Source organism: Sarcophilus harrisii, chromosome 4 (genome assembly GCF_902635505.1).
Source record: "Sarcophilus harrisii chromosome 4, mSarHar1.11, whole genome shotgun sequence".
In the NCBI taxonomy this organism is placed as follows: domain Eukaryota; kingdom Metazoa; phylum Chordata; class Mammalia; order Dasyuromorphia; family Dasyuridae; genus Sarcophilus; species Sarcophilus harrisii.
In genome coordinates this window covers 298,590,473-298,662,561 of record NC_045429.1, presented here as the reverse complement: position 1 = coordinate 298,662,561, position 72,089 = coordinate 298,590,473, and the positions used below count along the sequence as shown (strand labels likewise).

Sequence of the window (72,089 nt, the reverse complement as noted above, 5' to 3'; positions counted from 1 at the left end):
TTGGAGCAGATTCAGAATGTAATGAGAAACTATAATCTTTCCCACGTCTAATTCAAATCAAATCAACAAAAAGGAGTGGAGTATATAGTACATAGAGCAGACACTGTGGTGTTACTAAGATATGAAACGTAGTTTTGGCCATTGGCGAAATCAACTGAATATTTGTTTCTCAAAGAAACATAAAATTCAGTGGAATTCAGTATACATTAAATGTTTGGAGATATTTGGAAGCCACCAGATAAATCTGGGGAATCACTTTGTAAGAGCTCAGCCAGGTAGGAAGTCAACATGCTTCATAAAATTACAGAGCATGAGTATTCTATGCTCTTTGCCCTATCACTGTAGGGACTCCAAGGTTAATAGTTCTCTAAGCTTCTGGAATGTTGACAAAGCACTCCACCATGTTACCACCCATTAACTGGAAGCTATTGTCCTGCCACTCAGTCATTCTCATTGTTGTAATAATTCCAGAACCATAGCCAACTACTATCTGGCATTTCTCTTGCATTCTTCTGATGAGATATCTATGTAGCACTTCATTCAGAGAATCCACAATGGAGAAGCTGATTTTACTATGCAGAAGATACTAGCTGTGTGCGAATGTATTGCTGAGACATAATTTTTATTGAGTTAAATTACCAAAAAAAAAAAATACTCACTAGACTCTAAGGGCACAGATGATGCCTTTCTAACTTTTGTATATCTACACATAATAGCACTTAATAAATGTCTCATAAATTGGATTTAACAAGTCAAGAATAATAACCCTGAACTATGTGGAACTTCATGATATTCACAAAACTCTTTCCTTGATACCTAACAGTCCTGACCATTTTATAGCCTTTGAGGAGATAACTAAGTTGGGTAAGATCACCCAGTTTTAGAGCTGGGATTTTAACACAACTTAATAATAAAAAGCTGTTACACCTTTCAGAACTGATGCAGCTCCTTCCTTCCTATTATCAAGAGGCTAAAGTTCCTATATCCCCCAAAACCTAAAACTTTTAACTGCTGAAGAGTTTCCCAGGAGGATGCACTTTAATTCAAAATCTCTATATAAGTATATAAAGAATATACAGAATGAATACATGGTAATTTTGGAAGGAAGATGACAATGGCAACTCAGGGAAATCAAAGGTTTAATGAAACAAGTTAAATCATGAAGGCTATCTGGGATTCCAAAAGGTAAAAGTGAGGAAAGAGAGACAGACAGTGACAGAGAGATGATATCAAGAAGGAGAAGGAGGAGGAGAAGAGGGAGAAAAAAGAGGAGAAGGGGGGGCAGAAAGAGGAGGAATAGGAGGAAGAAGAGGAGAGACAAAGACAGAGAGATTCAGTAATAGAAATTTCCAATGGCATCCTAAGAATGCTGGTCTGAATTAGGAGGGTCTAGATTTAAGTACAGCCTCTGATACGCACTAGCTTTAGAGTGGCTAAGCTATTTAAATTCTCCTAGATTCAGACGATTCTTTAAAATTGTTTAAATTATGTCTTCCCCAAAATCCACTCTCCTTCAGAGTTTCTCTATTATTGTGGAAGATACCACCCTCCTTCTAATCTATCCAGATTTCAAATTTGGGGTCATCCTTGACTTCTTAATCTTCCTTGACCTACATATACAATCATTTGGCAAATTGTTGTTTCTATCTCCACAACTTCTCTCAATTTTTTTTTCCTTCTCTATTCACAGAGTAACACATTTTATTCACATTCTTATCATTTCTTGTACCTCAAGCTTTTCCCAATTCCAATATATCTTCCACATAGCCACTATAAAATCATGTCTAATTATGCTACTACAGCTTTCTCTTCCCTTCTCTGCCCCATCCTCTTTTAATAAACTCTAGTGATCTGGTCTCAGACACTTAATACTTCCTAGCTGTGTGACCCTGGGCAAGTCATTTAACTCCAATTGCCTTAGCAAAATAATAATAATAATAATAATAATAATGAACTTTGGTGTTTCTTGGCAATCACTTTGAAAGAGCTCAGCCAGGTAGGAAGTCAACATGCTTCATAAAGTTACAGAACATGAGTACTTATTACTTCTATTATCCAATATAAACTCCTTTGTTTGACTTTTACATCTCTTTAAAACTTTACAATCTTCTTCCCACCTTTCCAATCTTTTTACACATTGCTCACCTACATTCCAATCCAGCCACACTGGTCTACTTGTTCATGTATTCATACACACACAGTGTTCTACTTCCTATATTATTTATTCCTATGCATTGAAATCCATATTATGGGATCTATCTCTCTCAATCTCTGTCTCTCTGTCTCTCTCTCTGTTTCTCTCTGTCTCTCTCTCTCTCTCCTTTTCTTCCTCTTTCTTCTCCTTCTCCTCCTCCTTCTCTCTATATCTGTCTCTGTATGTCTGTCTCTCTCTCCTCACTTTTGCCTTTTGGTATCCCAGATTTCCTTCAGGATTCAACTTGTGTGCATAAAACCTTCTTTGATTTCCCTTACTTGCCATTATCATTTTCTTCCCATAATTACCATGTATTCATTTTGTATATTCTTTAGATACTTATATAGAAATGTTTAAATTAAAGTATAACTCCATGGAGGATTAGTCCCAATCCTGGCTACTTCCTGGGAAACTATTCAGCAGTTAAAAGTTTTAGGTGTCTAGGGATATTTTAGCCTACTGACAACAGAAAGGAAAGACCTGCATCAATTCTGGAAGGAGACAGTTTTTAGTTCTTTCTCTTTTTTTCTGTCATATTTTTAGTAGAATTACTATGAGGAGGTGAGAGAGACTAGTAGTCTTCCCCAAAACCCTGTTGCAAGGCAATTAAAGGAACAGGGCAGCTTAAGCAGCAGTCAGCTAAGTGAGTAGAGCCTAGGCCTTCAATCCTTGCCTGCCTTTGTTTTCTATTTCTGTCCTGACCATTGGACTAAATAGCTACTCAGAGATGGAAAAAAAATCTAATCTTGGGGGCAATCTTCTATGTTTGAAAGACCAAAGATTCTAGGACTTTTGATAAGAATTGCCTGGCAACAGAAGGTGTTTTTGAATTGAAAATGATGTCCATTGACAAGGGAAGAAATTTAAACATTCACCTATCCTACTAGAAGACAAACCTGGAGGGGGTGTTTGTGTAGTGCAGATCCATGGTACCAATTTAGCAATTCTACAAAGTGATTATATTTTAATAATTTTAAATATCAGCCTCCTGAATGAGTAAAACACTATTATACATCCATATTATCTCATCCTTTAAAATGTAAGCTCCTTGAAAGAGGGTTCATTTGACTCTTGGCTTTTTAACCTGAACTTTGTATGATACCTGGCACATAGAAAGTACTTAATAAATGTTAATTGATTAATTCAATGATTGATGTACTAAGTTAAAGTGCTGCCTCAAAGAGAAATCAATAGACAATATTTTTTTTATATTAATTTCTTTTCCCATTCACAAACACCTGCCTTCTCTTCCTTCCATCTCCCTTCAGTCCTAAATTAAAGGAAATAATTGACAAAAGAAAAACAAAACACCTGCATATCTGGTCTATCATCTCTTTTTCAGAAAGTAAGCATCATTATCCTAAAACCTAAAGATGAGAGAATGCCATGACATGATCTTTAAGATCTGCATCTACTTTTTCTTCTGGGAACTGACATTAAGTGATTCTTGGAGTACTTAAAGTGCCCAGTAACTTTCTTCAGGAATTATGGTTAGGGATCTGACTCATTTTTGCCAAATGGCCTGAAAACCAATAGTTACTGAATGTCTTGGAATCAGACTCACAACATTACATCTTAAATAGATCTTCCAATTGTATACATAGTAGAATTTATAACTATCTGGGACTTCTAATCCAGGCTGAGGATGTCTTTGAAGATCCAAAAGCTGGAGACCCAAGGTGAGTTGGAGTGAATACCTTCTGTGGGTCATTCTGATTTGCATCAATCTGGAGATGAAGTTTTCTGAACATAAAATGATATTCTTAAGGAGAAATTTAGATTTGTCAGGCATTACTGAGAGTACTGTAAGGCTGATACATCACTTGATCTTCACAACAATAACATGTGGTAGACATTACAGCTATCTTTATCCTTATTTTAGGTGAGAAAACAGACTCAAAGAATTAAACAATTTAGCCATTGTCACATAACTAGTTGGTAGCTAAAGCAGATTTGAATCTAGATCTCCTTGATTCCAAATCCACCAATATAGCATGTTACTGAAATGTGTGAAATTGGGCATGAGATCTCATATGTAAAATAAGAATTAATTATAGCTGTAGCACATACATTTTAGAGTGACTGCTGGAATCAAATAAGATAATGTGCCTTCCTATGTAAATGTTAATTATGGCAAATAAGTTTTTGTTGCTGCCTCTACTTAATGTCCTCAGATTTTCAGAAGAATGCTCTTGGAAGAAAAGTATCACCCTTGAAAGAAATTTTGCATAAAAAGATGCTCCTTGATAATTCAGAAGCCAAGACTTCAACTTTGGTCCTATAATTAGATTGTGAGTTTCTTGAGGGCAGGAACTATTTTTTTTTTTGCCTCTTTTTGTATCCTCAGTACTTAGGACCATTTTGCAACATCTAGGTGCTGAATAAATGTTCATTGATTGAATTAAACTTCCTGAATCTTACCACAGCCAAGACATAAAGAGTTAATGATATAATTTTCCACTTGGGCCAGTTTTAATTATATGCTATTAAGATATAGTATGAGCAAACATGTATGATAAGCTAAAGAGCTGTATAATGGACAGAGAACCAATATTCATTAATTTTAACTCTGTTATGTTGCTAACACCTTTGTGGTCTGAGTGGATGACTAGTTTCACTTGTTCTAAATAATGAGAGAACATTAATTTTTTGAGTAATACCTTGGAAAGCTAGTAACTTAAAAAAAACTATCTTCAGATCTATGATTTATTTGATAGCTATAGGGCAATCCTGGCAAACTCAAAAAGAAAGGAATCTCTTCCAGCTGCATATTAATTTAGAAAACCATAAATTAAGATCATCTATGCTGTATTACATTTTTATTCATTTTATTAAATGTTCCCCAATTATATTTTAATCTTATTCAGGAGTCTGATTTCAGGAGTTTTGTTGCTACTTGCTGTCAGTAGCTATGAGTTTGATACCCCTGATGTATAGAACTCTTTTACTAAAGCAATCATTTTGACACTTATAATCTTGGAAAATTGTCTATGTGATGATTCAAGATAATTCCAAGAGACCTGGGATGGAAAATGTCATCTGCATCCAGAGAGAGAACTATGGCGACTGAATGTGGATCGAAGCATAGTATTTTCAGTTTCTTTTGGTTGTTTGCGTCCTTTTTTCTTTTTCTCCTTTTTGGTCTGATTTTTTCTTGCACAACATGACAAATATGGAAATATATTTTAAAATATTTATTTAAATATATATAAATATAAAATAATCAATATAAATAAATAAATATTTGAAATAAATAGATAAATAAAGTAAATAAATACATGAAAATAAAAAAATAAATAAATGAATGAATGTTTCCCTGAGGGGGGTAGGGAGAAAATTGTCTGAGGCACTGAGAAGATGAGTAATTGCTCAGGATCATACAATCAGGAGGTGTCCGAAAGAAATCTTGCACTAATTTTCTTTCTTCTAGAAGAAGCCAATTCTTTATTCCCCATGCCACTCATTCTCTCAAAAGTTAATTAGCAAATGCTAAGTTATCCTCCTTGTTAAGAATAATTTCTTCCTGCTAATATCTTTTCTCATATTTAGATGATATTTTATAGATGAAAGATCATTAAATGATTCTGGAAAATTATTGTCTTTTTATTCTGATTATTGATATTTTCTAAGCACTTCCCTCTCCCCTCCAAAAAAAAATAAAAATTAAAGTTGACTGAGCTCCCTTTGAAGTGATCCTACAGTTGGACAAATCCAGGAATGACTGAGTGGCTACAGCAATCATTTTCTAAAAAACAACCCCTGAGGGATTTTCAGCTTGTGCCAGTGGTTCTCAGCCAAGCTTAAGGTGCCAGAAGGACATGCCTAACAGGCTCATAGAGTTCTCAGATCACCATCCAAGAGAGTCATCTACAGCCTTGGATTACATTAACATTTTTGTAGCTATGTTTGTAAAACGATCCTATCATAGTCTTGGCATCAAACAAACAAATGCTTCCCAGTCTAAGGCTCTTTGTACTTATATGAGCATTTAATATAACTTAGAAATTGGACCTTGGAGACCCTTCAATATATTTACTTTTCGGTAGTATTGTACATGTTTAGCTGATGAGTTTAATTTGATCTGATTGAGTTATATCAGGTAAATATAATCCTGGCATCTTAGAGTTAGAGTTGGAAAAGACCTTAAAATGCATCTACTTAGCCTAACTTTCTCATTCTACAAATAAGACAACTAAGGCTTGAGCAGGTGAGCTGACTTCCCAATGTCTCATAACCGGTAAGTGAGAGAAATAGGATTCAAATTCAAGTCTCACTGGTTTCATGTGTTCTAGCCTTTATGTCACAATGCCTGCTTTTTGCATTCTATTTGCTATATTTTAATATTAAGACAACTCCTTTCCCTTTGGGGATCTGTACAAATATTTAGGATCAGAACACTTAGTATTATTTGAATTCAAAACAGTCCCATATGAAGGAAAATCAGTGAAGCCCAGTATTTTATGGGATGTAGAGGGAAAAAAGGTAAAAAAATCAACAAAAAAGTTAATGCAATGTGGGTGTAATTTTTTTTTATCACTCTCATTATAAATATGCTGATGTGTTTGTTGATCTTTACTATTTTACATTTTCCTCAATGAGTGTGCTGCCTACTAATTTGAGATATATTAGAAGACCTCTGAACTTTTCTCCTTTCCTAAATCAATGGAGATCTGGAATAGGCCCCCTGCTCATGATATTATTGCTAATAAAAGAAAAATCATTTTTTGTAATCATAAACAGTAAACAGAGAAGGAAATGATTAGAAAAAGGAATTTCAGGAAAAAAATCAAGGTAAGTTATTTAAATGAAATTTTAGAATGTGAAATTCTTGTAACAAAACTCAGTCTTCTGTCTTTATAGTTACTGCAGCTAAAGAAGTCTGTAAAGTAAATTGCAGCAGAAAGAACTGAGAAAAGCAGAGAGGTGTCCTTGGAATCTCTGAGCCAAACAGCTGAAGGGCTCTAGTTACTAAATAAGTGAGTGACATGGAAAGCTTTCAGAGTTGGAGGAAAGGAATGAGTGGGATGAGAGAGATGATGAAGATAAAGTTAGAGGAAAGAGAAGAATAGTGAGTGAAAAGGAAGGTTAAGGGAGGAGAAGGAATGAAGCAACTGAGACATTATTAGTAACAGCTGGCACATAATCTTAAAGAAGAGAGCAGGACATCCCATCTCTGATTTCTTCCATAATATGCTATCTGTAGAACTCTGGGGGATAAAAATTATCTTCTTCTTTGCATCTCAGTATATAGTTGTTGAATTGGAATTACAACTTTATCTAGTCATTAAACACATTTTACCATAATATTTCCATAAGTTAGATAAAATATCACATATAAGAAGTGCTATATTTGCAAATGGACAAATTCACCTGTGTTTAGGTGAATGAATATCCCATCCCATCCCTACCTCCCACTCTCCATTGTCAAAGCTCAGTTTGGGTTTTAATTTTTTTAACATTAAAAAGTGTTTAAAATAATTAAATCATTTTAATCTGAGAATTAAATAAATAAGAGGAGTGGAAATGTTTTGGATTTCTGGTAGTTTCCAAATAGAAAATAAAAAATTTAAGTGCTCCTCCTTTACATATTCTAATTGAAGAGATATTTCCTTGCTCCTTCTTCCAACATTATCTTCTCACTCTTCAAGTATCAATCAAGTCTGCTAGCCTACAAAATCCTACAAATTCTACTCAATGTAATTGTTTGGTTAATGCACAGTCAACATTTCCTAAATTTGCTTCAACAGGGAAAGTTGAACAATTCAACCTCAGGGAAATGCTCTTTCTTTCCATTCTCCAGGCCAGAAATCTGCATTACATTTGGGAACTGTTAAATGAAATACAAAGCAAAATTAATATATCAAAAGAAAAACATCAGTACTCTTACAAAGAAATACTTAGAGAATGCTGAATTTTAAATTCCATACATATGACATAACATAAACAACTCTAAAACTCTACCTAAGTCTCATCAAGTCAGTATAAATGACAAAAAAAAAATGTTAAAAAGAAAATAAAAATTGTTTCTTGGGCCTTCTAGAAAACAGGCACAATAATATATTGTTGGTGGAAATGTGAATTGTATGATCATTCTCTAAAGCAATTTGGGAATTTTCCTTCTAAAGTCACTATAGTAGGTCTGTACCATAAAAAAAAAAAAAAAAAAAAGACATACAAAATATTAACAGCTCTTTTTGTGGTGACAAAGAAATGAAAATTAAGGGAATGCCCAACTAGTGAGAAATCGATGAACAAATTATGGTATAGGAATATAATAGAGTATTATTATAATATAAAAATAACAAAAAGAATGGTTTCAGAAAATACTGGAAAGACCTGAATGAATTGATGCAAAGTAAAGTCAGTAGAATCAAGACCAATTTGTATAATAATATTTTAATGAAAAAACAACTTAGAGAGTCTGAAGAATTTTAATTAATACAATGATCAATCATAATTCTATAGAAAGGTGATGAACTCAAAGTTCATAAGTAGACATATTTTTGGACATGGACAATAAGGAAATTTGCTTTGATTGTCTTTAAATAACTGATATAGAAGTGGGGAAGGAAATTATAGGAAGAAGGGAGCTGGAAATGGAACAACCAAAATGAAAAAGATAAAAAAGAGTAATAAAGAAAGTTTATTGAAGCATTTGTTTTCATGCAAAGAAGGTCAATAGGAAACAAACAGGATAGCTTTGAAAAATATTGAATTTATTAATATTTATAAACAAAAACAAATTGTCATGAAACAGATTCATAACTTCATGTACAATCTTGTTTTCAGGTTTACTTTGTATATGGAATTGCTTGTTTTATTTGTTGTTAATTAAATTCAGAATTTTATATTTAATAAAAACAAAATTCCCAGAGGTTAGATAATAACATCTATTCTAAAATTTTTCCTATATTTGTTTTTAACTCTTCTAAGAGAATAGTTTGTGTTTTTCCTCCCTTAAGAGCAATTTTAATGTTTGCAACATAACAAAGCTATTCCTTGAAATGACTTGTTGAATGATAAATATGTAAATATATTTAAAAGGTTGCAAATATTTAATCTATATCAGATTGCTTGCTGTCTTAAGGAGCGGGGAGTTAGGGAAAAGAGGGAGAAAAATTTAGAACACAAAGTCATACAAAAATATATGGTGAAAACTATCTCTACATCTATTTGGAAAAATAAAACATTATTAATAAAAATAAGAAAGATTTAAAAAATAAATAACATTGATAACAAGAGTCATTTTCATTCTATATGATCTTAGTGGTGAATAAAGAAATAATGATAGTCTCATTCCTGGAAACTAATTGTAATCATCTGTAGCAATCATAAGAGTTTGATCAAATTCATTTTATGGTTTTCATAAATCACAATATAACAGAAACAATACTAGATGTTAAAAAAAACTGGATTCAAATCCTGTTTCTGTGTATGATAAGTTCTCAAGCTGGTGATATATTAGTGGATATTAGAGTTTAGTCTACTATTGAACAAGGATTTTTTTAAGCACTTAATATGTACCAGGTACTTTTTAGGCTCAAGATAACAAAAACAGCCTGTGCTGTCAAAGGGCACAGGTGAGACAATATGATTCACTAAACAATAACAGACATAAGTAAGTGATTCCACCTCTTTAGTACTGGTATTCTTCATCTATAAAATGAGTGGGTTATATTCAATGCAAATCTGTAAGTAGGAAATTTTGTATATGGAACAAGAAGCTGGAAACTATCTCAACTCTATCAAAGGAGGGTGAATTCTTCAAGGTGTGGGAAGGATCCAGCTCTATGGATCAATTAGTACCTTCTAATTTAATCCATTCTAGCAAATATTTATTAAATGCCCATTACATTCAAGGTTCCATGCAAAGCCTTGGAAATAAAAAAAAGAATCCTTGTTCTTAAGCAACTTACAATCCACTGGAGGAACAAAACATATAAACACAAAAGTTTAGTGATAGGTATACTTTGAATATATTGCAGGTTTGGTTTCAGTCCACTGCAATAAAGCAAATATCTCAATAAAGTGAGTCACAAATTTTTTGGCTTCCCAATTTATATAAAAGTTAGGTTTATGCTGTAACTGTAGTGTACAATAGTATTATGCCAAAAATATACATACCTTAATTTAAAATGCCTTATTACAAGAAAGAAAGAAAGAAAAAATGCATAGCCATATGAGCTTTCAGCAAATAGTAATCTTTTTTTTTTCTGGTTGATTGTCTTGCCTCAAGACAAGCTGGTGATTGCTGAAGATTGAGGTAGCCATGGTAATTTCTTAAAATAAGAAAACAATAAAGTTTGCTGCATCTATTGACTCTTCATGGAAAATGTCTCTGTACCAAGCAATGGTGTTTGCTAGTATTTATCTACAGTAGAAACTGTATCAAAATTGCCAATTCAAAATTGGCATCAAACTTCTCACACCCTGACACTGTTTATGTAATATTCTTCAATATTGTGCTTCATAAAATAGAGAGGTCTGAGGAGAGGGGAAAAGATAAGGAATAATTGACAGGTGAATCAGTCAGAACATACACAGCATTTATTGATGTTTCCATCTTATATGAGTGTGGTTCATAGTGCTCCAAAATATTAACAATAATAACATCAAAGATCACGGATCACAAATCACAATTACAGATAAAATAATAACAAAAAAGTTTGAAATGTTTTGAGAATTATCAAAATGTGACTAAGAAAGGTGACATATTAGAAAAATGATGCTGATAGATGTGTTCAACACAAGATTGCCACAAAACTTCAATTTGAAAAAAAGTGGGGGAAGGAAAGAAGGAAGGAAGGAAGAAAGAAAAAAAGAACTGATAATTGAATCCATGAAAATTAATGAGAATGAGAACAAACAGTTGAGAAGATGAGATAAGAAAAACCAAGTGAGTGCACCCTCTCTTATAGTTTAACAATAAATTAGAGGCACAGGTAGGATCTTAATAAATTTGTAAAGGAAGATAATACAAAACGATAAATAATAAATGCTCAAGAGAGGTGTTTGCCAAGTTCCATTTGAAACTCAGCAGTGGGAAAATCAGTCAACTTGAGAAATCAGGAGGCTTATTCAGGGAGGATGAATCTGAGTTTAGACCTTTATAGAATGGGTAGACATTCAACTGCTGAAGGGCGTTGGTTTGGGTTTGTTTGTTTTTTTTTTTTTTAACTGTTGTTTTAGATACAGCATGAGCAAAAACATGGATATAAGAATATATTGTTAGAGGGAGGAGTATATAGAGAATTTTTCCTGAGTACACACAATGGTATGACAAAGGCATTTAAGTGGTGGGATGGCTAGAGTGTCAGATCAGGAATCAGAAAGGCTCATCTTCCTGAGTTCAAATCTGGTCTCAGACATGAGACACAGCTAATAGAGTTTTGTGACCTTAGGCAAATCATATAATCCTGTTTGCTTATAGTTTCCTCATTTGTAAAATGAGTGAAGGAAATGGAAAATCACTCCAGTATCTTTGCCAAGAAAACTCCAGATAGGGTCATGAAGAGTCAGACATGATTGAAATGACAAATAGTATGAGTTTATGAAAAGGTAATAGGGATAAGCAACTTAACACCTAAAACAATACAAATCGATAACTAGAATTAAGGAGGCATTATGAAAAGATAGAGATTAAAGTGTTACATAGATGATAAGAACTTGGAGAATTTACTGGTTTCCAAATTTCAAAAGGAATATGAAGTGCTGGTGTTTCAGAGTATATCTGATACATGGGATCTCATGATTAAGTGTTTTTTAAGCCTATATTGATAAAAGCTGTGCCAGGGGAGCAGTTGAAGTAAGATATAAAAGGTTTATGTTGGTCATTTGGGGTAATATTACAATCCCAAATAGATGGCACATTTTTTATTGGTAAATAGAAGGGGCCAAGTCTTCTATTTCCTACAACACTTAGCAGAGGGCTACCTGATATTACCCATTTTTCTTCATCAAACTTTTTAACTTTTTACTTTTAAGAGTTTTATTGCTGAGAGTTTTGCATCCCTCCTAAAATGACTTAATCTGTAAATTTCTAATCCATGATATCCTACCTATTCTTCCTCTGAACCTTTTAAATTGTATTCTCCAAAAACCTGTAGGGCAAAGACAAATTATACTCAGATCTCCTCTTCTTTGTCAAAACTTGAGAAAGAAGTGATGACTTGTATCCAAGGTTTTTATTATTTCATCTCAGCAACTAATTTATGACTATAAATAAGAATAAGATCCAGAATAAAATTTCCCTCTGCGATGTCTTTCCCTTTTAAAATAAAATTATAATTAAGTATAAACTGAATAAGTACCCTCTATATGTATCACAAAGCCCATTGACATAGTACTCTTTTCTCATTGATGTATGTCAATGCCCTGCACATACATGAAGGATGAGGTATTCAGAGAGGCAGCCAGAGTTCTTCTGGCTTCCAACTTCAAGAGATAAGATGACTATTCCCACCTCCCTTTAGGTCATGGAAAAGAAAGAGAGAGAGAGAGAGAGACAGACAGAGAGAGAGAGAGAGAGAGAGAGAGAGAGAGAGAGAGAGAGAGAGAGAGAATTTAATGGAAGAATCCATAGAATCACTAGCGTAGCAAACTAAAGATAGGGACATGATGGGGACTGCCAGCTCCTCTTAATAGCTTCTTTTGGTGCCCTTTGATAAATATCTTGCTCCCAGTGGGAGAAGTCCTTCAATTTGTATTATCTGATATATATACTTACATGAATACTTTCTCTGATTTTTGTTTAGCTATTGACTTGAATAAATAAGTTTTCTTACCCTTTGCTAGATGAATTTACTATAGAACCAGCATATGACAGGAAGAGAGTCAAGCCTTAAATATAAATTATATCCTCCCTCTTTTCCAATCAATGAATGGCAATCATTGAATAGCAATAGCTTGAACCTAAAAACTACATCCTTTGACAAATTAGGAACAGATAGATATAATTCTAGCCAACCTCCTGCTTCTCCTTTCCTGACAGGAACCAAAGTCTCCTTTGAAGATTGATGGGGGAGAAGATGCTGAAAAAATCTATTCTTACCTTCTTGTGAGTCACATCAGGACAGGCTTATAAATCAAGAAGTTATCAGTTGCCCTACTTTTGACAGAGAATTCAAGTGGATAGCTATATAATTGACTTCCAAAACTACTGTATCATACCTATTTCCCAGACTCCTTATCTTTTTTACTTTTCCTTTTTCTTGGAACAATTATATACCTATCATATCACTTCCTACTGAGTCTCTTAGTCTGTTTCATCTCCACACCAGCTGTCTTACTCCCACTTCCTTTCTTTACTGCTTACCCACTTTTCTTTATATTTTGTCTTTCCCTATTTGAATGTAAGCTCTTTGAGAGTAAGGATGAGATAAGGATGGTATTGTTTTCTTATTTCTGTGTTCCCAGCATATAGCACAGTGCTTGAATATAATATATACTTAATACTCTGCTTCTATCTTGGTCAAAATTTCATAATCTTCAGAAATGTTTTCTTGATTCCCTTTGAAATAATCATCTGTGGCCACATGAATCACCATAAGAGGTTAGTAAATATCAGATTTGATATCTCTTAGGAAGAGAGCCATCATAATTTCATTACACAGATTATGGACTACACAACCCTTCTGTTGTGGTCAGGTCAACAAATAGTTACCTCAGTACCCCTAAGCAGGGCATTCCTACTGCTTTCATTTCTTGAAGTAGATTGTACTGTGCTCCTAGGAAACCTCATCCTGGGAGATTGCATCAATTTTGGCACTCATACTACATCAGTTTTCTCAATACTCTTTGATATTCTTATTAGAAGGCTGGAAGGCAGAATAAAGAACTCTTCTCAGCACCTCCATCTAAAGAGTCCAGTCATCTTTTCTTTTTTCCACTAGCTTGTATTGTTTAAACTGGACTCCACAATGACACGTTTTCTTCCCCAGCCCCATACTACCCTTCTTAGATCCCTCTATATATTGTCTTCCTCCTGAAATTATAAATTTTTTACCTTTCAAGTTTGTTTTGAAGATAAAATGAGGTACTTGTAAAATGCTTTGCAAATCTTAAATATTTCTATAAATGTTAATTAGTATCAGTTAGTACCAAATATCCTGTTGGCTTTCCCTGTATTTGAGAATCATATTTTTCTATAGTACAAATTCCCGATATTTTATAGATAAGGAAAATGAAGCTTAGGAAGATTAAATACCAAGGTTACAGAGCTTCTAAGCCCCAACCCAGCATTTTTTCTTTTGCTTTACATGGCTTAAGACCATCATCAAGGCAAAATTCTGAGGATTAAGACAACCAGTTAACCATGAAACATTCATTCAGCTGTTAGCCCTCATATAATGTTCTCCTCTTTCCCCTACATGGTTGCCCTTGAAGTCCAGTTGAATTAGATTTCATTTGATAGAATGTTGTTGGGGGTGTGAAAAAGGAAAGTCTATATAGCATGGCATTATGAAAAGAGTGCTCCATATGGAATATGAAGACTTTGCTTGGAGACCTGCCTTTCTAGGTATTTACTAGCTATGTGACAAACTACAAGTCTTTTCTAAGCTGAAGTGCTTAGGCTCCCTTATCTTGTAAAATGAGTATAAATACTTATAGAGCTGTTCCCTCATAGCTGTTATGAAGAAAGCTTGGAAAGTCTTGAAGTTTTTAGAAGTGTGGGTTAATATGACCATCAGAATCACAAAGAATAATTTGCTCCAAAACCTTGCCAAGGATGATTTTACTAGGTGAGTGTCCCTTTTCTAGTTAACATAAATCAAAGATTTCCAAATACAAATGTTTTACATTTGTACTTTACAGCACTGATTATAAAAAAACAAAAACAAAAACAACATTGTAGCTAATTGAGCTACAAAATTGAGACAGCCAATCTCTAGACAAAGCCAGTTTGGTTTTCGTGGACTTGTAGCACAGCACTGCCTCCCAGTGGAAAGTCATGTTAAATACGCCTTGGTTTAGGAGAACGCTCTCTAAAGGACTAGTTCATCTTTGGGAGTTGGTTTAATGTACAATTTCTAAAGAAGCCGCTGGCTTTTGGTGAGGGTTATTTTTGCTAATGTGAGTAGTCCTATTATGGATCTCAGAGTATTTGGGGGAATAGAGAGCTGATGGAAATAGTACTCTATCTCCTGGACTTTCTTGTCTCTGATATTCCAAATTGGCTGGCCCTGAAGCACTATTGATCAAATAGATCTCTCTTCCCAGACTTCCTCAGTACCCAACATGGCTGGCACTGGGAAATCAAAAAGAATCAGAAAACAATTGATTATTACTGCTGGAAAGAAAGTTAGAAATTGTCCAATCCAAACCCCTCACCTTACGACGAAAGAAATAATTTTGTATTTATAATGAGAACTCTGCCACTTAATAATAATTAGCAATGAGGCTTGCTAAGCACTTTACAAATATTATCTCATTTGATCTTCACACAACCTTAGGAGTGCTATTATTTTCTCCATTTTACAGATGAGGAAATTGAAGCTGAGAGAAATTAAGTGATTTTCTCAGTCACATAGTTATTAAATGTCTAAATCAGGATTTCCACTCAAGCCTTCATGACACCAAACCTGGGGTTTGCTGCTTTGCTTACTTGCCTGACCTTAGCTCTAGTCCTCTGTTTTCTTACCTATTTCTAAGGTGTTTACCATTTCTGAAATTTAAGAATTTCTCTGCATTCATTTGTTAAATACAAAAGGGAAATAAGTCAAGACCATAAGCTGCTGAGATCATAGGACCTAGTCCAAACCCTGCTACTTATGGATGAAGAAACTGAGCCCCCAGAAGATTATAGAATTGGTAGACAGATGGCACAGTGGATAGGAGAATGAGTATAGAGGCAAAATAACCTTGTGAATTTAAAAGATTGGAACAACTACCAGAGGACCTTGAACAGGATCCTATGGCAGAGTCTGTTATAGCTGCAGCAGCTGAGCCAAGTAAATCAGCACAGCCCTAAGGATCCACCTGCCTGAGTTTGCCCAGAGGTCTTGCATCTAGTTAATAGTAGAGGCAAAAGTAGAACGCAAAATGCCCAGTTCTATTCCTAATATTAAACTACCTCTTTCTGCTGTCAAAGTAAGCTAGTGTGTGACCTCAGACTTTCGTAGATCAGAACAGACTAAAAGGCTATAAGGAACTAGCTTGGGGCTAGTGGGGAGGAGAAGGGAAAAGGATGTAGATCCAGAGAACGCCAGCAGCCTTAAGTAGAAGTCATGGACCAAGAGAACACAACATATTTCCTTCTTCTACTCTACTTACAAAAAGTACCAGCTATCCTTGTCTCTTTTCGTGGGTCTATTGCCCACCTACTCCATCCATTCTGGCACTTCATTCATTTTCTCTTCTTCAGTTCTGCTAAGGGGAAGGTACTCCAGATAAAATTATTGAGATCTCCACTATTCTATCCTTGTTAATAATGTCACTAAGGAGTCCTAAATGCATTTTGGTATCACTAAGGGAGAAAAGCTGTTCAACTAAATCTAAGAAAGGAAAGCACACAAATCAGACAAGACAGGGAAAGCAATGACAGAGTATCAACATTCATTCATTCATTTAATTCATGTCACGAGTATTTATTAAATACCTGCTGTGTGCTAACTTTGAAAAAGGTACTGAAAATACAGAAAGGAAAAAAAATAGCCTCTTAATTAATCTCCCTGCCTCAATTCTCTCTTATGATTCATCTTCCACCAGCAGTCAGAGTGATTTAGCCTGACGCTGAGCAATGCAAATGTTACCACATCACTCCTCTAATCAATAAGCTCCAAGTCCTCCAGTAAGCTTTCAAAGACTTTCACAATATGACTCCAACCTACCTTTCTAGGAATATTACACATAACTCTCCTTCACATGTACCTTCTATACTTTCCTTTCCCACATTTATTACAGGCTAATTGACTTGATTGCTATATTGTACACAGCAACAAGATTATATGATAGACTTGGCTCTTCTCAACAATGAGATGATTCAGGCCAATTCTAGTAGACATGATGGAGAGAGCCATCTATATTCAGAAAGAGGACTGTGGGGACTGAATGTGGATTAGAACATAGTATTTTCACTTTTTTGTTGTTTTTGCTTGCTTTTTTCCCCTTTCTCATTTTTTCCCTTTTTGATCTGATTTTTTTCTTGTACAGCATGATAAATGTGGAAATATGTTTAGGAGAATTGCATATTTTTAATCTGTATTGGATTACTTGTTGCCTGGGGAAGGTAGATGGGGGGAAAGGAAGAGAGAAAAATTTGGAACACAAGGTTTTGCAAGGGTGAATATTGAAAACTATCTTTGCATGTATTTTGAAAATAAAAAATCTTTTCAAATTAGAAAAACAAAGAATAGTCTACTTCTCAGATCTGTGGAAAAGGAAAGAATTTGTGGCCAAAAAGGAACTACATTATAAAATGCAAAATGGATAATTTTTATTATATTAAATTAAAAAGGGTTTGTACAAACAAAAGCATTGTAGACAAAGTTAAAAAGGAAGCAGAAAACTGGGTGAAATTTTTATATCCAAGGGTTCTGATAAAGGACTCATTTCTAAAAATAGAGAGAATTGACTCAAGAAGAAATTAAAACCATTTTAGTTGTATGAAAAAATATTCAAAATCACAGAGAAATGCAAATTAAGACTATTTTAAGTTACCATTACACAACTTTCAGATTGGTTAAGATGAGAGGAAAAGATAATGATAAATGTTGGAGAGGATGTACAAAAACTGGGATAGCAATACATTATTGGTGGAATTGTGAACTGATCCAACCATTCTGGAGAGCAATTTGGAACTATGTCCAAAGGGCCTGTATCCCAAAGAAATCATAAAAAAGGGGAAAAGGATTCACATGTCAAAAATATTTGTAGCAGCCCTTTTTGTAATGGTAAGGAACTGGAAAGGGAGTGGATGCTCATCACTTGTGGAATGCCTAAATAAGTCATGTGTGATGACCACATATTTTAAAATCAGCCAGAGTCAGGAATTCAGGTTAAGGGAAAATCTTCAATCTTTATTCTCAGTAGAGGTGAAGAAGAATTGGAGGTGAAGGGGTATTGGAGGTGAAGGAGGGAATCACGATTGATCGCGATGTGTGCAGCTGCAACAGGAAGCCAGCCAGACCAGAAGTCAGCCAGCTGTTCCTTTCCCCACCTCCATTCCTGCCCCTCTGCCTCCATTCACCAAAATAACCATTTCCTATACAACACATCAGGACTTGCACAAAGAGTGGGCTGAGGCCATTCTTTCTTTCTCCAAGCATATATATTAATAGAGTATGGTTCAATTACTATTTAGCCTCATGTGCTTGATACCTCAGTGCATCAACTCAAGCTTCCGCCCATTACAGTCATGCTATATGAATATTATGGAATATTATTGTTCTGTAAGAAACAACCAACAGGATAAATTCAGAAAGGCCTGGAGAGATTTACATGAACTGATGCTAAGTGAAATGAGCAGAACCAAGAGATCATTGTACATAGCAACAACAAGATTATGAGATTATAAATTCTGATAGATGTGGCTCTTGTCAACAATGTGGTGATTCAGGATAATTCTATCTTGTGATGGAGAAACCCTTCTGCATTCAGAAAGAGGACTATGGAGATTGAATGTGGATCACAACATAGTATTTTCGCCTTTTTGTTGTTGTTGTTTGCTTTCTTTTGTTTTCTCTCTCTTTTTTTTTCTTTTTTGATCTGATTTTGTGTGTGTGTGTGTGTGCAGCATGATAATTGTGGAAATATGAATAGAAGAATTGACATGTTTAACATGGATTACTTGCTGTCTAGGGGAGTTAGAAGAAGGAAGGGAGAGAGCAAGGGAGAAAAAATTGGGGACACAAGGTTTTGCAAGAATGAATGTTGAAAATCATCTTTACCTATATTTTAAAAATGAAAAGCTATTATTAAAAAAAAAGAAAAAAGAAATGCTTTTATTACTTATTTTAGTGCTGAGGCGATTGGGCTTAAGTGACTTGCCCAGGGTCACTTGCTAGGAAGTATTAAGTATCTGAGGCCCAATTTGAATTCAGGTCCTCCTGACTTCAGGGCTGGTGCTCTATCCACTGCACCACCTTGCTGCCCCTATTAAATTCTTTTAAAAATAAAAATTTGGGGAAAAAATCATTCAATATCTTATCTCCAAGCTCTTGCACAAACTCTTATGGATGTCTAGAACAAATTCTTTCCCAACTCTCTCTCATATAATCCTTAGCTTGCTTCAGAGCTCAGATTTAAAAAAAAAAAATGAGAAGCCTAGCCTGATTCCCAATCAGCTCCCCCTCACTGGAAATTATTGCCTATGTTTTGTATTTATTTTTCTATGTACTTCTCAAATCCTTGTCCCCCAACCCACACCCCCACCCACCCTTGCCACAAACACCACTCCTCTCACCATAGAACTCTAGCTCTTCAAAAGCAGGAACAGATTCATTTTTGTTGGTACAATTACATCACTACAGCACACTGAGCATGTGCCAACTATACAACTGTAGAACATTGAGAGTGGCAGAACTCTGAAGAGGTCTACTTGAATGTAGGATAGTATGGTACTTATGATGATGTAATGGTTGCACGTGCTCAGTGTGTTGTAGTGATGTAATCATACAGAGATGTTTAAGGGAGTCTCAGGCACAGAAGACTTTCTCAGCCACAGACACAGAGAAGACTTCAGGCTCCAGACTTCAGACGCCAGACCCCATTTTTGACCAGCCACGTGGTAGCTCTCCTGCCTCCTTCACTAAAGACCAAGGACTCGGGCTGATCCCAAGGCCCTCCAGAGAGCTATCCCAGATATTACATTTTGGCATCCAAATGGGCACTAAAAATGCAGGGCCTAGCAAAGCAGGGTACAAAGCAGTTCAACTAGCGCAATTGTAAGCTCAGTGGAGAAGTCCCTGTGACCCAGAAATAGAGTGAGTATAAAAATAGACAAGCAGGAAACTTTGATAAGGGCTAAATTAGTCAGTTTCATTTTTTAGCTGAAATGGGGCAAATACTGAGAAAAGAGCCTCCTCCACCCCAGGGGAAGTATGCAGAATGCATAGTTAGGTTAATAAAGAAGCAAGGTTTGTTGGTAACTTGGAAGCAGATCTCTGGACTCTTAAATATATTAGAGTGCACATCTCCTTGGCTGTCTAAGGAAGAAAAATCAGAGCCAGATATATGGGAATTAGTGGGAGAGCAACTAATTGAATATTATGAAGCTATGGGTCCTGATTCAATTCCTGAAGAAACATTCCTTACGCACAATGTAATACAATTAGATTTAAAGAATCCCACAAGCTCCAAAAAAAGGAAAAGTTCTAAGGAGGACAGCCAGACAAGGAAATGTGAGGAGAAAGGAAAAGGGGGGTGATACTGATAAAGCAGCTGAAAGGCATGGAGAGTTAGATCTTAAGTACCATGCTGATTAGCTTAAAGAGATTGGTGCTTTTTACTTTCACATTTCAGTTATACCCTAGCAGGCACTCTTAGGGCATTCCCCATCTCTTGACCCTCCCCGAATTTTGCCTTCGTGGGTGGGAAACTCTTTGGGTATAACATTGGCTGCCATCATGCTCCAAGTGTTTTTTGCCTGAGGCCCTGAAGCTGAGCTCTGCTTCTCATTTCCCTGAGTCAATCTACATTCTGATGCCCAAAGGAAGCCTTTGTTGCATTTTGAAAATGGGGTTTGGGGTCTTGTTCTCCCACCCTGATTTTATGCCAACATTGAGCTTTCAGATGCCCTTATTTTACCTTCAATTTTATTAATCTTTCCTTTTATTTTTAGAATTTCAAATTTAGTGTTTGACTGGGGGGGGTTTAATTTGCTCCTTTTCTAGCTTTTTTAGTTGTAAGCCCAATTCATTGATCTTCTCTTTCTCTATTTTATGCAAGTGGGCCTCTAGAGATATAAAATTTCCCTTTATTATCATTTTGGCTGCATCCTAGACATTTTGTTATGATGTCTTATTATTGTCATTTCTTGGATGAAATTATTAATTATGTCTATGATTTGCTGTTTCACCCAATCATTCTTTAGGATAAGATTATTTAATTTCCAATTATTTTTGGTCTATTTTCCCCTGTTTTTTTATTGAATGTAATTTTCATTTCATCATGATCTGAAAAGGATTCATTTACTATTTCTGCCTCTCTGCATTTGAATTTGATGTTTTTATATCCTAATATATAGCCAGTTCTTGTACAGGTTCAATGAACTACTGAGAAGAAAATGTACTCCTTTCTGTCTCCATTTAGTTTTCTCCAAAGATCTATCACACCTAACTTTTCTAGTATTCTATTTACCTCTTTGACATCTTTCTTATTTATTTTTGGTTTGATTTATCTAATTCTGAGAGTACAAGGTTTAGATCTCCCATTATTATAATTTTGCTGTCTATTTCTTCTTGCAGTTCTCTTAATCTCTCCTTTAAGAATTTAGATGCTACACCACTTCGTGCATATATGTTTAATGTTGATAGTGCTACGTTATCTATGCTACCCTTTAGCAAAATATAGTGCCCTTCCTTATCTTTTTTAATTAGATCAATTAGATCAAGATGGCTACCCCTGCTTTTTTGACTTCACCTAAAGCCTTTTACCTTTATTCTATATGTATTGCCCTGCTTCAAGTGTGTTTCCTGTAAACAACATATTGTAGGATTCTGGCTTTTAATCCAGTTTGCTAACTGCTTCCTCTTTATGAGGCAGTTTGCCCCATTCACATTTATGGTTAAAATTACTAATTCTGTATTACTTGCCATCTTGTTAACCCCAGCTTATACTTTTCTCCTTTCCTTCCCCTTTACCCCCCTCCCCAGTATTAAACTTGTGAACACCATTTGCCTCACACAGCCCTCCCTCTTTAGGATCCATCCCCCCACCTTAGAGTTCTTCCCCTTTTCTTACCCCTTTTCCTCAGAATTTCTTTTTTTTAAATTTTTATTTAATAGCCTTTTATTTACAAGTTATATGTATGGGTAACTTTACAGCATTGACAATTGCCAAACCTCTTGTTCCAATTTTTCCCTCCTTTCCCCCCACCCCCTCCCCCAGATGGCAGGATGACCAGTAGATGTTAAATATATTAAAATATAAATTAGATACATAATAAGTATATATGACTAAACCGTTATTTTGCTGTAGAAAAAGAATCGGACTCTTAAATATTGTACAATTAGCCTGTGAAGGAAATTCAAAATGCAGGTGGGCAAAAATATAGGCATTGGGAATTCAATGTAATGTTTTTTTAGTCATCTGCCAGAGTTCTTTCACTGGGCATAGCTGGTTTAGTTCATTACTACTCCATTGAAACTCAGAATTTCTGTATTCCCTTCTACTTAGCTTACTCCTTCCCTTTTCACTTTTCCCCTCCCACTTTTCAATGATGTGGGAGAAGTTTCTCTGTAAATTGAATATATCTAATATTTTTCTCTTTAAGCCAATTCTGATGAGAGCAAGATACCCGCTATGTTCATCCTCCCTCCTTCTTTCTCTCAAATATAATAGGTTTCCTTTGCCTCTTTGTGGGATGTAGTACCCCAACTTTACCCTTTTTCTGTTACAATTTCCTTTCCACCTCTAGTTTCTTTTTTATATTGTAACAATAAAACCAAATTATACATGTATTCTTCATGTATACTCATACCAGAAATATACTTCCCAACATTTCTTTTTACCTTTTTATGTTTCTCTTGAGTCCTATATTTGGAGATCAAACTTTTTGTTTAGTTCCATTTTTTTCTTCAGAAATAGATGAAATTCACCTATTTCATTAAATATCCATCTTCTTCCCTGGGAAAAAAAAATGCTCATTTTGGCTGAGTAAGTTATTTTTGGCTGCATACCAAGTTCCTTAGCCTTTTGGAATATCAGATTCCAGGCCCTTTGATCCTTTAATGTGGACGCTGCTAGATCCTGAGTAATCCTTATTGTGGCTCCTCTGTATTTGAATTGTTTTTCCCTAGCTGCTTGTAGCATTTTTTCCTTGGTCTGATAGTTCTGGAATTTAGCCACAATATTTCTTGGAGTTTTGATTTTGGGATCTCTTTCAGTAGGTGATTGATGAATTCTTTCAATGTCTATTTTACCCTCTGTTTCTATAACATCTGGGCAGTTCTCTTTGATTATTTCCTGAAAAATAGTGTCTAGGCTCTTTTTCATCATAATTTTCAGGAAGTCCAATAATTGTCAGGTTATCTCTTCTAGATCTATTTTCCAGATCTATTATTTTTTTCCCAAGTAGGTATTTAATATTTTTTTTCAATTTTTCCAATTTTTTGGTTTTGTTTGATTGATTTTTTGTGACTCCTAGAGTCATTCATTTCCATTTGTTCAATTCTGATTTTTAATGAATTATTTTCTTCATTTACTTTTTAAGTTTCTTTTTGTAATTGTCCAATTGAGTTTTTAAATGAGTTGTTTTGTTCTATAGAATTTTTTTCCATTTCACCAATTTTATTTTTTAGAGAGCTATTTTCTTTTTCCAATTCACTAATTCTATTTTCCTTGGAATTGTTTACCTTTTCCAATTCACTAATTCTGTTTTTCAGGGATTTGATTTCTTTATCCACTCTATCTTTTAATGAGGGCAAGACCCTCTTGCCAAGCTTCCTTTTCCTTTCCCCGTTTTTCTTCTAGCTCTCTTGTAAGAGCCTTTTTAATTTCTTCTATGAGACACCTTGTATGGTGGGGACCAGATCATATCTCCCTTTGGGGTTTCATCTAGAGACAATCTGTTTTTAGTCTCCTCAGGGTTTGAAGTCTGATCTTTATCCATACAGAAGCTATTAATATTTAGAGCTCACTTTAACTTTTCACTCATTTTGACAAAAAAGAAAGAAAGAAAAAAAAAAGCAAATGTGGTCTGCTTTTTGGGCAATATACTTGGGAAGTATCACCAAACTTCCTGTATAGACAACTGGAAGTGGCAGTGAAGCAGCAGTGTGACAACAATGGCTGAGTTGTATCTGCACAGCAGTTGTACTCACACAGAGTGCGTTGAATCACTGAGTGTTGAGTGGGTGTGGCCAGGTCCCAAGAGACCCTATAGATTCCCTATTTTACCACAGTGAAAGCATTGACAAGTCTCTCTACAAGTTCCTTGCCAAAAGGGACCCTGTCTTCCTATGTTCAGATCTTGAGAAGTCTGTATCATAGCCTGGGTATAAAAAGTATTTGTGCCCACTATGGCACAGCATCTATGATTTCCTCATTAGCATTTTCTCTAGCAAGTTGTCTTATCATAATTTCTATTGCTACATTTTCACCAATAGTTTGTATGACAGCTGTCTGTAGATATCCCACGAAATCAGCAAAGAGTTCATTTAAACCCTGTGCTATTTTTGTGAAGGCTTCCCCTCTATCTTGTCTTCCTGGGAGGGTGCCCCATGCTTTGATAGAAGCAGAAGCAATTTCCTCATATGCTACTGTAGGGTAATTAATCTGCACTAAAGTATCTGCATAAGGACCTAAACCTTCTAGTTGATCAAAGGTGACTAGTATATTAACACCAGGTTGCCTATTTCATTGGGCTTATATTCTACAGAATTCACTATACTCAGAAAGCTACAACAAAGTTTGTCCAGGTTCTAAACATGTCTTTGCTATAGATTTCCAATCACTAAGGGTTAAAATTTCATAAGCCAAATTCTCTAATGCCATCTTAACATAAGACAATGTAGACCCATAAAAAGTGCAAGCCTTTTTCAGATCTTTGATAATTTCCAGATTAAAAGGAGTGTATCTTCTCCTGCCTTGATCTGAAGAGTCAAACTCTTCAGTCACAGTGTATGCTTCTATTCTCAAATCAGATTTATCCTGTCCTTCCTCTTTAGCTTTAACTAATCCCTTTTGTAATTGTGTCACAGGAGGGGGAACAAAACTGCTGCATGGGTGGTGCTGATGGTGTCACTGCCTCTCCTCCTACTCCTCCTCCTCCTCCTCCTCCTCTCTCTGCCCAGGAAGGTGAAATTGAGGGAGGAGGGCAGATGAGGAATGTCCTAAGTGTGCCTGCTTGGGTGTAGGCAGAAGTGAAACTGAGCTGTGAAAGTAAGAAGCAACACATTCTTTGAGCTCATCAGCACTGTCCTTAAGGTACTAAACTTCTTTCTTGTCCAACTCTCCATGCCTTTCAGCTACTTTGTCAGTACCAGCCCACTCCTGCTCTTTCTCCTCACACTTCCTTGTCTGGCTATCATTAAAAATTTTCCTTGTTTTAGAACTTTTGGAATTCTTTAGAGCCAATTGTATTATGTTATACATAAGGAATGTTTCCTCAGGAATTGAATCAGGATCCTTAGCTCATAATATTCAATTAGTTGCTCTCCTACTAGTTCCCACTTATCTGGCTCTAATTTTTCTTCCTTAGAGATCCAAGGAGATATTCAGTCTAATATATTTAAGAGTCCAGTAATCTGCTTCCAAGTTACTAGCAAATCTTGCTTCTTTATTAACCTAACTATGGATGCTGCACATTTCAGAGTGGGGAAAGCTCTTTTCTTAGTATTTGCCCCATTTCAGCTAAAAAATGAAAGTGACTAGTTTAACCTTTATCAAATTTCTTGCTTGTCTATTTTTGAACTCACTCTATTTCTGGGTCACAGGGATTTCTCCATTGAGTTTATAGTCGTGTCAGTGGAACTTCTGAGTGTAGGTCCTTACTCCAGAGCCTCACGTCTAGGGCCCCACATCTACTGCCCCACATTTGAATGCCAAAATGTAATATCTAGACTAGTTTTCTTAAGAGTCTCTGGATGGGCCTTGGTCTTAGCAGGAGAGTCAACACAAGGATGATCAGGGATAGAGTCTGGAATCTGGAGTCTGGAGTCTGAGCTTGAGCACCCACTCTCACTTGAGTCTGCTTATCAGTCCTCTCAGCCCTTAAATACCTTAGTAGAATTACATCACTACAGCACACTGAGCATGTGCCAACTGTAGAACCATTGCATCACCCTAAGTATATGTGAATTATAGAACCATTATCTCATCATTCATACGGAGTAAACACCCTGCTGTAAGTATCTTTGCTTCAGGTATACTTTTCTCAGAGTTCCGGCCTTCTACACAGATCCTTAGGGGTACTCTTACAGTAAGAACGTAACATATGTATGGATGATGATCCAGTAAAAGAGATTGAGAAGCAGTGAGACAAGAAGAAGAGCCAAGAGAGCTTTGTTACAAAAATTCTAGAGGAAAAATTATCCAGAAAGACAGCCTGATCAACAGTGCCAAATAGTATAGGAAGATCAAGAAGGTTGAGGATTAAGGAATAATCATTAGATATGGTCATTAAGAAATCACTGGTGACTTTGGAGAGAGCAGTTTCAATTGAATGATGAAATTTACTAGATTACAAAGAGTGGAAAAGTATAGAGAGACTGCAAAAAGAAAGAAACAGGATGATAACTTGAATCAAGAGATGATATTTTTCAAGGTGGAGAAGATTTGGGCATGTTTGTACATGGTAAAGAAACCAGTAGATAACATTGAAAATTATAAATAGGAAGTACATCAACATGAGGGCAATATGTTGGAAGAGATGGATGCATAAGCTCAGAGTATACGGAGATGTTTTTGGCCCTGCTGAGAAGGGTTACCCCCTCTGGAGACCTAAGCAATGAAGAGAGAATGAAGGATGATGTTTATATGACATCAAAATGAAGTTAAGAGAGTGAGGATAAGGGTGGTGTGCTTTGGTTGAAGAAAGAGGAATTTTGGAACAGCCATTGTTAAGAGAATGATACAGAGCCAATTAGGAAGGAATAATGGGATTTTTTTGCTTCAGCCAAAGCAGAGTTTATATTAGATAATCTATGGTTTTTATAGTCACCACACTTTTATTCTTTTCTCCAGCTCAGTTTACATATGAACTAGATTGGGGGAAATTAACCAGAGTTAGGTTTTGGCAAGACATGAGTGATTAGGAATAGGGAGAGGGGAATCAATGCACAGTATAGATTGGAATTAATTATGGTGTCAAAATTAGGAACGGAGGAAAGTCAAGTCAGAGTAGGGGTATCACCTTGAGAAAGTACTGGGGGTTGAAATATTGGATGTGATTGGGGGAAGGAAGAATGGGTTCAGGAGGATTAAATCACGAAGAGGGATGGTTTGATAGGGGGTTGTGAGCACATGCTGGCTGTTGGATCCAGACAAATTACTTACTTTGTCAGTGTCCCTAGAGAACCTTGAGAGAGTTGAAGATCTGTATTAGTATAAAAGTTTGTTCTTTTGTAAGCTCCTACTCCAATAAAATCACATCTTGATTCCCACCAATATTATGCCTCTCAGATAGCCATTCAAGAGTTCCTCCCTCCCACTATTTAGCAGTCTTGTTTGGGTTGAGAGCTTGGACAGAGGCCTTACCCTATCCCACCTTAAGAGCCTTGAAGAGGCTTTGGTAGTACTTTTCTGTGCTATGTAAGCAGTGGTGCTAGATTTTAGAGTAACCCAGCTGTTGCTGCCACTTTGACCATCTGAACCATGGTGGATGCAAAAAGGAAGCAACAGGTGATTTGAAGGAATATACTATTTAAATCTACTCTGTGAACTAACAGCTGAAGTGCTTATCTTTCCAGTGGGAGTGACAGTTAGCCAGAACATTAACCATCTCAAAAAAGGGAATAACTCATCACATTGGGATAGATTCTTATCCTCATGGACAAACAAATAGGACTAAGTTTGTTACCAAATCAAGTCAAATCAGCAAATATTTATTTGTCCCATTGTGAACATGGCACTATACTAGGTCCTATTCCTTAGGTTAAGACGGTATTTTGTATCTCTGGTCTTGAATTATGGATTATACTTGACAAAAGTAGAAGCTATCTTTTATTTAGGAATTCATCTACATCCAAAATTATTCTCATTATTGCTGAACCTTATTTTCCTGTCTACCAAAAACAGCATTAATCTTTATAGCTTAACTTACAAATTAACTTTGCTAAAAAATATAGACTACAGAGAAGAAAATATAAGAGAAGAATGAAAAACCACCATCAGAATTAAGGGCCAATTAAATGCCGGCAAAGAAGTTTAAAGATTTTAGTTGGAAAAAAAGAGAGACCTCAGAGGCCATCTAATCCAACTTCCCCCTCATTTTACAGATGAGGAAACTTTGTTCCCAAGGTTAGATAAGAAGTAGATATTAGAGGGAGAATTTCAAATGAACAAAAATACTTTCTCTTTGCCTCTTTTCAATTCATTAAGTGACTTTTTCACTCCTGTCTGTTAAGAAGCTTCAGTATAAGAAGAAAAGGTCTTAAGGCCTGAGATCTTTTGGCCCTGAGAAACATACCTTGGTTCTGAACTTTTCATTTGTTTTGTTTTGTTTTTCCATTTTAGGTGAAGGTAGTGGAGTCTCTAACCTTATAAGTTTCAAAGGTCAGTAAAATGAGACAAAGAACTCTAGGTCATGTTTTGCAGCTAACAAGATGGGCAGAACAGGATTAGACTAGCATCTCACAGAATATACTAAAACATTCTAAAAATTAATGAATTAGAAGTAAGTTAGCCTGCCTCCATCAACTTTATCACCAAGAAAAAAAATATTTGGCAGCAGTATGGTTCTTTGCAACTCTAATTGCAAAAACTCCATGTGGTTTGGTGGAAGAAATTTTAGATTCAAGTCTAAAGAATAGGGTCCAAATTTTAGTTCTGCAGCTTATATAACCTATGAGATTTTGATAATACTCTATCTGGACCTGTTTCCCTTTCAATAAAATGAAGAGGTTGACCTAGATCAGTGATGTAAAAACCACATAGAAACTAATCCCTGCCAGCCAAATATTAACTTAAAAAGCATAAATTAACATTATCTAATTTAGTTGTATTTTAATTAGTTTGCTAAACCATTTATATTTTTTCATGGGCCTTGCATCTAAAAGATTTCTATTACCCTTCAAGTTCTAAATCTAAGATCCTATAAAGTTTCTTTTCCCTTTCCTTTTTTCCTTCCTCCCCCCTCTTCTTTTTGGTCTTCAAATCATATTATGTCTTAGTTAGCTTTCCTCCTTTTTCTACAAAGAATTCTTCACACGGAGAAACAAAAAGAGATTTGGCTAGCAGAAACAAGAAGAGATTTTATTCCTGTCACTCTCCTAACCCTTTTGCAATGTTCTGCTGACCGTTAGTCCTGTGCTTTGCTCCACTACCTTCAGGATACAAAATAAAGACTGAAGAAAGACTCTTAGAAACAGCACTTATAAAATATAAATCAAAAGAATGTTTAGTTGGGATAGATAATCAGAAAAGGAGAGAGATACTGAAAAAAAAAAGCCTAGAAACCAGTTCTACTACCATTTACATTTTAATAATGCAGGATAATTATTAATCTTAAGATTTATAGTAAATTATTGTTTTACTTTGACCCCTATCTCTTTTCCTGTTTGTAGTATAGTTGGAAGAATATTGGATTCAGAGTCTGAATACTTGGCTTGAAAGCATATTTTGGCCATTTATTACCTATGTGACATGGAGCAAACTATTTTCCATCTTGGGAACTCAATTTCCTCATCTGTAAAATGTAAGGATTATACTAAATAATTTCTATTTTTTCCCAATTTTAAAACCCAAGATCTTTGTTCTCTTCCTGTTGAACAAGAAAGGAAGGAAATTTTAACCAGTTCAGAAACAGATCTAGAATTAGGGAACCATAAGTAGAAAATTGAATAGTGACAAAAATTTTAAAAAAGAGGGGGAAATAAGAGGATCAATCTCTGGGGCCCAGAGGTAAAAGGGAAGAGATCTATTAATAATCTATTCACCAGTTGTGACTTCTTTCTTCTCATGACCATGAAAGCATAAAATATCTTAAATAAAAATAGACTTTGCCATTTAGGGGTTACTGTTTCATGGTGGCATGCAGACTGGAGGCAGGCTAGCTCCTGGGAATGTCTCAGCATTGCTGAGGGTAACCAGATCCCAGTTCAGGCCCAAAAAGTAGCTATCAAGTCCCCTCAGCCCAACACTGTTTTTAGAAACAGATCATTTGTAGAGGTATAAACAGACTCCTGTGTGCTAGACAGATTCTTTGCCCCACATTCTCAGCTGCTCTGATGAACCAGTCTAAAAGAAATTGAAGATTGACCTTCCCAGCTGGTGGAAAACTTCAAACATTTAGTTTTCTCCCCATAAGGACTTGTTATTTTTTTAGAACCAATGTCCCACATGTGAACATGAAGGGAATTGTCAATCAAATTACAGGGCACGTCAAAACCATCCCCATCAAAGTTGTTCACACTCTTCATCTCCATTTTCTCTTAAACTGTAGTTCTCAATATCTTTTAAAAATCTAAAGTTCTATATCTCTCCAACATTAGAAAAAGTGTATTTATTTAAAGTTTTGCTATTAAGAATAAGTAACAGAAATAATTTTTACAGAAAGAGAGAATCAATATATTCAAAGGCAGGCATAAAATTATACCCAATATTAACCTTTACCCATTCCTTTATAACTCTCTTATTTCTAGGATTTTCTATTTCTTGGTCGTATTACCAGCTATTTAATCTCCTGATGCCTTGCTTCCAAGATAGGACTTCTCTTTTGTTCTTTAAATTTCACTCTTGGTTTTTATTTGAGTGCTTTTACCCACTTAAAAAAGAGGTTGGCATTTTGTTAATCTATAGCATTCTATAGAATGGGAGTTCTAGCAAAGTGAGCTATAAAGGAAATTTTTTAAAAATTAATTTCCCAGTGATTTCATTATAAAGGAATAGGGGATAAACTTTCTCCCAGTAGACACACCCATGAATAGCTTCCAAAATTTAATTTCTCTCCTTTTTCTTCATGTTTAGAATTTATAGTATGATATTTAACATGTATAGGACTGCTTGCCATCTATCTGGGGGAGAGGGTGGAGGGAGGAAGGGGAAAAGACGGAACAGAAGTGAGTGCAAGGGATAATGTTGTAAAAAAAATTACCTAGGTATGGGTTCTGTCAATAATAAGTTGTAATTATTAAAAAAAATTTATAGTATGTAAAATCACTAGATCATAAAATCACTCTGAACTATTATAAGCATATCATGTTTTGATCTGAAACTTCAATTTGAAGCTCCCAATTTTCTAAAAACTGTACTTTTTTGTTCTCAATTTAGACATGTTGTAGAATGAGTTAATTTAGATAATTTAAATAAAAAAGAGATCTGTATTGTCTTTTATATACATATTCTCATTAAAATGCAAGTGGTGATTTTTAAATTTATTTTTTAAATCAAAGTCTCTTTAATAAAATTGGCCAAATCTTCCATCCAGAAAAAAAAAATCTTGAATGAATGAAAAATTTTCCTATGGGCCAGCACTAGACATTCTAATTTTTTTTTAGTAATAGCTTTTTATTATCCAAATATATACAAAGATAGTTTTCAACATTCAGATAACTTTTTAAATGACCATTTTGTCCATGGCAATGCCTGAGGGCTAATAGTTTTTTAGATTGATTTTTGATTTCTGAATATCAGTGATAATCACAAGTCAGGAATCCATTCCACTTAATTACTTAGCATTTTGTTGCTGAGACATTTAAATAAAACAAAAATACATTTCTAGGATCAGCTCTAGAGAAGTTCTGTGATATACGGAGACAAGGAGTTGGACTGAGTTCTAGTCTCATTTATAACACTTAGCCTCCCTATATATACTTTTGATAATGTGAATTTGGTTAAATTACTTTGTCTCTGACTCTCCATTTCCTCATTTGTAAAATGAGGATAATCATACTATATTATCTAAAATATAGAACTATTATGAAAATTAAATATATAGAAAATCATTTTGAAAACTAATATATTAATATTATTGTTATTAGAGATGACTTTGAAAACATCACTATGTAGACTCATACAAATAATGGTCTCATGTCTATTCTGAAGGCAAAACCCAGAAGATGATAGTAAATTTTGTAGTTACTTGTTTCTGTGGATTTTCCAGCATGTTCCTCACTCCTATTGCCTCTGTAATGCATATGTGAGGTGATCTTGGTGCTATAGGTATATCCTACTAACTTCTCGGTCAAAAGAAGCAATTGACTTATCAGTACCATGAGTAGTTCCAATCATTTCCCTTTTCTTACATTCAGGTTCAGGCAGGCCTCCATGATGCAAGGTGAGTCAGAGTTTAAGTCCAAGTGTACACAAATCTTAAGGATTCTTATTTGCATATTGGAAAGGATACCTTCAATTTATGTTTTACTTTGAAATTGTCCAGAGCCAGTAAAGTTAATATGATTCCATCTAATACTTTCTAAGTGATTGGAAATATGATATAATTTTAAAATTATTAAATTGCTACTCTGCCCAAGAGTTGATGGGGTTCTTTAAATGAGATTCAGGTTCTATTCTTGAGAAATTTTCAATTTAGTTGATAACTTCTTGTTCAAAATAAACTCTAGAACTCATGAGGAGAGAGAGAGTGATAAAAAAGAGGCAGGGAAAGAGTTTCTGTCTCTCTCTTTTCTATCTTAATTTTTCAGGAGTTGTACTGTCCCTAAAAGAATGAAGAGAGATGAGAGTATGCAGTTCATCTCTAATGAGAATAGACTACCATCCATTTTAAGGACAGATCAATATCTCTGTCTCTTTCATATCTGAGAGTAATTATTCTGAAACTCTCTGAAAAAAAAGCATCCATCTAAACTTCAACAAAGCAGAGGAGGTGTATTAGATATATTCTAATGCCCCTTCCTACTCTTAATTTCAATAGTTCCCTGATTCCATCTATATGTTGTCATTTTCACCCATTAATCCAGACTATAGATTTTCTTTTTTGTTGTTGTTGTTGTTTTCTTTTTTTTTTAATTTATTATAATAACTTTTTATTGACAGAACCCATGCCAGGATAATTTTTTACAACCTTATTCCTTGCACTCACTTCTGTTCCGATTTTTCCCCTCTCTCCCTCCACCCCCTCCCCCAGATGGCAAGCAGTCCTATATATGTTGAATATGTTGCAATATATCCTAGATACAATATAAGTGTGCAGAACCAAACAGTTCTCTTGTTGCACAGGGAGAATTGGATTCAGAAGGTAAAAATAACCTGGGAAGAAAAACAAAAATGCAAACAGGTTACATTCATTTCCCAGTGTTCTTTCTTTGGGTGTAGCTGTTTCCGTCCATCATTGATCAGTTGAAACTGAATTAGGTCTCTTTGTCAAAGAAATCCACTTCCATCAGAATACATCCTCATACAGTATCGTTGTTGAAGTATATAATGATCTCCTGGTTCTGCTCGTTTCACTTAGCATCAGTTCATGTAAGTCTCTCCAAGCCTCTCTGTATTCATCCTGCTGGTCATTTCTTACAGAACAGTAATATTCCATAACATTCATATATGTGGTATACCACATGGTATTCATATATGTGGTATACCACATGGTATATGAATGTTATGGAATATTACTGTTCTGTAAGAAATGACCAGCAGGATGATAGCCTTTTATTTACAGGATATATGCATGGGTAACTTTACAGCATTAACAACTGCCAAACCTCTTGTTCCAATTTTTCACCTCTTACCCCCTACCCTCTCCCCCAGATGGCAGGATGACCAGTAGATGTTAAGTACATTAAAATATAAATTAGATACACAATAAGTATACATGACCAAAATGTTATTTCTTACAGAACGATAATATTCCATAATATTCATATATCACAATTTATTCAGCCATTCTCCAATTTATGGGCATCTACTCAATTTCCAGTTTCTGGAATGTTATGGAAACTGGAAACTGAGTGGATGCTGTTCAGTAAGAAATAACCAACAGGATGATTTCAGAAAGGCCTGGAGAGACTTACACGAACTGATGCCGAGTGAAACGAGCAGGACCAGGAGCTCATTATATATTTCAGCAACAATACTATATGATGACCAGTTCTGATGGACCTGGCCATCCTCAGCAATGAGATCAACCAAATCATTTCCAATGGAGCAGTAATGAACTGAACCAGCTACGCCCAGAGAAAGAACTCTGGGAGATGACTAAAAACCATTACATTGAATTCCCAGTCCCTATATTTATGCCCACCTGCATTTTTGATTTCCTTCACAAGCTAATTGTACAATATTTCAGAGTCTGATTCTTTTTGTACAGCAAAATAATGTTTTGGTCATGTATACTTATTGTGTATCTAATTTATATTTTAATGTACTTAACATCTACTGGTCATCCTGCCATCTGGGGAAGGGGGTGGGGGGTAAGAGGTGAAAAATTGGAGCAAGAGGTTTGGCAATTGTTAATGCTGTAAAGTTACCCATGCATATAACCTGTAAATAAAAGGCTATTAAATAAAAAAAAACATTCATATACCACAATTTACCCAACCATTCTCCAATTGATGGGCGGAATCCATTCATTTGCCAGTTTCTAGCCACTACAAACAGGGCTGCCACAAACATTTTGGCACATATAGGTCCCTTCTTTAGTATCTCCTTGGGGCATAAGCCCAGTAGTAGCACTGCTGGGTCAAAGGGTATGCACAGTTTGATAACTTTTTGGGCATAATTCCAGATTGCTCTCCAGAATGGTTGGATTCGTTCACAACTCCACCAACAATGCATCAGTGTCCCAGTTTTCCCACATCCCCTCCAACATTCATCATTATTTTTTCCTGTCATCTTAGCCAATCTGACAGGTGTGTAGTACAGACTATAGATTTTCTAGGGAATACAAGAGGATTTAACAGAAAGGAAACAGGAATACAGCTGAGGAAAAATAACAGAAACTGAAGATTCTGGGGTGACAATGGATAGAATGATAAGTCAAAAGTTTGAAAGAAAGACCTGAGTCCAAATCCAGCCTCAATCATTAGCTGTGTGGTCCAAGGAAAGTCACTTAACCCACTTTGCGTCAGTTTCCCCACTTCCCCAAAATGATCTGAAAAGGGAAATGATAAACCTCTCCAATAGCTTTGTCAAGAAAACTCCAAATTGGGTCACAAAGACTGAGATATTACTTAAAAAAAAAAAAGCTAAACAACATGAATCAAAATTGGGGCAGGAAGAGGAATATAAATCTTGCTATTGTGTTCCTCTGACAAGGAAGTGATAAGGTATGTGATACTTTAGGAGATCTTGACTAAGTTATTTCAAACCATTCTATGACAATGATAATAACATGATGACATGACAACTTTCAAAGTAAACTTTCACACTCTCTTGTTCTTCCCAAAACTGTGACAGATAGTAATGTAGTTGTTATCCTCTTGCAACATTGATTGACTTTTTTGACTCAACAAAGTATTAAGGCACAGAGACATCAACATAAAGACAAAAGTCTCTACATTATTCAGCTCTGAGTAGTGGAAAAGATAGACTGAAGCTGTTCAAGAGTGAAAGCAAAGAAAAGTTTATTATGTGCATGTATATACAGGTGAGGAAAAGCCACATGGAAGCTACAAGCACACGTGATTTGGAATCAGAGAAATATACATTTTGCATATTTTCTGCCCAGCTCCTAGAAGTAGTTCACTCTTCATTTTCATGTATCACCTGGGAATGGGAAAAAAAAAGGCAGCCTTTTTTATTCACCTCAGATATCACTGTATTGATCTGCTATTAGACCCTTACTCAAGGCACCTTCTTGGATTTACAGGCCCATATTTCAATATGGGAACTCAAATACATTTTATAGCCCTTATGTCTATAAACTGATACTTACACAATTTCAGGCATTTTATTATTTGGAAATTCTGGCTCTAAAGCTTTTTTAAAAAGGGAATAAACCACAAGTTAGGCCAGGAAATATAGTGATTTTTTTATAGCAAAAATGACTACTCTTATCTCTTCCATATGGCAACTTTCCCAATTTATCTATATATCATGGGTCAGCATAAGAAATTTAATGGGAATTGTGGAGTGGTTTGTGGAAGCTGCAGATATGCAAAAATTCACAGATGACACAGAATCTATGACCAAATACTTAACACAAATTTTAAAATAAAGTACTGTAAATACCCTATAAAAGAAAAAGGGGAGAGGAAAAACTCCTTCTCTGGTACAAAGAGAAAACCAAAAATTTTATATGGATTTTCCAGATTGTGGGGGCACTGTGCCCCTAGCCCCCATGATGTGGGAGGCACAACTATAACACAAATTATTATTTTTTTATTAAAAATATTTATTAAATATTGTGGTTTATTAAATAAAGTGATTTTATTAAAATAAATTTTGCCATTAACTTCAATTATAAAATTAATAACATTTCAATAGGAAACAATTCTCCAACGAGCCATGTCTTATTTTGTTCTCTGTTATTATCTAGTTACTTCTACGCTATCAGAGACACTTCCTTCTCCCCAAACTAAGGCTTGGACACACAATATATGAAGTAAAAGATTATTAGAAGTGTGTAAAATCAGACATTCAATTCCCTGCTTTGATGAATCCTCAAAATATAATCCTTAGAGGCCTAAAAAGAGGAAAGATCAGTGGAACAATACTGGTCTTCTATTTTTTCTCTTTGGGAAAATTCTTCAAAGAGGTAGCTTATGCTCTCTCACCCATTCTTGCTACTTTTTGTCTAACTCAATTCAGTAACTACTAACAGAGTTCTTCAATACCAACTTACTCTGGTAGAGGTAAAATCTCGTGTCTTAGCTCTTAGCTTGCTGACTTGAGACTCTGCAATATCTGCTCTTTCTTCAGCTTCCTCCAGCTCATGTTGAGCTTTTCTGAATTTGGTTAGATGAGCATTAGCTTGTTCATCCTGAAACAAGGCAATCAAAAGAGATAAAAATCACAAAATGGATTTCATCATGTTTTTCACAAAAAAATAAGAATGGTTTGCCAATTTCTTAAGATATGGTCTGTAGAACTTACAGCTTCCTCAGCTTGTCTCTTGTAGGATTTGACCTTTACTTGGAGTTTGTCCACTAAATCCTGTAATCTTAGCACATTCTTCCTATCTTCTTCACCCTAAAAAGGTAAGACAACCATAACAAATTTAACAAGATATAGGTGATAGAGCAATGTTGAATACCATTTGAAAGAAATGCATATTAAAGACAACACAGCCAATCCTCCCAACTCTAATTGCCAAGATAATCACAACAAGAAGATTCTTCCCATCTGGTTCCAGTGGCTCTGATAATTCCTTGTTACCTGATTGATAGAATTTAGCAAAACATCAAACTGACTGTTAGCTCTCTGCTACTACTCAATCAAAAGTCATCATTTAGGTCTCTAATGTGTGTCAGGTACTTTGCTAGGCATTGAGAATACAGACGAAAATGAAACAGGACCTACCATCAAGTAACTTACAGTCTATGTGTATATGCCTATGTATGTGTCTATGTCTGTACATGTGTTTCTGTTTATATATGTGTATTAAAAATATATACAATTTAATATAAGGTAATTTGGAAGTGAGATCATTAATAGCTAGTCCTATAAGTGAAGTCTTCACATAGGAGGTGGAGCTTGAGCTGAGCTTTGAAGAAAGCAAGGAATTCTAAAATTCCAAGCTAAGGATTTCTCCAAGAATTTGGTTTCTGTCTCACAACTGTGTTTCCTTGAACACAGATACATAATAAAAAACCTTATTTTCTAAGCACCTTTTCTTTTTCCTTTGGTCTTCTTTCTCTCTATCCTTTACTTCTGACTTATTCTAAGACATTCCTAATTTCAGCATTTTTAGAGGAAAAAATGGTAAGATTCAAACTTATCAGAAAAGGCAAAATAGGAAAATATTTGTTTTTCTTCCACTTGCCTGGTAAGTCAGCTCTTTGACCCGCCGTTCATATTTCCTGAGTCCCTTAACTGACTCTGTATTTCGTTTCTGTTCTCCTTCAAGTTCAAACTCTAATTCTCGAATCTGGAAAAATAATTGAAAACAGTCAGCAGGTAGAACATAGAAAAGAAGAAAATGTCCAGGAGACACAATCCCCCAACCAATTATTTCTAAAATATAAAGTTTCATTTAGCTCTGATAGATACCCTTGTCTCCAGTTTCTGGATCTGCTTCTTTCCCCCTTTTAGGGCCAGCTGCTCAGCCTCATCTAGGCGGTGCTGTAAGTCCTTCACAGTCTGCTCAAGATTCTTCTTCATCCGCTCTAGGTGGGCACTGGTGTCTTGCTCCTTCTTCAGCTCTTCAGCCATTATGGCTGCCTGGTGACATAATTTACATTCACTTAATACCACATACTTATAAAGGATTTCAAGCTTTACAAAATTTTCCTCACTAATAGAGAGGACCATATTGGAGAACAAGAAGAAAGAATTAAAAAAAATAGGTTTACAACACCAGATGTAAGAGTAAATCCCAATGTAATAGCGATCTTAGCAATAGGTAATTGAAAAACAGATAATAAATAATTGAAAAATACATAATATATAAGAATTTATATGTACAATTTTGATATAGACAATTTTGATAGTTCATTGATATAAGGAAATTCAGGGAAGGAATCTTACAATACAAGGAGTGACTATAGAATTAGAAGAATGCAGGGACACTGAAGGGACAACTGATTTGTTTAGAGCCACACAGTATTGTTTCAGGGACAAAACTTGAAACCATGTCTTCTTGATTCCAAGATCAACTCTTTCTCAATATTTCCTCTCAATATATATAAGCAAGAATTAGGTACTAATTAAAAATTGATTACTATCAGAGAAAAATTGATAATTTAAAAATATTTTAAATAATGATTATAATTCTGAAGTATATTGAAAAGAATAAAATCTTTAGCTCTCGAAGTGGTATTCCTCAATTAAGAATGTTTTTCCCTTTTTTTAGGCTAGGTTCATTTGGTTCTATGAATTATATTCAGTGCATTTATTGTTTAGTGTTAGTCATTACTTAACAGTAGTAATTTCCTTTTGGAAATTAAAATACCAATTTTACAAAGGAAACTGAAGCATGAAAAGGTTCATTTCTATTATTATTTCATTACCAAATTCTAGAAAAACAGAATCAGAATACAAGTGATCTTTGAGTTCAACTATCCTAACTCTCTCATTGTGCTGATTAATAAATATACTGAATCCCAGGAAAATGAATTGATTTGTTTAAATTCTCAAGGTTACTGAGGAGATGGATCTAAAACCAATCCATCATTCTCTTTACTATACCATAAAATAGTGAATGTTAGGACTATTTTATGCCTTATATCTTGGGATATCTGCAGAAGTTCCTAAGGAGGCTCTTCAGGAAACTTGGTAACATTCTGATTCCATCTGCTTGGGTCCATCCTAATTTGCTTCAATCAACTAGCAAGAAGAAAGAATAATGTAGAAAGAGAGAAAGGTGCTCTACTGGTATCTCCAAATTCTATTTTTTTAAAAAAGCAGAACTTATAGGGAGACCTTCAGAATGTTGAGTGAATTCTTTGGGAAGTATCTATGAAAGAATATGGATAATAATCACAAAGGTGAAAAGTCAAAGCACTTTATAAAACTCATGTCATGGAGATTATAGTATTGAAAAGTATTAAAAAGTCATAAATATAATAATTCATTCTGTATTTCCTAGTCATAGGAGAGAAGGAGGTGTGGTGGTAGTGTTAATGCTAAGAGCAATGTCTGGATCAATAGAGTTTTGCTTTTGTAATTTCTGATTTGGGTCATGAAAACCAATAATTTCTAATGATGTACAGATAGCAAAAAACACAGATCTCAAGAGAAAGTGAAAGCTAAAGGATAGAGATGCATCTGTAGTGTATAGCATTAGAAGAATCAATGAGATATTTCCAGAGATATAAAAAGATGGATTTAATACAAAACAGACATAAAAGAAATACAAGGTAAATTTGCAGCAAAATGTCATTGACCACACCCATTCACTTATATACTCCCTAGACAGATTGTTAAATAATCTTGCTATTAAATGATGAGGCTGCTAGTTTAGTTTACATGAACTTGGAGATAAGAAGACTGGGTTCAAATTCTGTCTTAGAAGCTTACTATCTACATAACCGGAACTTTTTACTTTTCCACTTACCCCTTTTCATATTCAGTTTGTAAAATGGGGTAAATAATAATACTTACATATGTAAAGTAGTTGTGAAAAAAAAATATATATATATATATATATATAAGCAAGACAAGTTATGGAACGGAATATAAGAGGCAGAAGGGATAGAAAAGAAATGTATGTGCATGTGAAGGGAGATGTGAATATGTGTATTTATGTATATATGCATCTATGTATACATAAAAATATTTTTTTAATTGTAGCTTGTTTGGAGGTGGGAGGACGAAAGGGGGGGGGGGAAGAATAAAGCAAATAAGGTACACAGCAGAGAACCAAAAAACAATTTACAAAGAAGTAAAAAAAAAAAAAAATGGGCATTCATGAATATAATTTCTTCTACTAATATATATATACTTTCTTGATCTGGTAATTTGTTGTTACATATTTTGAATCCTCCCTGCTGTTCTGCTAAGCACATGACAATGTTTTCTTTTGTTTTGCTTTATTTTGTTTTCTATTTCTTTTGTGTTTTTCTTTTTTTTCTTATTCTGTTTTATTCAAATAAAATACATTTTGAAAAAGAAAATATATATGCATATTTTATACATATAAATTTCTATATATATTATCTATTTTTCAATTATCTATTACTAAGATCTCTATTGCAGTGGGATTTACTCTAACCCCATTTATTTCATTCTTTCTTCCTTTCTCCAATACGGTACTATTTATTTGTCTCATAGCGAGACATAGATATAACATAGTAAAGTACTTTGCAAACCAGCATATAAAATGTTAACTAATATTAGAGTTCTTGGCAGTTGACTGTAGAATAAAAATATGTAGTTATTAAATTAAAAAAAATAAAACCTTACATCTGTCATTGCTTTCTTTGCTTTCTCTTCAACATTTCTTGCATCCCTATTGGCATCCTCAATCTCACTTTGGAGTTGGGTGACATCTGTTTCAAGCTTCTTCTTTGTATTAATAAGGCTAGTGTTCTAATGTAAAGAAAAAGAATAAAGTTAGCCTTGTGTCTAAGGTTACATCTCTTCTCTCTCTTCAGTTTTACATACCTGGGTATGTAGGAGTTGCACTCTCTCATTAGAATCCAAGAGCTCCTGTTCAGCCAGTTTTCGAGCTCTTTCAGTCTGTTCCAAAGCAGCTCGGAGTTCTTCCACTTCTGCCTGCAACAAGTTGGCTCTGCGCTCCACGATAGCAAGCTGTTCTTTCAGGTCCTCCTGGCCTCGGAGAGCATCATCCAGATGCAGTTGGCTATCCTGATCACAAAGATAAGAAAGATGTTCTTGGAAGTAGAAGTATTGGGTTCATTAGCTAAGTCAAAAACTAGGGTGTGCATCACCAACCTTAAGTTGCCCTTGCACATTCTTAAGGTGTTTCAGTGTCTCAGCAGCCTGACGGTTGGCATGGCTCAGTTGGATCTCTATTTCATTCAAATCTCCTTCCATCTTTTTCTTTATGTGGATGGCTTCATTCCTGCTTCGCACTTCTGAGTCTAGGGCACTCTGCATGGTCTCCACAGTTCTCTGGTAGTTTCTCTTTAGATGTTCAATCTCTTCATCTTTCTCTGCTATCTTTCTATCAATTTCTGATTTTACTTGAGTCAGTTCAAGCTGAATGTGGAGGATTTTAGCCTCTTCATGCTCAAGAGCTGCCTTTAAAAGAAAAAAGAAAATAAATGTACCAGGACCAATCTAGAGAATACTGTTTGGGGCCAGCGAAGGCCCAGTTAAATGTATCATCTGTCATTTGTCATATTTGAAACTAAATTTCTCAGTTTATCTTCAGTTTACATCCATATTGGTGATGGCAATGATAATAAATCTCATATTTGAAATCTTATATTTGTATTTGTGGAATAATTTTCTTAAAAGCCTTCAAAAGCATTATTACACTACTAGGCAAATACTACTACTAGTACTACTATAGTACTACTAGGCAAAGGATAATAAAGGTTTTATCACTGCTGTTTTACAGAAGAGTAATTAAGAGACAAAGAAAGGAAAATGAATAAAATGAAAAAAATTAGGAAATAAAAACAGATATCCCAAATCTAAGCCAGGGCTAGAGTCATTTCCACCTTATTTCCAAAACCTACCTCTGCTTCCTCAAGAGCTAGTTGTGCATCAGCTTTTTCCAACTCAATCTGCTTTCTTGATTTCTCAAGTTCATGGATGGTTTTACCATTTTCAGCAATTTGTTCAGTAAAATCTGCTATCTCCTCTATGAAGTAAAAAGTGGATTTAAGTTAAAATGCCTAGAATTCAAAAGATTTTCTCAACCACTAAATCTGAAATTCTCAAATTTCTAGATAGCAGAATGGATAGAGTGTTAGGCCTGGAGTCTACCCAAAAATCTGCATGGATAGAAACAATCACAAGTTCAAATTAAACCATGGAATGACACATAATTAGGCAATAATAATTAGTATATTATTAGACTCCCAGAGTCAAGATACTGTGTACTTACAAATTTCATTGATGGCAATTACTAACAAAGGCTACAACATTCTTCTTGTGGCATTGCTGGAACTGCTAAGTGAGTCTGAAGGCATTCTGGGTCAGCACAATTCCTCATTCTACCACAGTAATGTGGCAGAAGTACAAAGACCCCTGTATTTTCACAAAATATTATATAACTACTAGAACTTACGCTCTAAGTTCTTATTTTCTCGTTTCACAGTTTCCAGTTGATCTAAGGATTCCTCATAAGCATTTTTCAATTTGAAGAGTTCAGTGCTTAGAGAATGAGATTCTTTTAGTGCTGCTTCCAACTCTACCTGACTTTCCTCACACTTTGTCTTCCATTCAGCCAGGATCTGAAAAAACAAAAGTGTACTGAGTTATTCACAGCACTATACAGCTAACAGATTTTTCTGCTTTGCTCTTCCAAAATCTGCAACCATTAGCATGGAGAGACAATACCAGAACCAGACACCATTTCTGTCTCTTACTTCTCCTTTCCTTTAATCTCATTCTGTGAAAGAACACAACCCCAAAAATCACTCTCTCATGCAAGACTTTGTTCTCTTCCATGCTTCCAAATATTTATATAAGTAATCTAGGATTTTTTATATATTCCTCATATTTAAAATTTAAAATTCCCCATATTTATATGGGCCTTGCATATACATATATGTGAAGGGAGATATAGAAACAGAGATAGAAAGGTGGTATTTGTTGTCTGTAGATATTCTTTTAGTATTATAGAAATTGGTTCTATAAAATGTTTCAGGTGTAGGGTTTAGATTAGTATATTTGGTCCCATTTGTTAGAGACTTTCCTTCTGAGAATTGCCATATATGCCATGTCAGCTGGTAGGGTGGACCTAGGAGGTAGAAGGGGGCTTGGCCTCTGAGGCAGGAGGATGTGTCTTACAGGTGTTTCCTTGAGAAGATGAGGGGTGTGATATCTTGCTAGATCTTTTTTTATTAGGATGCAGCACTAACTCCCGGTTCTCCCTTCAGCGGACCCACCTACACAGTGTTGAGTGGGCTAGGCACAGGGTAATCCCAGAGGAGAGTAAATATAAATGGCTGCTTTACCTTAGGATGTGGAGAGAAATAAGAAGTAGAGATGTAGAAGGAGTTAGGGAGAGGGAGAGAGAGAGAGAGGCAGAGGGAGAGAGAGAGGGGGGAGAGAAAGGGAGGAAGAGGGGGGGGAAGGGGAAAGGGGAAGAAGGAGAGGGAAGGGGGGAGAGGAAAGGGGGAGAGAGAGGGGGAAGGGGGGGAAGGGTACAGAGACACACATACACTTGCTCTTGCTTCCTGCTAACCCTTGCTGAGATTACTAATAAAGGTTGTTTGGCACCTTAACATAGACTCATCTCCATGTCTATTCAGGGGGGATTGGTATGAATGGCCCTGGCAATCAATAGCCTCGGAATGGGAGGTTACAAATGGTGCCTGAACAAGGACGGGATTGGCTTGCCTACAGGTGGCTGTTGAGGTTAGTAGGTAAAGGAGAAGCAGCTGCTCTTCTTATCCAGCAATTAGCTAGAGAGAATACTAATGCCCATTGCCAGAAAGCCATGTCCTCCTTGGATAAGAAGAAAAGCCTTGAGGAGATGATAAAAAAGATGTGAGAATGTTGGCTCCAGTGGCTTTCAAACTTGATCTCACAAGCTCCCGTGTGTGGGTGCTCTGTTGAACAAGAACCACTGCTTGATGAGATAGTAGCCAGAGACATCTGAAGGCCTGAGATTAGGTATGCTGGCAATCAGTAATCTTTGAGGGAGAGGTCACAAGTGAGGATTGCCAGGCCCCAAAAGAGAAGGTTCAACAGCCTCGTTGAGAGACAGGGAGATAGGAATGTGTTATGGGCCAGAACTCTGAACTTGAAACAAAGGATTCTTACAAGGTACTAAGTCAGTGGAATTGATAGAGACAATGGTTATGTAATTTATCATGGTTCAGTATGACTGATCTAATCCTACAACAAATAATGGTTTCCTAGTGATATAATGATTGGTTTATATTCAGTGTAGAGCATATAAGCTGGGAGCCTCAGCTAGGCTGATTTGGGGAGATTCAGAAGCCAGAGAAGACAGGCAGGAGCTCAAGCACCAGGGCCCAGGAAAGGAGACAAGACTTTGAAGAAGATAATAAAGGATTTTGACTTTAACACTTGGCTACATTTGTGGTGATTACTGAACTGAAACGAAGACTGCTCCCAGAGACCCCAAGGAACCCAAACAAGAGAACATTACAGGAATGCATAATGGGTCAGGGTATAAGTTTGCCCATGATCATACCATATAACACAGCTGTAGTATATAAGTTAGAGAGCCAGATGGGTGGATGTGGATAAAGTCTTAAAACAGGCTTTAAGAGTCAGAACATTCAAAAGGTCCTTTGAAAGGACAAGGAAGGACATTGGCAAGGTCCAACCTTAGTATTTTGGAGAGGGCTGGGATATTTATGTCTTGCAGGTCCTGAGAGGGAAGGCCACTGGATTTCAGAAGGATTCCAGAAATACCAACTATTTGGCCAACCTGAAATTACTTTAGACCTGATTTTTGACATTTTTTACCACATCCTGCTGGTGCTGCTTACAAGTCACTCATCTCCCCTCTTCAGCCCCGATACCCTTGGGTAGGGCCAGCTCTATGCCCCTTTTCTGCCTGAAGTAGTTATAGAAGATGAGACCTTCGTCCCTTTGCCACAGATGAATCTGGAACGTACTTCCCTTCTCATCCCCTTGATTGCATCTTTGTACATTTTTCTATTTCAAGCCTATGTTTTATATATAGACATATTATTATATTTTTAAATATCAAAGCTGATTTTATGAGTGGTTCTCACCAAACAGCAAGGGGAATATGTTAGAGACTTTTCTTCTGAGAATTGGCATGTTTGCTATGTCAGCTGGTAGATGGACCCAGGAGGTTGAAGTGGGGTTGGCCTCTGAGGCAGGAGGTTGTGCTTTACAGGTGCTTCCTTGAGAAGGTGAGGGGTGTGTCCTCTTGCTAGATCTTTTCTTAGGACGAAGCATTAACTCCAGCTGTCTCCTTTCTTCGGATCCACCTACACATTCCTGAGTGGGTTAGGCACAGGGCAATCCCAGAGGAGAGTAAATATAAATGGCTAGCTTTGCCATAGGTGAAAGAGAAGAATGCAGAGAGAAGTAGAGAGAGGCAGAGATGTAGAGAGATTCAGGGATGCAGAGAGAAAGAGATGCAGAGATATACATAGACTTGCTCTTGCTTCCTGCTAACCCCTGCTGAGATTACTAATAAAGAGAGGATATTTGGCACTTTAATACCAGCTTGTCTCCATATCTATCAGGGAAGATTTTATGTATGACCCTGGCAATCAGTAGCCTTGGAGTGGAAGGTTATGCCCATTGAAAGGGACCTTTCCATATGAAGATTCAAGCTAGATTTTCAATAGGTCTTTAACTCTCTTTATCTTCACTAGCAACAAGATGAAGAAAAATCAGAATCATATAGCTGGAAGTTACCTCAGAGGTCATATATATGCCTTCATTTTACAGATGAGGTAACTGACTCCATTAGGTAAATTTCTCAATGACACATTAGTTTGTAAGTGGCAGAACCAGGGTTCGAACTTCAAGTCTAGCATACTTTCCACTACTGTTCCTTAAAAAATCATTTCAAACTTAACATCATTATATAGTTTAGAAAAATCTGCATGGATAGAAATAACCACAAGTTCAAATTGAACCATGGAATGACAGATTAGGAAGGGATTTTAAAAATCATTTCATCAAATCTGAAAGTTGGAGAAGAGATATGACTCATTCAAGATCATGTGGCTAGTTGGCAGGAGGCAATAGAGGGTCTGGGAAGAGTTATGTTTTCCCAGTCAATAACAATAAAAATATTTGCTTTCATCCTTGTTATTTCAAGCTCCAGATCATTAAAATTAAAGGTAATTTTCTAAATTACCTTTTCTTCAACAATTAAATCAATCAACAGTATTAAATATCTACTGTGTTAAAAAAAATCAACAGTATTAAATATCTACTTAAATTAAAGTATCAAAAAAACCAACAGTATTAAATATCTACTGTGTGACACTAGGCTTTTTGGAATATAAAGAATTATTCTTTTCTTAATGGTGAGAACCCAGACATCCTTTCTTCCAAACCACTATATTTTCTACTGAAACCCACTGCTTATACTCTGTGCATTTTGAAGATACCTTATCAAAATTTCTCTGTTTTTTGTCCGCAGCAGCTGCCAGTGAATTGGCTCGCTCAACATCTATTATAAGATCTTCCACTTCTCCTTGTAACCGCTGCTTTGTCTTCTCTAAGGAAGCACACTTTGCATTCACAGCTTCAACCTGCTCCTCAGCATCTTGAAGGCGTTGAGCAAGTTTTTTCCTTAAAGGATAAGAAACAAAAGTAAATTCCTTTTAAAATATATTTATTCATGTCAAGTTGAGAAGCATTTATTAAGTACTTTACACTTTACATCTGTGCTAGGGATTCAAAGAAAGGTAAACCTAGTTCCTCTCCTCTCTTCAAGGAACTTACAATCTCATAGATTTGTATTGAGATTTAGGAGGGATCTTGGAGGTCATATAGTCCAACCTCATTTTATAGATGAGAAAATTGTAGTCCATAGAGAATGAGTGAGTGGCCTAAGTCATACATTTGTTATGGCATATTATAAAAGGAGAATCTCAACTCAAGTCCTCCAATTCCAATGTCAAAGTTCTTTCCACTGTAACATGTCACCTTTCTTTAATTATTAATTAATTAATAATTAAGCTTATGCTTCTTTTCCTAACATTTTCTTATTCCATCATCCCTAAAATAATTTTCCTTCCCTTCCCTCCTCTTTCCTCCCCTTCTCTCCCTTTCCCTCCCCTTCCCTCCCCTCCTTTCTTTCTTCCTTCTTTTCTTTCTTGTAGGTTTCCTCAAAAAGGTGACAAGGCAATAATTTTATTGGCCCCAAATTGGATCACAGCTTAAGCTGTGTTTCCCCTGATATAGCCTTTTGATGGGTTCTGTCTCTGTTGATGGGGCTTACTGACTGCTTATGAACATAAAAAAATCCTACTCACAGAGAATTGGCATTCTTCAGACTTGGTTCATGTCTGAGGACCACAACCTTATTCTGCTGACCAGATGCTTGTCCATATGGAAACAAAGAAGGCTATATCTACCTGAGCTAAGTGCTACTGTATATCCTTTCTAAGGGCTGAGTAAACCTCCTTTTGTTAACTGGTTAATGGCCTATGTGTACGTTATTTAGTCACACTTGACCTGGACAAACAGGATTCTAACATATATCAATTTTAGATGAGGGGAAAACCTTGATCAATATTGGTCATTTCACAGCGGAATTTTTAGATTGTTAATTCTTTCCAAGACAAACACTGTTTCATACTTGGCTTCTTCCAGCTCCTCTGTGCGTTGAATAGCATCTGTCTCATATTTGGTCCTCCACTGGGCAACCTCACTGTTAGCCTTGGACAATGCCCTTTGAAGCTCAGCCTTGGCTTCTTGCTCTTCTTCATATTGTTCCCGTAACAAATCACAGTCATGACGGGAAGATTGTAATCCATGGGCCAGGGCATTCTTGGCCTAGGAAATAAAGAACAAAGAGAAAACAGAATAGATTAAAATAAAATGTTGGGAGTACTTGTAGAATTCAATTTTGATTATTTCTGTTAGCTACAGAATTTTCTTATTCTTCAGATTGTAACAGAAAATGTAGAGCAGTAGGTAAGTATAATTGCAGTTATAGTATTTTACCTTGGTCTCTTCCTCCAACTGTCTCCTGAGTTCTTCAATTTGTTGAGTAAAGGCTTGTTTGCTCCTAGAAAGCTGGGAAACAATGCTTTCTTTTTCTTCTAGTTGACGACTCAGCTCACCTGTAATCCAAGGTGAGGGGGGAATATAATACTCTTTAATATCATCAAGAAATTTCTATTAAGTACCCACATATGATCCTGTGTTGGTTATTAAAGATACAGAAGTTCTTGACCTTACTGTACTTATAATTTTGCTGGGGAAAAAGAATATGCATGCTAAATCATAAATAGTATCAAGTAGCACATGCTAAGTGTAGAGTGCTATGATGATACATTATAAAAGACATCGAAATAACTTCAACAAAACTTCCTTTCAGTTCTTTGATTGTTGCTATTGGCAAGTTAATTTACCTGTGTGGCAATAGAGGATCTGGGAAGAGTTATGCATTCCCAGTCAAAGATACTAAAAACATTTGCTTCCAATCTTGTTTTTTCAAGCCCCAAACCCTTAAAATTAATTACCTTTTTCTAAAATACCTTTTCTTCAATGATTCAATCAACCAATAATATTAAGTACCTACTGTATTCTAGACACTTGGAATAGAGATACTAGGCACTTGGAATATAAAGAAGAATTAGTATTTTGTTTAAAAAAATTTTCTGTGCCTTTTTTTATTTATGCAAGGAAGATAGACATCCTAAAGAAATTATTTTTTACACTAAGTTATTAAAGATACAGAAGTTCTTGACCTTACTGTACTTATAATTTTGCTGGGGAAAAAGAATATGCATGTTAAATCATAAATAGTATCAAGTAGCACATGCTAAGTGTAAAGTTGCACATGCTAAGTGTAAAGCACAGAAAATGAATCACTAAATTTCACTAATGGCAAAATGGAGGGTTGGTGAAGTATCAAAACAGAATTGTAATGTCTGGACTAGCTTTCTGGAGGTTCTCTGGATGGGCCTTGGTCTTTAGGAGGTGATGAAGGCAAGAGAGCCACCACAAGGATAGTCAAGGATGGAGTCTGGAGTCTTCTCTGTGTCTGTGTTAGAGACTCTGAGTTCCCAGTTCTCTCAGCCCTTAAATACCTCAGTACGATTACATCACTACAATGCACTGAGCATGTGCCAACTGTAGAACCATTACATCACCATATCACACTAACTATATGCCATCTAGAGTGATTGCATCATTACATCACACTAAGTATATGTTTAACTAGAGAATCATAATCCCATCAGTCACCCTGAGTAAATACCCTGCTGTGAGTATCTTTGTTTCAATAATACCTTTCCAGAGTTCCAGCCCTCTACACAGAATAAAAAAAAACAAAAGAGGAAAACAAAACAAACAGAACATTCTCCTGTGCCCAGCAGAATATCACAATTGTTCTTTTCTATATTCTCCAGAGATGTCCTCCTTTTCTGGAAAATCCCCAAACATCCTTTTGTGTGTTTTTACATCTGTTCTTTCTAAAAGTGAACTTCCTTTGATAGCTTCTAAAGCTTCTAATCCTTAGTGAGAATCAATTCTGCCTATGATGTTCTGATCTCTTCATCTGGGGATGGTTGTCATTGAGTCTGCGATATTCACTGACACAAGCATATCTTACTTTTAAAAAACATTTAATCCACTCTCAGATCTGAGTTAATTCCCTTTCTATCTTCTGTCCCTTTCTCACCTGACTCAGTCTGTAAACGAGCCTTCTGAGCAGTCAGCTCATTCAAACTCCTTTGTGTTTCTTCTGTCTTGCTCCGTGACTCACTCATCTGATCCTCCAGTGTGCGATATATCTTTTCTAGATTTGCCTAAAATGTTGAGAAACCATAGTGTCATTATTCTGCTGTTGAATCAACATTCAAGTTTCTAGTTAGAGCTTTTGATCTTGATATTCAAAGAAAATCACCTTGGATTTAGATACACTTTCCACATTACTAGCAAGGTCATCAATCTCCAACTTGAGTTCACTCTTCTCCTTCTCCAATTTCTGTTTGACCCTCTGCAGGTTGTCGATTTGCTCACTAAGTTCAGCTGCACTATCGGCGTGCTTCTTTCTCAAAGTGGCAACCATAGCTTCGTGTTGCAGCGTGGCCTCTTCAAGATCCCGACGCAATTTCAGGAATTCTGCTTCTCGCTTCCTGTTGAGCTCAATCTGAGTAGAGGTGACGCCCCCAGCCTCCTCCAGTCTTTCACTCAGCTCTTCTAACTCCCGGACATAATCACCATGTTGTTTCTCTGCCTTTGCCCGAGTGGCCCTCTCGGCTTCAATCTCTTCTTCCAACTCTTCAATTCGAGCCTGCATAAAATAGATAATTTTGGTCGCTATATCAAGGATAACTTTAAGTGTTTAAAAAAAAATATTGTTGAACAAGGAAAAGTGGGTTGTTCTATTCAATGCAGATGCAGTGGTGATTTGTTTTTCTTTGTGGAAGTCACTTTTCTGAGAGCAGAAAGAATTTAGAGGAACAAGTAGGCTCCAAAACCTGACACATTTGACTAATCTTTACAGTTCTCCAAATCACCATTTCCAGCAAATCTTTACATTTTACAGAGGCAAATAATAGGGCATATGATTATTACCTCAAATTCTCCATCATCTCTATGAATCTTTTTACCTGCAGTTCTTTGATTTTCTTTTGGAATTGAAGGCCCAAAGTCTGCTCATCTTCTAGTTTGCTTTGCAACTGACTATATTCAAAGTCCTTCCTAAGGAAGGAAAATAAATTAAAAAAAATAAAGAAAATATCGAAATATAAAGAAAAATATTTTTAGATCCAGAAAGGACATTAAAAATCATCCAAACTGTTTTACAAATAAGGAAACTGAGATGCAAATTATTTAAAAATAAAAATAAGTAGTTTTATGGCATACTTCTTCAGTCTTTCATCCAACTGCTGTTTGTCATTTTCTAAATCTAATATGGATTCCTGTGCAAGTTTCAAGTCTCCTTCAAGCTTTCGTTTATTCCTTTCAAGATCCACACGAACTTTCTTTTCTTGTTCCAGGGAGCTTTCAAGCTGAAAGAATAATAGTTTTAGTTTGATAGCAAATAACTTGTAAATTACAATCATTTGCCAAACTGGCTATCACTCACATCATCAACTTGTTGCTCCAGTTTGCTCTTGGTTTTTGTCAGTGTATTGACTTTGTCTTCTTCAGCTTGAAGGTCTTCCAAAGTTTGTTGATGGGCCTCTTGGAGAGCCTTCTTCTCCTTTGTTAGTTTTGCAATTGTTTCATCCAGGCCTGCTAATTCCTCAGTTAGGTTTTTAACCTGTGAAAGAGCACATAGGAAGATGCAGAAAATTATCTGAGCAACCATTCCAAGTCCTTCACTGACTTACATCAAGAAGAAATGCCCACAAAGAGCATACCTTGTTTTCTGTAGCATGTTTTTCTTTTTCAACCTTGGCTAGTGTTAGCTCAAGGTCATCAATATCTTTCTTGAGTTCTGAACATTCATCCTCCAGTTTTCTCTTCTTGGCTGTCAGTTCAGCATTGATCTCTTCTTCATCCTCAGCCCTTTCAGTCACTTCCTTGATTTTAGCTTCAAGTTGAAATTTGGCTTTAATCAGCTGGTCACATCTCTCTTCAGCATCCAACAAATTTTCACTTTCCTTTTAAAGAAAGAGTTCTTTACTTTTAGGAGAAAAGTTTCTGCATGCCTTACACCCTCAGTTATTCAATAAGCACCATGTAATATTTTTCAGCTAGTAAATGTCAGCTCTAAGACAGAAAAGAATAAGATTAATTAGTGCCTCAATTAATCATAGATTTAGAATAAAAAGGGTCCTTAGAAATCAACTAGTCCAACTTCCTCATTTCTGGGATAATGAAACTGAAGCCCAAAGGTAAAGTAACTTGTCTATAGTCAAATAATAACAGAGGAATAATTAAACCCAGGTCCTCAGGTCCTTTGGCTTCAGAACTAATATCGTTTTCATTGTATCATACTAAGCCACTAAAAGGAAATGGTAGAAAGGTTTATGAAATACATACAGCTTGTACTTGGAGCTGAAGGTCATTTTTTTCTTGTAGCAGAGTCACCATTTTTTCCTCAAGCTCCTTTCTTTTTGCCTCTGATTTGGCAAGTTCATCTTTAGTTTTCTGGAATTCTTCCTTGATGGTGGCCATCTCCTTCTCTGTTTCAGCACTCTTGAGGAGGGGCTTAATCTTGAAAAACAATTTCATCCAAGGCCAGTGTTTGACATTCATGAATGAGCGAATGTTGTACTGAATGCAAAAGATAGATTCCCTGTAAGAAAATCTTAGTTACTTTGAGAAGAATCTTCCTCCTCTGTGTGTGTGTGTGTGTGTGTGTGATGGTACTCTACCTTCTCTGGACCATTTTTTGGAATTCCACTCTCATGAGGAACCCTCTGCATATAGCTTGAGTTCGTGTAATCAATTTGGCTAAACGATCGTCCCTCATCTCTTCCAGAGTTCCCAATAAGCCAGCTTTAAAGAACACCTTAAAAGAGAATAATCAAAGCATTACTTAATTGGGAGGGGGATTGTAAGTTAGAAAGTGAGTAGCTAACATTTGAAATATGTTGGAAATATTAATTACTTTGGTATGTCCAAATTTATATTGAGTGTGGTCAATATCAATAGATGCCAACAATTTTTCACAAGCTTTCTTGCTGTCAATAAACTGTCCCTCTGGGATAGCACTGGCATTCAATACACGGTATCTGCAAATTTAAATATAAGGAAAAATGTTGGTTTGCTAAATTTGTAAAAACCTTTAAGATGAACAGATCCAGGCAACTCATTATATAAATGAAGAAATAAGAGAGTGGAAGTGATATTTCCAATCATGCACATATTAATGGCAGAACCACAATTAGGATAAACATCTCCTTACTAGAATACATGATTCAATCTCCAAAAAATATATATTCATCTAATTTAAATGATAAATTTAAAATTCCGAAGAAAGTCTCAATTTTCATTTGAAAATTATTTCTTATCAGCATTTCCCCATTTCAATTAACAAATTAAAAAAACCTAAATCTTAGGGCTAACCATACCACTTCCCTGCTCAATAAATTCCAATAACCTTTACAAAACCCCAGTCTTGTCATAAATGATTTATATTATATAATATATAGTCCAACCAAACTGGTATTCTTGCTGTTCCTCAAATATGGCATTCTTTCTCCTGTTTCTGTGTTTCACCCTGGTCTGGCATATACCTACTCCTTATATCAATCTGCCTCTTAGAATTTCTAGTTATTTTCAAAGCTCAGCTCAAGTGTCATTTCTTACATGAGGCTTTCTAGATCCTCCTAACTTCTGGTTTCTCCCATCATGCAATCCATTTTGCATATACTTCTATGTATAGATGTGACCTCCTCAGATTGAAGGTCAGGAATAATAATGTCAGGAACAATTTCCTTATTGTCTTTCTAACCTCAAAATACCTGGCATATAATAGTCTCTTACTAAATGCTTGGTGAGAACATTGTACCCAGTAACAACAAAATGATGTGATGATCAATTGTTATGGACTTGGCTCTTTTCAACAATCAAGGCAATCCCAACAGATTTGTGATGGAAAGTGCCATCCACATTCAGAAAGAGAACTATGAAGACTGAATATAGATCAAAGCATAGTATTTTCACCTTTTTCTTGTTGTTTTTTATTTGTTTGTTTTTCCTTTATCATATTTTTTTTCCTTTTGATATGATTTTTCTTTGCTCAGCATGACAAATATAGAAATGTTTGGAAAAAATTGCATGTTTAACTTATATCAGATTGCTTGCTGCCTTGGGGAGGGGGGAGAAGAGGAAGAAAAATTTGGAACACAAGGTTTTGCAAAGGTGTATGTTGAAAACTATCTTTGGAAAAATAAAATACCATTAAAAAAATAAATGTTTGGCACTCAATTGTTTGACTCAGATGTCAGCATTGTTCCTTCTCATTAGAAGAATAAGGCATAATTTTTTAATTCCTTACCTTTGTTTAAAATCTCCATAAAGGATTCTATTTGGAAATCCCTTTCTGCAAATCCTGATACCTTCCAAGACACCATTACAGCGTAGTTGATGTAAGACAAGACTATGTTCCATAGCCCCTGAGATATAGAAACAATAAAATCAGATACAGACTAAATTATCTGGCACAGAGAGTGGTTTGGAGATTCATATTGTGAATTACCTGGGGTTTTGGTTTCATTGGGAATTATACAACGCACAAAATGAGGGTGAGTCGTTCTTAAATTTGACATCAACTTGTTCAGATTTTCCTTAAAAAAAAAAATACAAAGTAGGCATTTTATAAAGGTTCAAAATAAATTTTCTTCTGATTTACCCCTCCTTTCTGAGCATCTTTAAATTTTATCGAATAATAAGAAAATTCCTTAAAATTGTATAAAAATGTAAATGAATAACAACTTTAACTTTCAATTTTTGTGACAGGTGATCTTATGAGATAGTGAATATTTTAGTGATATATGTTCACTTACATTGTTCTCTTTTAGCCAGTTTACTGACTCAAAGTAGTTAGCTTTTATTTACATAGCACATTGAGATTTACAAAGCAATTTAAATACATTTTCTCATTTGATTCTCAAAACAATCCTGTGAGGTAAATACTTATAATCTCCATTTTACAGACTAAATCTAAGAAAAGTTAAACCACTGTTTTGAAGATATATTCTGACCTGGATGGTCTTGACCTTAAGTCAATGAGGCTAAAAACCCTGAAATGTACATATAAATATAAAATGTTTCCTAAGATCATCCACTGGAGTATTAATAATTAATAATAATCAGTTTCTGGACCTACTTTTATAAATGTTTCAACTGCCATAAATATTCTTAATATATCATATTAAATATTAGATGATAAGATGGCAATCTTAGAGCAATATAACAGCTCCCAAATAACTGATTTTGAGTTTAATGTATAAAAGTACTTTTAAAATGTCCCCTACCCGGAAAAGAGCTGAGACAGTTTGGAATGAAGATCCCTTCTTCTTAGCTACTTTCTTCTTTCCACCATCTGTTGAAAGAAGTGACAATTATAAATTCTCAGCTATAACAAACAAAACAAAAAAGAAGATAACATCTTATTTTTATTACCTTCTACAGCAGAAAAGGTGGCATAAAGATGAGCCAAAAGTTTATTAGATGATTTCTGGTATAATCCAACAACAGTTTCATTCAGAGGATCCTTGTTCTTCTCCAGCCAACCAGTGACACTGTAGTCCACTGTACCAGCATAGTGTATGAGGGAGAAGTGGGCCTCAGCCTTCCCTTTAGTAGGCTTAGGTTTCTGGAAGTTGCTGGACTTGCCAAAGTGCTGGTCATACAGCTTGTTCTTGAAAGAAGCATCTGTGGCTTTGGGAAACATACACTCTTCTTCCAGGATGGAGAATATGCCCATTGGCTGTATTTAAGTCAGGACAAGTTAACATAGGTAAATATGGTAACATTGTACAGGAGGACATTTTTATAGTACATAGATAAATACCTTTTCAATGAGCTCAATGCAGGCAGCCAGGTCCATCCCAAAGTCAATGAACTCCCACTCAATGCCTTCCTTTTTGTATTCTTCCTGCTCCAGGACAAACATGTGGTGGTTGAAAAACTGTTGCAGTTTCTCATTGGTGAAGTTGATACATAGCTGCTCCAGGCTGTTATACTGGAAGTATAATTTCATATGATTTTAGTTTGAAACATAAGACTTCAAATCAAAATTTAAAAGTTCAACAAAGATTTCCTTCACTGCCCCAAGTTCTGACTTTTCTGCAACTTCAGTCTTTGTTTTCTACTTTGTTTCTCAAATCATACTTCATCAGTTTAATCCCATAAATGGAAGGAATTGGACCAGAGAGCAGCCTCTAACTAGCATGATCTAGCTTATCAAATTTGAGTAGATCCTAATCACTATCTCACTTATGCATCTACATCTGTTCCTAACATTTCAACCAAGAAAATTTTGATTTTAAAACATCTGATTGTTGGTTATTATACAATTATATAATATTGTACATTGTATTGTGATTATTATAGAGTCATTATTGATTTCTAAACATTTTCCCAAGTCAACTTGTGATGTTTTTCTTAAATAAATTTGTTTTTTTTTTCTGATTTTAATCTATATTATATAATTCAAAATTCTAGTTGGTTGTCATTCCATCTTCTAAAAACAATTCCAAACCTTACAAATATCTCATCCCCCTTTAACAGAAAAAAATCCATTTATGAATAAAGTTAGTTTAAAGTGACTGCAATGTCAAAAACACCAAAGCCCCTAGAACCAAAGTCACAGGTAAATTTGCTATTAGAAAAGAATATGACTAACCTCAAATATTTCAAAGCCTGCAATATCTAAGACACCAATGAAATGTTGTCTTGGCAATTTAGTATCTAATTGCTGGTTGATACGTGTTACCATCCACAAGAATAATTTTTCATACACTGATTTGGAAAGAGCATTTACAGCATGGTGCACCTAGGAAGAAAAACAAACAGGCATTTAACTTAAAACCAATTATTGTCAAGTATTAAGCATTATTTATTGGCTCTGAGATAGTAACTTACCTGGTCAACAGTTTGACCTTTGGTAACATATTCATTTCCAACTTTCACCCTGGGAAAGCACAAGGCTTTCAGCAGATCAGATGAGTTCAGGCCCATCAGGTATGCTGTTTTGTCAGCCACTGGCAGAAAAAAGAAAGACAAATTACATGTGAGATCACATGAGGTTAAATCAAATGGAAAAGCCACATAGTACATTATTAAACTATTCTCAGATGCTATTTTCAAATGTATAGTTTTCCCTCCCCCCTCAATAGTTTTTACTTCTTCTATTTGCTCTTTCAAAAGAATACTGACTATATCAATATAGGAAACTCCCTCCACTACTACTCCCAGATGCTTTAGATACTAGTAGATGGTTTTATTAATTGTTATGTTGAAAAAAAAAAGTCATTTGCCATATTTTGCCATATTTTGGTGATGAGTCCCTCTGAACATAGAAAAGCCACTGGACAAAAAACACCGTCTATATTATCAAGTATACAAAACTGACATAGCCCAATACACCAATACACCATAGGTCAATAATGATCTACAGCAAAGGAAAGTTATCAGTAATGAAAGAATAAAATCTTTAGAATGAGGTTTTTGCCTCTCAGGAAATGTGACTCCAAACATTTAATGGCACTGAAATTAAATAGCAGCATTCTAGTAATTTAATAAATGTAAGTTAACAATATCTCCAAATTCTCCACCTTTGCAAATATGGCAAAGGGCTAAGAGTGGCAGGTTTGGGTTCAAATCCCTGCTTTGCCACTCTAAATCTGTGTGACTTTGTCATAATTGTTGTTCAGTTGTTTTTCAGTCATATCTTATTCTTTATTACCACAGTTGGGTTTTCTTGGCAAACATACTGAAATGATTTGCTATTTCTTTCTCCAGATCATTTTTACAGATGAAGAAATTGAGATAGGAAACAGGGTTAAGTGACTTGCACGGAGTCACACAGTAAGTCAGTGTCTGAGACCAGATTTGAACTAAGTAAAATGAGTCTTCCTGACTCCAGGCCCACCACTCTATTCCCACAGCACCCAGCTTCTTTTGGCTAGTTTAAGTTCTTTATGCTTTGGTCTCCTTATGTTAATATGAGAGCATTGGAACTCACAAAGTTAAGACAGTAGCTTCCAAAGGAAAACTTTCAGGTTATTTCCACAAAAAAGACCTAGAGAATAATTACAATAGAATTCCTGCCTGGCCTATAGTTGATTGTCAAGATTTTTACCTTCAGTGCCATCTGGCTCTGCCTGTTCTTCTCGCTGTTTCTGCTTGAACTTCATGGTCCCATAATGCATCACAGCCCCTGTCAGCTTATAGATTCCTGATTTTTCATCTGGACTAAAGCCCAAGATGTCAATGGCACTCTAGAATTTAAAGAATAGCAAAGAAGTTGACTTGAATGGTAAGTAAATAATCTTTTGCTTCAGGCTGATTTTAGAAAAGTTTGGAAAGACATGAATTGATGCTAAGTAATGTGAACAGAACCAGGGGGACATTGTATACAATAACATCAAGATTATATGATGATCAGCTATAACCCTTCTCAGCAATACAGTAATCCAAGACAATTCTAATAGACTTGGGAAAGAAAATACCATCTTCATTCAGAGAGAACTAAGGAGACTGAAGGCACTTTGAAGTAAGCTATTTTCACTTTTTTATTTGTTTGCTTTTTCTTTCTCATGATTTTCCCATTTTGTTATGATTTTTTCTTTCACAACATGACTAAGATGGAAATGTTTTAAATAATTGTATTTGTATAACCTGAATCAGATTGCTTTCTGTCTTAGGAAAGGGGAGATAAGGGAGGGAGAGAGAGAAAAAGCTGAAATGCAAAATTTTTAAAAAAATGAACGTTGAAAACTATCTTTACACATAATTGGGAAAATAAAATACTATTGAAATTTTAAAAATAAAAAAAATCTGATTAAAAAAAATCTTCTGCATTTGTTCCATTCTACTTACATCTGTAGCTACCAACTCTTCTGTATCATCAATGCTTGCCACCAAGATTTCACCTTGGCTAATGAATGGGTAATCATAAGGATTGGTTGTAATAAGCAGCAACTCTAAAACAAAATAGGAATTTTTAAAATGACTCAAATAGAAGAAAGAACAGTTTGATTCTAGAACCCAAAAATGTTTGAATTTTAAACATTATGTTTTGCTCTAGAACTGGAATGCCTCCTCTTAGAAACAAATCTAAATCTGAGAAGTGAAATCCTCTATAGTGAGAAATTAAACTCCTTGGAGTTTACTAGGTTACTTTGTGACCCTATAGTACATATCACCTAGGTAAAAGCTTTTAAAGAGAATTCCTACTCTTTTGTCTTTATATGTCATCATTGTGACCAAAGCCCAAGAAAATCTGAATGAAAATTGACATTTCTCAACTGAGAAATAATAGTATGTATAACCATGTAGGGGGAAAATACAGCTTATTTAAGATGTGCTTTATTCTGGAATAGTCTGCCATTGAATCTTCTGGAAATCTATCTTTAGTCTCTAATAGTACTATATCTCCAGTTTTGAGATAAGATATGCATCAACCAGCTATCATAAAGGTATCTGCTGACCCGGAGGTGATATTCATATGAATTTTATTGTGTTGTTATGTCATAAGCCTTAAATCGAGAATATTTAAATCCTGGCTTCATTACTGACAAAACTACCTCTATGACCTTAGGCAAGTCATTTCATCTCTCTGGGCCTCAGTTTCCTATTTTGAAAACTGAGAAAATTAGACTATATTACTCTACTGTGCAAATAAGATCTATCTATAAAAATTTTAAATAACACATAGGAAGAAATAAAAATTTGGGGTTAAAGAGAGAGGAGCTAGAGGATGGAAAATAACCCAGTCAGTACAGTTTTTAAACACTCATCTGGCAGTAAATAAATTCTGGTCACAGAAAAAATATGGGAATGCCCTGAAAATTTATGGTAATACAGGTGCAAGATAGATGCACAAACAAGAGATAGACCACCCAGTTCTCACACACATGTACTCCAGCAAAAAAAAAGCTAAAATCTGATCCAGATGAAATAATAATCAAGAAATAGAATGAGAAACTATAATAAGTAGCTTCTTCTACCTCAGAACTGCATGAAAAGTCAAGTCATAAGTCCATAAGCAATACAAAAGGAGGCCATCAGCAAAACCAATGCCAGAGTAGACAAACTGTTAGCCTCTACAACTGGCCAGAGGCATATGTACACTGAAAGGCTCTATGTTCAGTGACATCTATAGTAGCAAGACCACTGAGAAAGATCCAGGGACATAAATAAAACAACTGACCTGGAAAACAGGTCAAAGAGAGGTAATTTAAGAATCATTTCATTTTTCAGGAGATTATACACAGCAACAAGATTATATGATGATCAACTCTGATGGATGTGGCTCTCTTCAACAATGAGAAGATTCAAACCAATTCCAATTGTTCACTAATGAAGAGAATCAGCTACACTCAGAGAGAGAACTATGGGAAATGAGTGTGAACCACAACATAGCATTTCCACTCTTTCTGTTATTGTTTGCTTATATTCTTGTTTTTCTTCTCAGATTTTTTTCTTTCTAGGTCCGATTTTTCTTGTATAGCAAAATAACTGTATAAATACTATACATATATTGGATTTAACATATACTTTAACATATTTAACATATATTGGACTACCTGCCATCTAGGGGAGGGGGTGGAGGGAAGGAGGGGGAAAGTTGGAACAGAAGGTTTTGCTAGGGTCAGTGTTAAAAAATTACCCATGCATATGTTTTGTAAATAAAAAACTATAAGTAATATTAATAAAAAAGAATTATTTTGCCTTTGAATATGGCATAGAATGTAACATATGGTAAAAACAATTTAATAAAAGTTTGCTTTTTTGTAAAAAAAAAAAAAAAAAGAATCATTTCATTTTTGAAACCATGGAAAAAAAATTCAGAACATTATGTTTCAAAAAAGCTTAAAGTATCAACTTTAATACCCAAATCTATCATAATCAAAGATCAAAATAAAAATATCAAGAATCTACCGATCACCTCCTTTAAAAAAAAAAAAGGAAAGGAAAGAATAAAGAAAAGAAAATCTTAAGAACTTCATAGCCAAAGCCCAGAGCTCCTATGTCAAAGATAGAATACTTCAAACATACGAAAAGAAGCAACTGAAGTACCAAAGGACCACAGTGAGCAGAACACAAGATCCAACAATTTCTCCTAAAATATAGAGATCTTCAGATACAATATTCCAAAAGGCAAAAAAAAAAAAAAATATGAATTTGCAATCAAGATTCACTTTCTTGAAAAGTTTAGTATAATTTTACAGGTTGAGAAATAGACTTTACTTCTGATGAAAAGACTAAAGCTCTTACAAATTTTGAAATAACAAATACAAATCAAGAGAAATCTAAAAAGGTAAATTTATTTCAGCAAATTGAAGACAATGTATTCCAGTAAATAAGATGAAACAAGTGTTGCTTCAGAACTTTAATATCTTCATAGTATATTGATAGAATTAAATAAGAAAAAGAGGACCTGGAAATAGATTGGTTCTGTTTTGAGGATTTGAAGAAAGTAAATAGAAGGGAAGACAAAAGGAGGGATATATTGATATATAAGGGAGGAAGAAGAAGCTAAAGCTAGATATTTCTTATAATCCAGGTATATATGAAAAAGAGCATATACAAGTATGGAGGAAGGAATGGGGAAAACAGGTATCAAAGGAAACTCGCATTATCTGAAAGAAAGAAAAAGCAGGATGGGAAAGAGCCATTGAAACATTTTGAAAACTGCACTCAAGTGAACAAAAAGAAATTTGTAAGGAAATACAGACAAGCAGGAGAGTCTTCACTAGAAAGGCACACTAATGCACTATTGATAAATCTGTGAATTGGTTCAGTCATTAGGGAAAGCAAACTCTGAGCTATGCCATAAAAATCAACCAGGATACTGCTCTGAGTCTTATAACCCAAAGAGAGAAAAAAGGAACTTATATAGAGAATATATATAGTTGTAGCAGGTTTTTTGTAATAGCAAAAAACTTAGAAATTAATAGGTACTTACCTATTGAAAAATGACTAAATACATTATAGTTTATGACAATAGCATTGCTATTGTTAAACAATGCTGAATGACTTTAGAATTATGATAAAATACTGTCAAGTCACAGTTCCAGTGATGGACTCAAAAGACAGACTAAGAAATACCTTTTTTTTGGACTTAGCCAATGAGGGAATTTGAATTCTTGAGATGTCTTGGACCATTTGAATGCTTCTTCATTGGTCCAGTGAAGTGTGTTATTTTAAAATGAAACTTCTGGAATTAAAACCACAATTTAGTCTTTCTCCACTAAAAATGTGCTGGTGGATTTCCACATTGTGCTTATCAGTGACCAATTTTTTCCACATTAGTAAATTGTGTATGAGGACACATGATGGCGCTAAAGGACAAGAAAATTGTTTCTGCAGGGTAGGCAAGCTTTGTTTAAAGGGCCTATGGTTTACAGTTTTATATATTTAGATATCTAGATAGCTATAGATATATACATATATATTTAAAATACTTTCTTCATTATGTCATAAAGTACACTGACGCTATCATCTTACTATAGCCCTCATTGCCACTAAGTGATGGGAGATTTTTGAAAAATTATTTTCTTAATGTCAACATGGTCATATTCCCAGAACAGTTTACCAAAACAGACTGGCCTCCATTTTGATGCAATGAGAAGAGCAAAGGATTGGAAGTCTAAAAACTTAAGTTCCAAACCTAGTTCTGTGTAGATGTGAACAAATCACTCATCCCCTGAGTAGTCTCTTCCCTCATCTTATCCAGATCTTATTCTATAATCTTATAATCCAATGACTTTTAAGATATATATACATATATGATATTCTACCTACAGGCAAAGCAATTTGACTGACATTATTTAAAAAAAAGACTGAAATGTCTAAGAGCCAGAAATATTGGTTCATTTGTCATTGAAGTAAAAGATCTTTCTTACCAATGAGCTCAGGCTTCTTATTTGAAAGAATCTGGTAGAAGATATGATAGCTTCTTTCAGCCTTTAACTGGAAGGTAACTCTTGACTTCTCTAGCAAATCTAGACCACAAATACATATTTATTTGCCAAACTGCCTCTGGTTAGTGTAAGCAGTAAACTGATCTTAATTATTTACTTACAGGTCTCAATATCTGCAGAGGCAAGCTTTCCTGTGGTTCCAAAGTGAATTCGGATAAACTTGCCCTATGAGGACAAGAAGAAACCATAGTTGGCCACAATCAAACACAAATATAATTCTCAAGTCAGACTGACTAAAGAGTGTTAACATTTCCCATGAGGTCTACTTGAAAAATAAATTTATTATCCAAAAACTTTTTCTTTTTTTTTTTTAGATTGCCAATATATGGCTTTCCTATTCTCCCTTTCACCTTCTTCCCTCATTCAATATAATCTAATTCAACAAACATTTATTAAATACCTACTATCTGCTTAATAGCATACTATACTAGGTCATGGATTTACAAAAGCCAAAAAAGAAAAAGTATCTTTGCTTGGCAATGAAGATAGTGGCAACTTTGTTCTCCAGGAATCCTTCTTTTTGTCCTATAATCCTATTGCTTTCTCTTGGTTTAGGGAGACTACACTGAAAATTCAATCATCATTCTAATCTGACTTACAAAACGAGATGAGTTGTCATTCCTCACAGTCTTGGCATTCCCGAAGGCTTCCAGCAGAGGGTTGGCACTTATAATCTGGTCTTCAAGTGTCCCCTAGAATTTATATATAAGAATAAGAAGGGGATGATTTCTTTATTTCCTAAGGCAAAAAACTTCACAAACTTCCTGCAGTCAGGAGGAGCTATGTTCAAATCCATCCTAAGACATTTACTAGCTATGTGACTCTGGGCAAGCCATTTAACCCTGATTGCCTCAAAAAACAATAATAAAAAAAACCTTCACAAACAAAATGAGCATGTAGCTGGTTATTTGTGATAACCACTTATTACATTATTCTAGAGAATTCCCTTAACTCCTTAGATAGGTAACTTCTCGACTTGTTTCTCAATTTGAAATTCAAATAAATATGTAAGACATTGCCCTCAAGATGATTTTGCCTTTTGTCATATTCATAATTATGAAATTGTTCTCTTGTAATATTTATTTAAAGGTGTCATTTCAATTCACAACTGCCTCTCCAAGTGATTTTTACCAAATGAATCACTTTTCAGAGTTATCTATATGCACTGGACTTATTTCTCCAAAGTCTTTCACAGGGTCATAGCATTGAAGGTAATCAAGTCTAAACTTTTTATTTTATAGATAAAGAAACTAAGTCCCAAACAATATAGGTGAATCACTCAAGATCAAAAAGTAATCAACAAAGTCAAAATTTGAAGCCAAGACCTCTGATTTCAAATCCAGTACAATGTCCACTGCACTGCTTTATAGCCCTAAGAATTAAAGGATGTTAGTTATAAATTCAAATAATAAAAAGAAATTGACAGAATAGTTCTAAATATTGAGTCAGAAGATCCAAATTCAAATTCTAATTCTCCCACATGTCAAAATGTGAAGGTCACTTCTCAGTTTCTTTCATTTGTCAAGTAAGTTATACTAGATGACTTCTAAGATTTCAAGCTCTAAATCTTATGATCATGTAGATCTCTAGTTGGAAGGGACCTCAGAGACCATCCAATTTAACCCTCTTATTTTATAAATAAGGGAACTGAGATTCAGAGGATTTAATTGGTATACCCAAGATTGCCTAGGTAAAAAATGAGAGATACATACATCTCTAAGACTGGCTAAGATGACAGGAAAAGATAATGATGAATGTTGGAGGGGATGTGGGAAAACTGGGACACTGATACATTGTTGATGGAATTGTGAACGAATCCAACCATTCTGGAGAGCAATTTGAAACTATGCTCAAAAAGTTATCAAATTGTGCATACCCTTTGATCCAGCAGTGTTATTACTGGCTTATATCCCAAAGAGATCTTAAAAAAAAGGGAAAGGGACCCATATGTGCAAAAATGTTTGCGGCAGCCTTTTTTGTAGTGACTAGAAACTGGAAATTGAATGGATGCCCATCAATTGGAGAATGGCTAAATAAACCATTCTGGAGAGCAATTTGGAACTATGCTCAAAAAGTTATCAAATTGTGCATACCCTTTGATCCAGCAGTGTTATTACTGGCTTATATCCCAAAGAGATCTTAAAAAAAGGGAAAGGGACCCATATGTGCAAAAATGTTTGCGGCAGCCTTTTTTGTAGTGACTAGAAACTGGAAATTGAATGGATGCCCATCAATTGGAGAATGGCTAAATAAATTGTAGTATATGAATGTTATGGAATATTATTGTTCTGTAAGGAATGACCAGCAGGATGATTTCAGAGTCTTGGAGAGACTTACATGAATTGATGCTAAATGAAATAAGCAGAATCAGGAGATCATTATACATGGCAAAAATATTATATGATGATCAACTCTGATGGATGTGATTCTCTTCAACAATGAAGTGATTCAAACCAGTTCCAATTGTTCACTAATGAAAAGAATCAGCTACACCCAGAGAGAGAACTATGGGAAATGAGTGTGGGCTACAACATAGCATTTCCATTCTTTCTGTTTCTTTTTTCCTTTTTTTCTAGATCCAATTTTTCTTGTGCAGCAAAATAACTGAATACATATGTACACATATATTGGATTTAACATATACTTTAACATATTTAACATGTATTGGACTATCTGCCATCTAGAGGAGGGGTGGGGAAAGGAGGGGAAAAGTTGGAATACAACATTTTGCAAGGATCAATGTTGAAAATTACCCATGCATATGTTTTGTAAATAAAAAGTTATAATTTTTTTAAAAAATGAGAGATGATGGAATTTGATTGATAATAGAGGAAGAAGTAAAGTGTTAACACTTTTTACAAAAGTAAAACTAAGGCAACTTAGATTCAGATTTCATTGTTCATCCTCATCCTACCTTCATCTTGCCTTCCTTTTTCTTGGCAAGATCTCCAGTAGCAGCAATTGTTGCAAAGTACTGGATAACCCTCTTGGTGTTGACAGTCTTTCCAGCACCAGATTCTCCACTATCCAGGATAAAAATAAAATAAAATTGATAGATCTGTTCATAAGGATGGCTTCAAAGAAAGATGCTGTGTCCTTTCTTCTTTTTTAGCATCTCAAAGAAACTAACTGTTCAAGCCTCTCTTTATCATGTTCATACCTGACCTGCTGAATCCCAAATTCAAAGTAAACACCAGGATGGGAAGTAAAATGCAACTTAGTATAGCTTTCTTAAAGCTCATTTGTCACCTCCCCTATACCCCACCCTCACTTTCACACATGTGCACAAATATACACATGCACATGAAAAGTTCTCTCTTCCACCCATTCCACAATTTAAAAAAAAAAAATGAACAGACCATAGTAAAGAACACATTTGCTTTCTAAGTTAAAAGGGAGGGCCAAGACCATTGAAATTAGCAATGGTTTTGCTACTTACGTGATTAGAATAGATTGGTTTTCCCGATCTGTCAAAGAAAAGCATAGGAATCATTACCAAATGCTACCAAAAGAGCCATTACCTTTCATTTTCTCTAATTTACATCTTGCTGGTACTGTTAGTATTCTAATTCATTCACCTGCCAACTTTTCATTTCCTTAGTTCTGGGTTACAGGACTCCCCCCAACACATTGCCCTGTAATATTGTACATTAGTTGAAATTTTAATGGGCATATTATCATAAGATTTTAACGGAACCCATTGATATGCCAGTTTCTGGCTCTATGAGTCCATTTTATATTTAAGAAAAGTTAAAGGAAATTAGCCTAAAATTCTTGCTTTAGGAACCCAGGCTCCTAACTCCAGGCTCCAATCATCATATCTTATAGAACAATTACCATATCACTTGAATATGTTTGGCACTGAGGATATAAAGTCAAAACATCCTATTGGGGAAGACATGCATATGTAAATATATACAAAATATACTTTAATAGAAAAGGAAACTGAAGCTGGCAGGAAGAGTGGAAGTGACTTGCCAAGGTCACACAGAAATCAAAGGGCAGAGCCAAGATTTTATCCCAGATTTTAAATCCAATATATCTTCTATTATACTATAGACTTTAGAGATCATTAGGGCTACTTTCCTTCTTCCATTTTACATAAAGGGGAAATCAAGACCCCAAAATAGGAAGAGATATCCTCTAGATCATATAGTTAGCTATTTAAAAAGGCAAAACTAGAACCCAGAGCCCTGACTCTTTATATTCTTTTCACTCGTTATTGATAATCTTTTCAGCACCAGATTCTTCACTATCCAGGATAATTAGAGGATGGGGTCAAAAAAGAAGATAAAACACAGATCTATTCACTGGAATGGCTTTAGCAGAAGATGCTGTGCTCTGTTTTCCTTAAATGAAACATACCAGTCAACATGAACTGATAGGCATTGTCAGAGATGGAGAAGATGTGGGGAGGAGCTTCTTGGCGCTTTTTGCCTCGGTAAGCATTCACCACTTCTGGGTTATATACTGGCAGCCACTTGTAAGGGTTGACAGTGACACAGAAGAGGCCTGAATAAGTCTGAAAAAAGACAAACAAAAATTACACTATAAACAGGATTTCTAGAGTTCCTTTTCTTTAAAAACCAAAGTCCTTATACATGTTTTGAATTTAGAATAACTCTCCAAAAAAAAAAAAAGAAGAAGAAGAAGCAAAATGAATCTTGTTGCAGAGGTGAGTGTATGACTTTCCCAATTTGATGGAGCCCAAATACTACTCTAATCCTTTACTAGTTATAGTGAAACAGCTTTCTTCTTCCTGGCCTCAATGAAATGCAGAATTTTCTTAGAGCATTATTTAGACTTATGAAGAGAGGCAAAGGAGGCAAATTCCAAGGCTAATTTCTTTGTTCTACTGATCCCTTATCAAGATAAATAAATAATAGTGACAAATAAACTTTAGCTATTTATAGACAGGGCCTCTTGAGTAAAAGGGACAGCCTTTCTACTACATTTTAATATTTTCCAAACAAGAAAAATCTGAGAGTTTTGCATTTAGGGTTGTTTTATAACTAACATAACTCTTTGAAATGAAAATTCCAAGGTTCTAGAAGCTATGACTAAAACTTTAAATCACTGAGCTAATCTTTTTTTCCCTTTGTTATAGAAAAAAATAACATCATTTCCCATCATTTTTCATAATATTGTCTAAAACCTTTACCAAAATCCCTCTTTATCTATTTTCATGATATGGAAATTAGCCTGGGTCCCTGATGCTATGCTAGTGCAATACAAGCTTTGGTAACTATGTTGGGAAAGTTTTGAATATAGGCTTAGTGATATACTGTATCTGAGAAACAATCTAACAAAATTTGGACAATCTTATAACCAATTAGATTGCCTATGGTTCAGAGAAGTGTGATCTTCATTGGTAAAGAAAAATTTTTCCTAATGGGTCATTCTTTTTGAAATTATTAAAGTAACGTTTAAAGTAATGATGAGTCAACACTGTAAGCAAGTCTCCAATAAGGCAGTCTTTGTTAGTCCCAATCTAAGAAACAATTCAACAACAGTATAGCATGCAAAGATGCCCTTGCCCACTGGGAACTAAGTCTTATTTGTCAATCAGTAACAGTTTTGACTCATTAGACCCAACTATATGAAGCCAGAAAGCACAAAACTATTTACAAAGCCAGAGATTGGAATGGTCTTAAGTGATGAATCTGACTGCCTTTATCAAGCTTAATGAGAAGATATGTTTCCTTCTTATCTCTTTCTCTCATTTTTCTTTTTGATCTCTCTTCTCTTTCTTTTTCTTCTTCAATTTTCTTTAATCTCTCTCATTGTAACCTTCCTCTTACCTTCTTTTTCTTTTCTTTTTTTTTTTTTTTTACCACTCATACTTTCCCCCTTTTTTGCTATTTTCATTTGAGTATATCTTTTAAAAGACATCTAAACATGTGCATATATTATTCCCCTTTCCTAAATCATAACCCATGGTCTTTTATGGACTCTCCCAGAAGTGACCAAAAAGTTATTTACATAGATCATCCAGGAAGTATAACGATCCTTAAGGTTATATAGGACAGCGGGCTCATTCAGATGTGTCAGCATTGCCATGTCTTCAATTTTATCAAACTTGGGTGGATTCATTGAATACACATCTTCTTGTTTAACCACTAGTGTCTGCAGTAAGAAAGAAAATCGGGATTATTAGTCAACATTTTCTTTGTGCATCTTTACAATGGCTGAATTAGGGAATTCTGAAAGGATAGCCAGCTAGGACCCCATGTTGTAAGATTATAACTTTTGGGACTCCAGAGGATAGAAGCACTGGAAAACTGAGATGAGATAGGATAGTTGAAGTGGGAATTCACAGGATCATAAATCTCAACCTAGAAGAAACATCAGAAATCGTCATTTTACAGATGAGGAAACTAAGACCCCAGCATTAAAAGCTTTGATTTGAACTAACACTTTCTTATTTCAGAGACAATTCTTTTTCTACTATACCACATTGCTCTTTTGTTTCGATAGCAATCACCTAAATTACCATCTAGCTCAGAGGGCTCAGAGCACAGCTCATCTATGCTTTTCTGCCTTCACAGAGAAGATATTATATTCCTTATCCTTTGGCATTCCTAGGACAGAACACAGAGTAGAAAGGGAGCTGTTCCCTTGATGTGTGTGATTTAGGACAGAACCTTGAATGACCTTATATACTTCAAAAGCAGCTGTCCAGTCCCCTCCAGCAAGCTTATACAACAAACCATAATAAGTTTCACATCCTTGAAAGAAGCTAAAGAATGGGTGAAGGAGGATTATAAATAAATAATAACTCACATTTGTATAGCACCATAAAATTTATAGGATGCTTTCCTTGCAACAATCTGGCGAGCTGAAGAATGATTTTACAGCCATTTAACTTACTTTTTGGACCTCAGTTTTGTCTTTTGTTAAGTGAAAATAATGGCAACCTGACAAGTGTGTTATGAGGATTTTATTAAATGTTATTAGATAGGGCTTACCCTGTTATCTTCAGTTTCCACCATGACCTTCCCATCTTGAGAACTCTTGATTCTCCCTTTAGCATATTCTTCCTTTGCATCAACCACAAAGCAGTAGGTTTTAGCATCAAATGGCTGGTTTTGAGCTTCTATCCGCTCCTTTTCTGACTTGCGGAGAAAAGGAGCAGCTGTGCCAAACACTTCCATCTCAGTATCGCTACTCATGGTGCCAGCTAAAAGCAATCAATATCAACTGAATTATGTATAGAGCTGAGTCCCACCAGGAAGATGGTGCTTCATGGCACCATCTATCAGTCTATCAGTTACACTGACAACCTTAAGAGTGGGAAGCACTATTCTTTTGTCCTGGCAGAGTTAAATGCTTGAATTTCACATCCTTCATAATCCAAAACTGGGAAATCCAGAATCAAAACAATTCTTGTTGTTAGCAAGAGTCCCTCCAAGTTCAGGTGAGCTAACTTCACTATCTGAAACTTAGAGATTATAATAATTGCTCTGAGCATCAGAGTAGGCCTAAGGATTCTGAGGCAGAGACAGTTAACTCTTTTAGGACCCTAATCTTAGAAAAGCTATTTAACCTCATGCTTTCCATATTTCTGCCTAATCGATTAGATTTGGTGGACACTGCCAATACCTGGACATACCAAAATCCATACTAGCAAAGTACAAACTCTAACTAGTCCTACCAAGATGAAATGCTTCAAGTATAGAGACAGAGATTGACTGTACTACCTGTTGAAAGATCAGTTTAAGACCAGAGAAAATTATTATTAAATGAAAATGAAAGGACCGAAACACCAAATGAGAAAACTTGCTCACAGTCATATTGAGCAATTTGCTCTAAGCAAGAAAGAGCTCTGTCACTTGCTGAGTCAACAAGAGTTTTAGACTAGCTCAAGAGTCTATAATATATTATGGTCAGAATTCTTACCTTATAATTATGCCAACAACAAGAAGAAGAGAACTGGTGAAAATATCTGACCTGCAATGGATAAACCAAAGAGAAAATTCAGAAATACCCAAGAAATAGTTGTCCTAGTTAATCATTTCTTGACAAACAAAATGCCTAGGAATGCTTGTTGATCAAACTGAAGGGGGGAATGCTGGGAGGTATAAGCAGGTTCTGCCCAACAGACATAATAATTTGAACTACAATAAAAACCCATGTACCCAAAGCATCCCTCCTACTAACTTTCTAAGACAATATCACTCCCTTCCTTCTATCCAACTTGAAATTCCCATTCCTTTAGACTGAAATAAAAAGATGTGATGCTATCTGAAGAAAATATTATTTTTTTTAAAAAGCAACACATTTCCTAGAAAGAAATTTATGCCAGCTCTTATTAACATGAATAAGTTATATTTACTAAGCGAAAGCTTGGAAAACACCATAAATCTGGCTTTGAGGAAGGGAGCTATAGGTTGGGAGGGTTTTCTTAAGTGAATTAAGGCATAAGAAGATGGCAACATGGAATTCTGGGTCATCATGAAACAGCATTGGGTGGGTAACCTAAGATGCTCTGGACAATTAACAGCATTGCTAACATTTATGTTGAGATTTAAGATTTGCAAAGTCCTTTACATGTTATTTCAAAACAGTTATCAACAGTTGTTACAAGTATTATATACCATTTTACAGGAGGCAACTAAGAATGAGAAAGGTTAAGTAATCTTCCTAGGTTTCTACAGTTAGTAACTGTTTACTAGGCAGAATGGAGAAAGAGTCCTAACTAGTCTTTATGGGTAGGAATCTACCTGTGTGGTATGAGTTGAAGACCAATGGATAGTCTAAATTTTCTCACACACACACACACACACACACACACATATGCGCACGCGTGTGCGCACGTGTGCACGTCCACACCTAAAATTCTACAAGTACAGGTTCATTTGCTTGATTAAGCATTGTTATTTTACAAAAGAAGGAATAATTTGTGAAAAGGTCTTTACTATTAAAAACCTAGTATGAATTTATCAGAAAAAAACAAAAAAAATGAAAACAGGCCTCTATAAAAATAAATACACTTTAGGTAAGTTTTGTTGAGAGGAAGGTAGAGGTGCAGAGATAGATATTGTCCTGGACAAACAGGTCTGGGTAAAGACCTTGTGACAGCAGAGGATAATTTAAGGAGTGTTCTAGATGCCTTAAGTTGG

General features: G+C 35.3%; 1 protein-coding gene across 1 annotated transcript; it reads right to left on the bottom strand.

Annotated features, from left to right (window-relative positions):
* Positions 1–35,514: 35,514 nt before the first annotated feature.
* On the bottom strand, positions 35,515–70,139 carry LOC100920261 (myosin-3). Its single transcript, XM_003759335.2, has 39 exons — positions 69,936–70,139; positions 68,950–69,093; positions 67,333–67,489; positions 66,407–66,434; positions 65,882–65,990; positions 63,567–63,659; positions 63,069–63,132; positions 62,890–62,988; positions 58,859–58,962; positions 58,119–58,257; positions 56,900–57,018; positions 56,661–56,810; positions 55,827–55,997; positions 55,436–55,742; positions 55,288–55,355; positions 54,510–54,597; positions 54,309–54,426; positions 52,917–53,040; positions 52,681–52,817; positions 52,346–52,601; positions 51,721–51,963; positions 51,444–51,620; positions 51,221–51,366; positions 50,965–51,055; positions 50,256–50,645; positions 50,031–50,157; positions 48,347–48,465; positions 47,979–48,175; positions 46,783–46,966; positions 42,771–42,936; positions 42,217–42,341; positions 41,465–41,773; positions 41,174–41,377; positions 40,973–41,098; positions 38,120–38,290; positions 37,893–37,997; positions 37,004–37,099; positions 36,753–36,890; positions 35,515–35,674 (listed from the first exon to the last, which is right to left on the bottom strand). Exons 1-39 carry the CDS (start codon positions 70,137–70,139, stop codon positions 35,651–35,653), a joined length of 5,817 nt encoding a protein of 1,938 aa, XP_003759383.1. The 3' UTR covers positions 35,515–35,650.
* Between the last annotated feature and the right edge of the window lie 1,950 nt (positions 70,140–72,089).

What these genes read in the sequence shown, in the direction of transcription:
- LOC100920261 (XM_003759335.2), bottom strand. Translation starts at nt 70,139, where the DNA reads ATGAGTAGCGATACTGAGATGGAAGTGTTTGGCACAGCTGCTCCTTTT. An exon ending in CTCTGCAGATATTGAGACCT is followed by an intron (nt 62,989 to 63,068) that starts GTAAGTAAATAA and finishes TTTGTGGTCTAG; the next exon opens with ATTTGCTAGAGAAGTCAAGA. An exon ending in TTCAGCTCCAAGTACAAGCT is followed by an intron (nt 51,964 to 52,345) that starts GTATGTATTTCA and finishes TTTCTTTAAAAG; the next exon opens with GAAAGTGAAAATTTGTTGGA.